We start from the raw sequence: 67787 nt of genomic DNA on the forward strand, positions 1-67787 counted from the left end.
GATCTCGATTCCTTTTTATATGCCCTTAGGGACATATTATGTTATCGCCTTGGTGTCCGTCTGCCTGTATGTCTGTTGGTTAGCAATTTCCCTTCCGCTCTGTAACTCTTGAACCCCTTGAAGGATTTCAAAAAAACCTGACACAAATGTTCACCTCATCGAAACGATGTGCAGAGCGCATGTTTCGGATGGTTCACTTCAAGGTCAAGGTCACACTTAGGGGTAAAAAGTCATATGACTTTGTTTTGTGTATATATTGCTCTGCATTTGCGTCGATTGCAGTGCTCTTGTTTTTATTTGGCAGATCCTTCTTTTGTTCACATACAATAATTTTTAGCTCACCTGAGCACAAAGTGCTCAAGGTGAGCTTTTGTGATCGACCTGTGTCTGTCGGCAGCGTCGGCGTCAACAATTTGACTGTTAACACTCTAGAGGTCAGTATATATATATGCGCCATATTGTTAGGCTGCACTTTTTGAGCTCTGATTTGATTTAATTTTGTTGTCGTTAATAGTGGGAGTAGAGACGTGATTTTTGGAGTGTAGTTTTGTGAATGTGTGCTTGATGTGTTTGTGTCATTATATTTTGGATTGCTGCATGTGTTGATCCAGAATCAGCATCAGAAACAATCACATAATATATAAACTTGAAATATTTATCATTGATAAACACTTTGTGAACTTTCGTTCACCATTGTAGTTTTCAATCATGGATTTTATTATGTATGACAGCAGTTTCTTACACAAAATTGGACAATCAACAAGGTGTAGACTTAATCCTATTGTGTTATCAAGGTTAAAAGATTTGAGAATATTGAAACAGTACAGAGGAAAAAGAGCTGGTCGCCTGAAGGCACAATCCTTGAACAATAGCAAATGTGGTTACGGTAAACCAGTGGTTTTCAGAGGTGTAAACTTAAGCAACCTTATATACCCTAAGAAAAATGGAAATAAATTGAATGGACAAAATGAACAGCTTACATGTTTGACGCTAAATTGTCGCTCGGCAGTAAACAAGGATGTTCTTGTTGGTCAATTATTACGCGAGGAAAAGATAGATTTTGCTCTTCTTACAGAGACTTGGTTTTCGGACGACAAACAACACCAATAGAAACGTCTGATCTAAATCAAAATGGCTACAAACTGAGTGTTACGAACAGGCAAAATAGGGTGGGTGGTGGTGTTGCACTGATGTGTAGATCTGCTGTAAACATGCGCAAACTTTTGGCAGGAAATTCTCACAGTTTTGAATATGGTATTTGGCAGTTGATTTTCAAGAACATTACTATGCATGTAGTTGGGATTTACAGACCTCCGTCTTTATCCACTTGTTCCCAGTTCGTCACAGACTTCTTTCAATATATGGAGGGAGTACTATCACAGTCCTCAAATGTAATGGTCATGGGTGACTTTAATCTTCACATCCACGATGACACAAATGCAGTAACAGAATTCAATAATTCTTTGTACGCCATGGGTTTACAACAACGTGTACAATTTAGTACACACACTGGTGGTAACATTCTTGATTTGGTCCTTACGGAAGTCGTAAATGGTGTTGAAGTAGTTTCTTGTGAACAGGGTCCATATATTTCTGATCACTGTGCAGTCAAAATTGTGACAAATGTTAGAAAGGAAAATATAACAAGTGAGGTGGTGCTCTTTAGAAATTTCAAAGACATGGATATGAACACATTTTCAAGCGATCTGAGAAAAATGACAGTCGAAAGTGATAATGTCGATCTTTTTGTTGAAGAATTTCAGACAACAGTAGAAAAGATTATGAACTCACATGCACCATTTATAGAAAAAACAATCATCCATCGCGCTCCAAAACCCTGGTTCACAGAAAAACTTCTTCACCTTAAAAGAGTGGCTCGCAAATCTGAACGTTCGTGGAAGAAACATAGACAATCACATCTGCATGAAGCCTTCGAAACAGCACGTAAAAACTACGAAAAAGAACTCAAACATGGGAAAAAATCATCTCTGAGTGAAAAAGTTCTTAATGCAAAAGGTGACTCGAAAAAGCTTTATCGATTTGTATCTGAGACAACAGGCACTAGGTCTGAGAACCCTATGCCAACTGGACATGACAGTACACTGGCTGAGAAATTTGCAGATCATTTCATGAATAAAATCGAAAAAATTCGAGAATCGTTGAAACATTTCGATGAGTTTCAACCATGCGAAAAAGATATTCCTTGTTTTGACAGTTTTAAAGATCTGAGCGAGGAAGAAGTTAGGAAACTTATAAATCAACTACAGACAAAATCATGTGAACTTGATATTCTACCAACAAAAGTGCTAAAATCATACTTGGATGAGCTGTTGCCTGTTATTACCAAATTGGTTAATTTGTCGTTGCGCGACGGCATCTTTCCAACAAAATGGAAACAGGCAATTGTAAGACCTTTGTTGAAGAAAATGGGACTGGAACTTGAATTCGCAAACTACAGGCCTGTTAGTAATCTCTCATTTCTGTCAAAATTAATTGAAAAAGCAGCTCTGTAAATGATTTACTGGATGCTATGGAGAAGAAAGAAGTTACGGCGCTAATTGCCATCGATCTCAGTGCCGCTTTTGATACTGTAGATCATGACATTCTTGTTGATGTGTTAAACAAGCAGTATGGCGTTCGTGGAACAGCACTGAGCTGGGTTGATTCCTATCTGCGCCCCAGAAGTTGTCGTGTAAGTGTCAATTCAGCCATGTCATTTCCACTATATTTGACATATGCGAGGACACTGTTTGATGTTATTCTGCCGTCGATTTCAGTTTACGGCTTTGCGGATGACCACACTGCTAATAAACGCTTTAAACCATCATCTCCAACAGTAGAATCCCAGGCAATACGAGAACTTGAACAATGTGCTAAAACAATCAACAACTGGATGAATGAAAATAAGCTTAAAATGAACACTTCCAAAACCGAGTTCATCATGTTTGGTAGTAGGCAACAGCTCTCTAAGTGTTCAACTGACAAAGTATGCATTGTAGGTGATGAAGTGAAATCAGTGAGCTTTATTCGATATCTAGGTGCATTCCTGGATGAAAACTTGAATCTAAAAGAGCATGTAAAACGAAAGTGTAGAACAGCAATGCTCAACTACTTCAGAATAAAATGTATCCGGAAATATCTTACCAAAGAGGCTACCAAAACCCTTGTCCTGTCATTGGTGATATCCCATTTAGATTATTGTAATGTCATTCTGTATGGTATTGCTCAAAGCGAAGTAAACAAAATGCAACGAATTCAGAACATGTGTGCAAAACTTGTCCTAAATCGAAGAAAATATGACAGTTCCAAGCAAGCGCTGTATGACCTTCACTGGCTACCAATCAAAGCCAGAATCACATTCAAAATGCTCACCTACATGTATAATTGTTCAGTTGGAAACTCTCCAGAATATCTTTCTGAACTTCTCATAAAACAAACACAGACAAGAAACTTGCGTTCTTCAAACTCCGTTACTGGGTGTTTCGTTGTTCCTTTCAACAAGCGCAAGACGTTCAGCGACAGAAGTTTTGGTACTGTTGGACCTAAACTCTGGAATGAATTGCCTCTCGAAATAAGGAACTCGGGACTCAATAGATGTTTTCAAAAAGAAGTTGAAAACTCATTATTTTGGAGATTACTTTGCACTCTTTTAGAGACTGTGACTGTAATTTTTAAGAAACTGAAGTAACGTGAACTGGATGATTTTATTGTGTAAATACATTCGAAAATGAACTATATTATAACAAATAAAAAATACAGTTGTTTGTAATAACTTCTGGACATGTCGCAATAACGCACTTATTCTTATTTAATAACAAACAGCTGTCTTACTGTATCTTAATATTCTAATATTTTATTAATCTTATCTGATGTCTGATCTTTTTTTTTAATGCTTACTAAATAGTTTATTCACAATGGTATTTATGCTCATTTATGTTATATGTCATTAAATATCTTAATTTTTGTCGTATTTTTATGTATTTGTAAAACGCCATTGAATATGTTTTGCGTAAAAATAGGCGTTTAATCAAATGAGACAGTTTCAGTTTCAGTTTCAGTTTAGAGGTCACAATTTTGGCCCAATCTTAATGAAACTTGGTCAGAATGTTACCCTCAATAAAATCTTGGACGAGTTCGATATTGGGTCATCTGGGTCAAAAACTAGGTCACCAGGTCAAATCAAAGGAAAAGCTTGTTAACACTCTAGAGGTCACATATTTGGCCCAATCTTAATGAAACTTGGTCAGAATGTTACCCTCAATAAAATCTTGGATGAGTTCGATATTGGGTCATCTGGGATCAAAAACTAGGTCACCAGGTCAAATCAAAGGAAAGGCTTGTTAACACTCTAGAGGTCACAATTTGGGCCCAATCTTAATAAAACTTGGTCAGAATGTTACCGTCAATAAAGTCTTGGACTAGTTTGATACTGGGTCATCCGGGGTCAAAAACTAGGTCACCAGGTCAAATCAAAGGAAAAACTTGTTAACACTGTAGAGGCCACATTTATGCCTATATCTTCATGAAACTTGGTTAGAATTTTAATCTTGATTATCTATAGGTCAAGTTCAAATCTGGGTCAGATGGTGTCAAAAACTAGGTCACTAGGTCATTTCTAAGGAAAAGCTTGTTAACACTCTAGAGGCCACATTTGTGACTGTATCTTCATGAAACTTAGTCAGAATGTTAATCTTGAAGATCGTTAGGTCAAGTTCGAATCTTGGTCATGTGGGGTCAAAAACTAGGTCACAGGGTCAGATCAAAGGAAAAGCTAGTTTACAGAACGTTAAGCTTGATTATCTATAGGTCAAGTTCAAATCTGGGTCAGGTGGGGTCAAAAACTAGGTCACTAGGTCATTCAAAGGAAAAGCTTGTTAACACTCTAGAGGTCACATTTATGACTGTATCTTCATGGAACTTAGTCAGAATTTTAATCTTGGTGATCTTTAGGTCAAGTTCGAATCTTGGTCATGTGGGGTCAGAAACTAGGTCACAGGGTCAAATCAAAGGAATAGCTATTTAACACTTTGTGATCGCCCTGTGTCCGTTGTCGTCAACAATTTGACTTTTAACACTCTAGAGGTCACAATTTTGGCCCATGTTAATGAAACTTGGTCAGAATGTTACACTGAATGAAATCTTGGACGATTTCGATATTGGGTCATCCCGGGTCAAAAACTAGGTCACCAGGTCAAATCAAAGGAAAAGCTTGTTAACACTGTAGAGGTCACAATTTTGGCCCAATCTTAATGAAACTTGGTCAGAATGTTACCCTCAATAAAATCTTGGACTAGTTTGATATTGGGTCAGCCGGGGTCAAAAACTAGGTCACCAGGTCAAATCAAAGGAAGAGCTTGTTAACAGTCTAGAGGTCACAATTTTGGCCCAATCTTATTGAAACTTGATCAGAATGTTACCCCCAATTAAATCTTGGATGAATTTGATATTGGGTCATCTGGGGTCAAAAACTAGGTCACCAGGTCAAATCAAAGGGAAAGCTTGTTAACACTGTAGAGGCCACATTTATGATATATCTTCATGAAATTTAGTCAGAATGTTAATCTTGATGATCTCAAGATCCAGTTTGAATCTGGGTCATGTATGATCAAAAACTAGGTCACCAGGTGAAATAAAAGGAAAAGCTAGTTTACACTGTAGAGGCCAATTTTTTGGCCATATCCTAATGAAACTTGGTCAGAATGTTAATCTTGATGATATATAGGTCAAGTTCAAATCTGGGTCAGATGTGGTCAAAAACTAGATCACTAGGTCAAATCAAAGGAAAAGCTTGTTAACACTCTAGAGGCCACATTTTTGATTGTATCTTCATGAAACTTAGTCAGAATGTTAATCTGGATGATCTTTAGGTTAAGTTCGAATCTGGGTCTTAAGGGGTCAAAAACTAGGTCACCAGGTCAAATAAAAGGAAAAGCTAGTTAACACTCCAGAGGTCACAATTTTGGCCCAATCTTAATGAAACTTGGTCAGAATTTTATCCTCAGTAAAGTCTTGGATGAATTCGATATTGGGTCATCTGGGGTCAAAAACTAGGTCCCCGGGTCAGATCAAAGGAAAAGCTTGTTAACACTGTGGAGGCCACATTTATGACTTTATCTTTATGTAACTTGGTCAGAATTTTAATCTTGATGATCTCAAGATCCAGTTTGAATCTGGGTCATGTTGGTTCAGAAACTAGGTCACCAGGTCATATCAAAGAAAAAGCTAGTTGACACTGTAGAGGCCACATTTATGACAATATCTTAATGAAATTTGGACAGAATGTTAATCTTGATGATTCCTAGGTCAGGTGAGCGATACAGGGCCTTCTTTGCCCTCTTGTTAGGTGTATTTTGACATATCTGTACCTTGTAAGAATTTTTGTTTTTGTTTTTGGTTAAATTCTTCCCTTTGTCCTGTCCTTTGGACTTAGATATTTTTTCTGAGGACTTAGATTTATTTTTTTATTTCTTCCCTTTGTTGTTCTTGTCCTTTGGGCTTCATCAGTTAAAATTTTGCTCCTAACCTCCTCTGATGTAATCCTTCTGGCATGAAACTACTGGCCTGATTTGAAAATAATTTTATTTGAAGTAACTTTAAGAAAATTTCAACTTTATTTTCTCATAATTCTTTTGATTGATCTTGATTATGATTTTTTGACCTTCTTGTCCTTAAGTGCGATGATAACAGGTGAGTGATATAGGGCCATTTTGGCCCTCTTGTTTGGTTAAAGTTTTTTATAAAGTCAAATATCTCTGTTACTATTAAAGCTTTTGACTTGAAACTTAAAATAGTTATTTACAATTAAAGTCTGCACCAGGAGAAACAATCCCAATAGCTCTTATTTGAATTTTGACAGAGTTATGTCCTTTTTTAACTTTGAATTTTTTGGTTAAAGTTTTATTAAGTTTTTACTGGCAAAGCTCTAATTCAGAGTCAAGCACTGAGAAAAGTCGAGCGCACTGTCTTACGGACAGCTTTTGTTCAAGGATGCAGGTACAAGAGATATTCTAATAAGCTTCAGGCTTTCATCACAATTGAGCATATATAAATGAATACACATACATTAAATCATAGAAAGAGCGGGGCCTATTATGTGAATGGCAGGTGGGCAGGCAGGCGGTCGGCGTCCAAAAGCATGTCCGTTTACATCCAATCTTCACCAGACTTGCTGACAATGTTTGTGGGCATAATATCTAGGCCAAGTTCGAGAACCAGCCAAATCGCCCTAGGCACTCTTGGATTATGGCCCTTGAATTACTCGAAGAACTGCAGATTTAGCCTTTTCTGCTCTCTAAGTCAAACACTTTCATCCGATCTTCACCAAACATGCTGACAATGTCTGTGGGCATAATATCTCGGCCAAGCTCGATAACCAGCCAGATCGCCCCAGGCACTCTTGGGTTTTGGCCCTTGAATTACTCGAAAAACTGCGAATCAGCCTTGTCTGCCCTCTAAGTCAAACAGTTTTCATCCGCTCTTCACCAAACTTGCCGAAAATGCATAATATTGCGGCCAAGTTCGATAACCAGCCAAATCGCCCCAGGCAGTCTTGGATTATGGCCCTTGAATTACTCGAAAAACTGCAACTTTAGCCTCAATGTCCGCCCTCTAAGTCAAACAGTTGTCATCTGATTTTCACCAAACTTAGTGACAATGTTTGTGGGCATAATATCTGGGCCAAGTTCGATAACCACCTAAATTGCCCCAGGCACTCTTGGATTATGGCCCTTGAATTACTCGAAATATGTGAAATTAGCCTTGTCCATTCAAACATTTTTGATCCGATTGTCAATATCACCCCAAATGGAACCTCACAAATACCTTGATTCCTTCTTACTCTTTTTTTGGGTTAACAAGGCATACAACATCAACATTATTACGTTTATGATACGTAACTGAATATTTAGACAGGCATATTTTGTGAAGTCTTGCACTATTGTTAGGGGCCCTGTTGTGTACTTGTTACCCAACTTTAAATTTTATCTCAATTAGGTTAAGTTAAAGTGGGTCATCTGGGACCAAATAGTAAGCATCTAGGTCAGTCATAGGAAAAGTGCAAAAACATTCTAGAGGCCATCTTTTTACCAGATGTACATGAAACATGGTCAATATTTTCTACCCGATCTTTATGAAACTTGGCCGTAATGTTTGTATTTATGAAAGCTCAAACAATTTGAAACTTGGTCATCATGACATATTGAAAGTGAACAGTCAAGATTAGGTAAGCCAATTGGGGTAATCATGTCCCTTTTTATGCCCCCCTTGGAAGAGAGGGTACAATATTTCGATTAGTGTATGCCTGTCAGTTGGTCTGTCCATAGGTAGACCATTTTGTCTCCAGTCAATAACTAGAGAATGTTTGGTCTCACAAACTTCATAGGTTGATTGCCTGTAGACAGTAGATAATCTTTGTTGTTTTGGGGTCAGAAGGTCAAAGGCAAAGGTCGCAATGACCTTGAAACTGAAATAGTTTCCCCTTAATAACTAAAGAATAGTTTGGCCTACAGTCCTCAAACTTCATAGGGTGGTTGCCTGTGGTCAGTAAATGACCCTTACTGTTTTAGTGTTTTGGTGGTTAGTATGTCAGAGGTCTATAGTGACCTTTGGACTGAAAACAACTTCCACCCAATAAGTAAGGAGCTTTGACCTACAGTCATTGAAGACAATGATCAGAATTATAGGGCACTTAGTAGAAGAACCATGAATCTGTTTGAAATACTTCTGGTGTTATCTGCCTTATTGTGTACTTAAATTCATTTGTTGTTACTGAACATAGTTAAATTTTGCATCAGTAGATGACTGGATGTACAAGTTCCTTAATTATTGATGAAATTTGTAAAACACAGAGGCTAGGGATATGGCTGTCTCTCTTGTTTCAAGCATGTCTGTGACAGCTTAATGGATGTTCACCATACTTGGCTAGGAGCAAAGTTGATTTCCTCGTTATGTGAGCCACTTGACAGGGCTCCAGATAAGATGCGTATTAGCGTAAATTACGCTTTGAAATAATGCATATACGCATGTCTGATAATTTTTAAGCGTATAAAAGCGTATATGAAATAACAGAAACGCATGCAATGACTTTTTATTGGCGTAAACAAAATCTGAATCGTCCAGATGCTTTATGTAACAGAGCACAGTCGGCATTAATTCTCCCACATTGAACCTACACACGCATTGAATGGTACTCTATAAATCTAGATTAAACTATTTTTTACACTCAATGTCTGCATATATCAAATAGTTGGGAATTAATATTGATGATACGGTAGTGTATTTTAAAGCGGTGTCGATTTAAAATATCAACTTCCGGTGCGGAATAAACAAAAATGTCTCTTTCTAAGAATGTATAAATGAACAAACACTCTACGCATTCTTTAAACCAACAAAACTGATCCCCAAAACATAGCTAAAGATATATTGAATATTCTATTTTATTCGACAGTGAGTGTGAAGCCAAAGCAAGCCAAGGGAAAAAATGAAGCAAAAACTTAAATGATGAATTGAAACTAAACTGCAAACACATGCATGGGTGTTACACCCAATAAATATGTTATAAAACTGATTTCTGTTTTTTTCACATCTATAAATTTTCAGGAATAAAATTACTTCTAGTCAATTTCAGATTTTACCATTTTACTCATTCACAAAAAATATGTTGAGTAAATACTCATTGGCCAAAAAAATTATCTGGAGCCCTGACTTGAGATAATTTGAGCCTCTTGAATTGTAGGTCCTTATCTGGTTCATGGGAAGAATATTGCGAAAGAATTTGTTGAAGCTGTGAAGGAGATAGCTAAAACCTTCAAACACCTAAGTCGAGTAACCTTGGTTATTGGTGGTTTAGTCAACTCATCAAAATATTTTGAAGTATTTGACAAGGGCTGCAGAGAAGGTAATGTCTTTTATTTTTGCATATACCTATAGTTTTGACGTTGTCCGTCCGTCTTTCCGTCTGTCTGTCCGTAGCCATATCTAGGAAGTGGTTGGGAATATTTTTATAAACTTCATATACATGTTCACCACAATGAGTTTATGTGGCCCGTCAAGTTTCAGTCAGATTACCCAAGTAACACCAGAGTTATGGCCCTTAGAAGTTTCTAGTATTAACTATATAAGGTACTATAAATATGGCAATTTCTGCATCATAACTTTTGATATATTTGACCTAGAACTATGAAACTTAAATAGAATTTAGATCACCATAATGTGGTTGTGCACACACAGTTTCGTTCAGATTTCTTTTGTAACTTCAGAGTTATTGCCCTTTAACTGTATAAAAATCCACATATTTGTACATAACAAACTTACCATTTGGGGCCCGTCAAGTTTCAGTCAGATTGCCCAAGTAACACCAGAGTTATGGCCCTTAGAAGTTTCTAGTGTTAACTATATAGAGTACTATAAATATGGCAATTTCTGCATCATAACTTTTGATATATTTGACCTTGAACTATGAAACTTAAACAGAAAATTAGATCACCATAATATGGTTGTGCACACACAGTTTCGTTCAGATTTCTTTTGTAACTTCAGAGTTATTGCCCTTTAATTGTATAAAAATCCATGTATTTGTACATAACAAACTTACCATTATGTAGAGTTTCATTAGATTTCTTTCATTCTTTTCCATGAACATTTATTATAAACATATGAAGTTGTGAATATTTATCAACATGCAAGTTGTACCATTCCCCCCCCAGTCATGCCCACCACCAATCATGCATCCCCTGCCCGCCCCCCCACCCCCCCTCCTTCCTTTTTTTTTTAGCTCACCTGTCACTTAGTGACAAGGTGAGCTTTTGTGATCACCCTTCGTCCGTCGTCAGTCTGTGCGTGCGTCAACAATTTCTTGTCTGCATGATAGTGGTTTCATTTATGATTTTATTTTAACCAAACTTGCACACAACTTGTATCACCAGGAGATCTCGGTTCCTTTCTTGAACTGGCCAGATCCCATTATGGGTTCCAGAGTTATGGCCCCTGAAAGGGCCAAACTCAGCTATTTATGTCTCCCCCCCTCTGGGGGAGACATATTGTTTTTGCCCTGTCCGTCCTTCCGTCCGTCCGCCCGTGCATCCGTCCGTACGTCACACTTCATTTCCGAGCAATAACTGGAGAACCATTTGACCTAGAACCTTCAAACTTCATAGGGTTGTAGGGCTGCTGGAGTAGACGACCCCTGTTGTTTTTGGGGTCACTCTGTCAAAGGTCAAGGTCACAGGGGCCTGAACATTGAAAACGATTTCCGATCAATAACTAGAGAACCACTTGACCCAGAATGTTGAAACTTAATAGGATGATTGGTCATGAAGAGTAGAAGACCCCTATTGATTTTGAGGTCACTCAGTCAAAGGTCAAGGTCACAGGGGCCTGAACATTGAAAACCATTTCCGATCAATAACTAGAGAACCACTTGATCCAGAATGTTGAAACTTCATAAGATGATTGGTCATGAAGAGTAGATGACCCCTATTGTTTTTGGGGTCACTCCATCAAAGGTCAAGGTCACGGGGGCCTGAAAATTGAAAACCATTTCCGATCAATAACTAGAGAACCACTTGACCCAGAGTATTGAAACTTCATAGGATGATTGGTCATGCAGAGTAGATGACCCCTATTGTTTTTAGGGTCACTCCGTTAAAGGTCAATGTCACAGGGGCCTGAACATTGAAAACCATTTCCGATCAATAGCTTGACTACCACTTGACCCAGAATGATGAAACTTCATAGGATGATTGTACATGCAAAGTAGATGACCCCTATTTATTTTGGGGTCAGTCTGTTAATGGTCAAGGTCACAGGGGCCTGAACATTGAAAACCATTTCCGGTCAATAACTTGAGGACCACTTGACCCAGAATGTTGAAACTTAATAGGATGATTGGACATGCAGAGTAGATGACCCTTATCTATTTTGGGGTCACTCTGTTAAAGGTCAAGGTCACAGGGGCCTGAACATGGAAAACCATTTCCGATCAATAACTTGAGAACCTCTTGACCCAGAACGTTAAAACTTCATAGGATAATTGGACATGCAGAGTAAATGACCCCGATTAATTTTGGGGTCAGTCTATTCAAGGTCAAGGTCACAGGGGCCTGAACATGGAAAACAATTTTCGATGAATAACTTGAGAACCACTTAACCCAGAATGTTGAAACTTCATAGGAAGTTTGAACATGCAGAGTAGATGACCCCTATTGATTTTTGGGTCTGTCTATAAAAGGTCAAGGTCACAGGGGCCTGGTCATATAAAATCATTTTCGGAAAATAACTTGAGAACACCTGACCTAGAATGTTGAAACTTAATAGGATGATTGGACATGCAGAGTAGTTGACCCCTATTTATTTTGGGGTCACTTGATCAAAGTTCAAGGTCACAGGAGCCAGAACAGTGACTTGAGAACCACTAGTTTTACAAAAGCATCTTCTAGTTTTATATATGATTGCCACCCTTGATTGTAATTAAAATGGATTTATATCAGTAAGTACTTATAGGACTTATTTGAAATTTCATTATTGTCATAAGTTGGACTGAGACAATCAGGGTAGATAATTATGGACTGATTTTATGTCAGATTACCTCCCTTTGTTTCAAATTAAAATGGGTATATCTCAGTAACCAATGAAGATACAGATTTGAAATGTCTTTTGTGCCATCAGATGGACTCGGACTAGCATTTGAGCCTAGGACTCTCAAAATGGGTATATCTCCGTAACTAATGAAGATACTGATCTGAAATTTGATTTATGTCAGCAGATGGACTTGGACAATCAGTGAAGATACATATTGACTGGATTTATGACAAATTACCTCCCTTTATTTTTTTATCTAAATGAATACACCTTAGCAGCTTCTAATGAGATTGGTTTGAGACGTTATTTATGTCTTCCATGGTAAGAAATAGTCATATTAGATAACTCTTGATTGAACATTTATCAGTATGAATACTTTACTAAATATATTGTTGTATAGGCTTGTACTCTGTATCTTCTACATGCATGTACCAGTGCATTATTACCTCCCCTGATTTTAATAAAAATGGATTTATCGTGGTAAATATTTAAAGAACGCATTGAAATTTCATTATTGTCATTAGTTGGACTGAGGCAATCAGGGTAGATAACTATGGACTGATCTTATTTCAAATTACCTCCCTTTGTTTCAAATTAAAACGGGTGTATCTCAGTAACCAATGAAGATACAGATTTGAAATGTCTTTTGTGCCATCAGATGGACTCAGACAATCAGGGTAAATAACTTTTGACTGAATTTATGACAAATTACCTCCCTTTATTTTATGTAAACGAATATATATCAGCAGCATCTAATGAGATTGGTTTTAAATGTTATTTAAATCTTCCAGGGTAAGGAATAGTCATGTTAGTACAAAAATGTAGCATTTGAGCCTAGGACTCTCAAACTTGGTATGGAAATTGGCCCTGACTAGGTCATAAGGGACTGTTACAAGAAAATGTTTATCCTGATGATATTTTATATGTATGCCTATGTGTTCTATGTCAAACTTGATCATATCATTTTGAGCAATGGTACTCAGGTGAGCGATACATGGCCATCATGGCCCTCTTGTTCTTTGTTACTATTGCGTATATCTTACTGTAACTTCACATTAACATTGTTCAGCATGCAAACAAAGTATGTGCAGGGGCTGGACCCATTATACTCAAAGTCATGGTCACCAAGGTGTTATACTTAGGTTATTTTTAAGGTTAAAGTTTTTCTGCAACCTTTGTTTTTCTGTCATATCTTCGTTACTATTGCTTATATCTTACTGTAATTTCACATTAACATTGTCCAGCATACAAACAGTATGTGCAGGGGCTGGGACCATTGTACCCAAGGTCAAGGTCACCAAGTTGTTATACTTGGAATTATTTTCATGTTAAATTTTTTCGAAAGCTTCGTTTATAGAGATATCTTTGGTACTTTAAAAGATAATGACTTGAAATTAAAAATGTTTCTTTACAATCATCATCTGCATGTGTGGTTACAATCCGCATAGCTCTAATTGTATTTTTGACAGAATTATGCCCCTTTCATACTCAAGTTCTTTGGCAATTTTCGCTTTCTGGATATAACTTTAGTACAATATAAGATAATGACTTGAAACTTAAAATGTAACTTTATCATCATCATCTGCTATAATAATAAATAAAATGAATAAATAAAATAAGAATAAATAAAAAATAAATAGAAATATAATTTGAGTTTAGCAAAGACTTTATACTTTATGTGCATGTAGTTTCTTGGACGTTTTTAGCTTGACTATACGAAGTATAAGGAGAGCTATCCTACTCGCCCCGGCGTCGGCGTCTTTCCGCGTCCCCACCTTGGTTAAAGTTTTTTTACACTTTCTCTTTTTTCAACTTATCTCTGTAATTACTTGATGGATTTGATTCAAACTTGAAATACTTATTCCTCATCATCATCCACATCATCTGACATAAGGGCCATAACTCTGGCACCAATATTTCATGAATTGTCCCCCACTTTTACTTAGATTTTCAGGTTAAAGTTTTGATGCACTTTCACTCTATCTCTGTTATTACTGAATGGATTTGATTCAGACTTAAAATAGTTGTTCAACATCATCACCCACATCATATGACACAAGGTGCATAACTCTGGCACCATCTTTTCATGAATTATTCCCCCTTTTTACTTAGAATTTCAGGTTAAAGTTTTGGTGCACTTTCACTCTACCTCTGTTTTTACTGAATGGATTTGATTCAAACTTAAAATAGTTGTTCAGCATCATCACCCACATTATATGACACAAGATGCATAACTCTGACACAATTTTTCATGAATTATACCCCTATTTACTTAGAATTTCAGGTTAAAGTTTTATGCACTTTCACTCTATCTCTGTTGTTACTGAATGGATCTGATTCAAACCTAAACAATTGTTCAACATCATTACCCTTATCATATGACACAAGGTGCATAACTCTGACACCAATCTTTCATTAATTATTTCCCCTTTTTACTTAGAAATTTAGGTTAAAGTTTTGATGCACTTTCACTCTGTCTCTGTTATTACTGAATGGATTTGATTCAAACTTAAAATATTTGTTCTACATCATCACCCACACTATGTGACACAAGCTGCATAACTCTGGCACCAATATTTAATGAATTATGCCTCTTTTTGCTTAGGATATACTTATATAGTGTTTTGATACATTTTATCTTTACCTCTCTTATTACTTTAAGTTGATATTTTTGACATAGACTCAGGCTATTGTGCAATATCTTCATCCACAATTGTAGTCATTAAACACTCCAGTGACAGCTCTAGTTACCACAAATGTGCCCAGTTTCACTATCCAGCATCGAAATAGTCGAGCACGCTGTCTCCTGTGACAGCTCTTGTTTATGCCCCAGCATCTACTGATGCGGGAGGCATATAGTGATTGTCCTGTCCATCCATTCGTCTGTCCGTCCGTACGAGGTTAACCAAATGGGACCGTTTCGTCTAGCATCAATACCCCTTACTAGAATGACTTGATACCAAAGCAGATGTAACCTGTGACAATTCCTCATCTTCAGACATCACCTGACCTCAGTTTGACCTTGACCTCATTTTGGACTTGGGTTGCTTTATATGGGCCATCACTTGGTTAACCAAATGGGACTGTTTCGTCTAGCATTAATACCTCTTACAAGAATGAATTGATAATAATACAGATGTTAACTGTGACCATTCCTCATCTACAAATATCACCTGACCTCAGTTTGACTTTGACCTCATTTTGGACTTGGGTGTAAAATCTATCGACCAGGATGCCACTGAAGGCTTGATGCATTTATTGAATGCAGCTCCTTGTTTCTGATATAATTTAATTCCATCAAAATAAAGAATGTCAGTACCCCTTCCATACTTGACCTTTAACCCCTCTGAGTAGTAGGGTCTTTTTAGCTTAGGTGAGTTATTGTGATCGCTCGATGTCCGGCGTCTGTCTGTCGTCCATCGTCTGTTTGTTGTCTGTCAGCATTTAGCTGTTGTATGCGATAGAGGCTGTATTTTTCAATTGATCTTCATGAAATTTGGTCAGAATAATGCCTTGATAAAATCTAGATCAAGTTTGAAAATGGGTCATCTGGGATCAAAAACTAGGCCACTAGGAAAAACATTGTGTATGCAATAGGGACTGCATTTTACACGGGATCTTATGAAATTTGATCAGAATAATTGTCTGGATGAAATCTAGGTCAAGACTGAATATGGGTCATATTGGGTCAAAAATTAGGTCACCCGGTCAAATAAAAGAAAAACCTTGTGTACGCAATAGGGGCTGCATTTTACACTGGATATTCATCAAATTTAGTCAGAATATTTGTCTGGATAAAATCTACATAAAGTTTAAATATGGGTCATCTGGGGTCAAAAACTAGGTCACTAGATCAAATCAAAGAAAAACCTTTTTTATGCAACAGGAACTGCATTTTACACTGGATCTTCATGAAATTTGATCACTGTGTTTGTTTGGATAAGTTCTAGGTAAAGTTTAAGTATGGGTCATCTTGGTTTAAAAACTAGGTCACCCGGTCAAATCAAAGAAAAACCTTGTGTACACAATAGGGCTGCATTTTACACTGGATATTCATGAAGTTTGGTCAGAATGGTTGCCTTGATTAATCTAGGTCAAGTTTGAATATGGATAATCTGGGGTCAAAAACTAGGTTGATAGGTCAAATCAAAGAAAAACCTTGTGTATGCAATAGGGACTGCATTTTACACTGGATCTTCATGAAATTTGATCACAATATTTGTCTTGATAAAATCTAGTTCAAATTTGAATATGGGTCATCTGGGGTCAAAAACTAGGTCACCCAGTCAAATCAAAGAGAAGCCTTGTGTATGCAATAGGGTCTACATTTTAGGCAGGATATTCATGAAATTTGATCAAAATGTTTGATTTGATGAAATCTAGGTAAAATTCAAATATGGGTCATGTTGGATCTAAAACTAGGTCACCTGGTCAAATCAAAGAATGACCTTGTGTATGCAATAGGGACTGCATTTTTCCAAAAATGGCACAGGCGCTAACAGTGCTTTGATAGTGCTTTGATAGCTTTGATAGTTAGAAACCCAATACATATAGGATTTAATTCGGCTAACCATATCATCAATATGATACTGCGCTTTGGTAATAAATACAGTTATGCATTCAAACCCCCTGTAAAGTCAAGGCATGCAGCCGATAGTTATTCATAGTAAACTACTGCGCCATTGGTATATTTTCAAAGTATGTTGAACTATTTTTTACTGGGCAGGAGTACGTTTTAGTTTGTGATCAAGTCCACGGCTGCCTCAAAGGTGGTGATGGAGTAGGCCAAATTTTCCGGTCTGTAATGATAATGACGTCAGAGGTGGTAAAATAATTCCACATTGAACTACATTGTACAGCTGATTGATATGAAACAGTTGTATGATTAAATTCTGCGCGTTTACATAGAGGTGATTTTTAAAAATCACCTTCCAGAAATGGGGAGCACTTGTGTCTTATGGACACACATATAGTTTATAAGTGGATCTGTGTAGTATTTCTGATAATAATTGATCACCATTTATTTCTTTTTTGTAGATGCAGATAATATATTGACAGGTACTAGCATTCTTGTGAAAATCATAGGATATAAAGCTGGAGTAGAAAAGGCAGAATTACGGCTGACAAACTGGGGTCTTTCAAAGCAGTATGAGGTGAGAGTTCTTCCCTTGTGCCAAACATTTTGATGCACAATGTCTTCGCTATCCTTTTGACTTTTACCTTTTTGAAATTTCAGCTATTTTGAAGAAGAAAAAAATGTTCTCAAATATTTCTTAAAATAAAAGATAAATTCTAGTTCTATTTTCATAAGAGATTTTGAACTAACTTTGCATGAGCATTAGCCAGAGTAGTATGTATCTTCCCAAACACACCTCACTGATAAAAAAGTATATAATATGGGTCACTTGCTCTGGATATGCACCTAGAAAAGATAAACAGATTTTCTGTCAGTTTCAACCCCAGAAGCAAGATCTTGCTGATTTACTGTATTCACAAATGAAACTGCTTTTTTAGCTCACCTGAGCACAAAGTGCTTGAGGTGAGCTATTGTGATCGCTCACCGTCCGGCATCTGTACGTCCATATGTCGTCCGTCCGTACGTCAACACTTTCCTTTAAACAACATCTCCTTTGAAACCATTTGGTGGAAGTTGATGTAACTTGGCCTGGATATTCCTTGGGTGGTCCCCTTCCAAAGTTGTTCAAAGAATTGAATTCCACACAGAACTCTGGTTGCCATGGCAACCAAAATGAAAAACTTAAAAAATCTTCTTGTCCAAAACCGCAAGGCGTGGGGGTCCCAAGTTTTACATAGACTAATATAGGAAAAAACTTTAAAAATCTTCTTGTCTGGAAGTTCAAGACCTAGGCCTTCGATATTTGGTATGTATCATTGCCTACTGGTTCTCTAACAAGATTGTTCAAATTATGCTCCTGGGGTGAAAATAGGCCCTGCCCCAGGAGTCACTTGTACAATATTATGAGTTATATAGGAAAAATACTTCAACAGTTATCTGATCATATTTCCTAGACTGTTTAATTGTAATTACCTGATGACCCCAAGTATTTAGGGGCCACTTGACTGTGACCTTGACCTACTGACCTACTTTCTTGTTTTTAGCTCACCTGAGCATTGCTCAAGTGAGTTATTGTGATCGCTCGATATGTCCGGCGTCTGTCATCTGTCTGTCAACATTTAGCTTGTGTATGCGATAGAGGCTGTATTTTTCAACTGATCTTCATTAAATTTTGTCAGAATGATTACCTTGATGAAATCTAGGCCAAGTTCAAAAGGGTCATCTGGGGTCAAAAACTTGGTCAATAGTTCAAATCAAAGAAAAACCTTGTGTATGCGATAAAGGCTGTATTTTTCATATGATCTTCATGAATTTTGATCAGAATGATTTCCTTGATAAAATCTAGGCCAGGTTTGAAAATTGTTCATCTTTGGTCAAAAACTATGTCACTAGGACAAATCAAAGAAAAATCTTGTGTATGCGACAGAGGCTGTATTTTTCAACTGATCTTCATGAAATTTTGTCAGAATGATAACCTTGATGAAATCTAGGCCAGATTGGAAAATGGGTCATCTGGGGTCAAAAACTAGGTCACTAGGTCAAATCAAAGAAAAACCTTGTGTATGCAATAGAGGCTGTATTTTGCAATTGATCTTCAGGAATATTGGTCAGAATGATTGCCTTGATGAAATCAAGGTCAGGTTTGAATATGGGTCATCTTGGGTCAAAAACTAGGTCGGTAGGTCAAATCAAAGAAAAACCTTGTGTATGCAATAGGGCTGCATTTTACACCGGAACTTCATGAAATTTGATCAGAATGTTTGTCTGGATGAAATTTAGGTCGAGTTGAATATGGGTCATCTAGGGTCAAAAACTAGGTCACCCAGTCTAATTAAAGAAAAACCTTTTGTATGCAATAGGGAATGTATTTTACACTGGATATTCATAAGATTTAGTCAGAATGATTGCCTTGATGAAAGGTCAAGTTAAAATATGGGTCATCTGTGGTCAAAAACTAGGTCACTAGGTCAAATCAAAGAGAAACCTTGTGTATGTGATAGAGACTGTATTTTTCAATTGATCTTCATGGAATATGGTCAGAAAGGTAGCCTTGATGAAATGAAGGTCAGGTTTGAATATGGGTCATCTGGGGTCAAAAACTAGGTCACTAGGACAAATCAAAGAAAAACGTTTTGTATGCGATAGAGGCTGTATTTTTATTATGCCCCCCTTCGAAGAAGGAGGGGTATATTGTTTTGCAGATGTCGGTCGGTCTGTCGGTCAGTTGGTCTGTATGTAGACCAATCCGTTTCCGGATGGTAACTCAGAACGCTTGGGCCTAGAATCATGAAAGTTGATAAGGAGGTTTGTCATCACCAGCAGATGACCTCTGTTGATTTGAGATCTGTATGTCAAAGGTCAAGGTCTCAATGACCCCAATTAGTTAAACGGTTTCCAGATGATAACTCAAGAACGCTTGGGCCTAGGATCATGAAAGTTGATAGGGTGGTTGGTCATCACCAGCAGATGACTCCTATTGATTTTTAGGTCAGTATATCAAAGGTCAAGGTCACAGTGACCCTGAACAGTAAAACGGTTTCCCGATGATACCTCAAGAACGCTTGGGCCTAGGATCATGAATGTTGATAGGGAAGTTGATCATGACCAGCAGATGACCCCTATTGATTTTGAGATCAGTAGGTCAAAGGTCAAGGTCACAGTGACCAGGAACAGTAAAATGGTTTCCGGGCAATAACTCAAGAAAGCTTAGGCCTATTGTCAAGAAAATTGGTATTGAGGTTGGTCATGACCAGTAGATGACCCCTATTGATTTTGAGGTCATTAGGTCAAAGGTCAAGGTCACATTTGCCAGGAACAACGGTTTCTGATGTTCTTGTCCAAAAGCACAGGACCTAGGGCTTTGATATTTGGTGTGTAGCAAAATCTAGTGGTCCTCTACCAAGATTGTTCAGATTATTTCCCTTGGGTCGAATATGGTCCCACCCCGGGGGGGTCACATGGTTTATATAGACTTATATAGGGAAAAACTTTGAAAAACCTTTTGTCCAAAACCACAGGTCCTAGGGCTTTGATATTTTGTATATGACATCATCTAGTGGTCCTCTACCAAGATTGTCCAAATTATTCCCCTAGGGTCAAATATGGCCCCGCCCTGGGGGTCACATGGTTTACATAGACTTATATAGGGAAAAACTTTGAAAATCTTTTTGTCCAAACCACAAAGACTAGTGCTTTGATATTTGTAATGTAGCATTATCTAGTGATTCTCTACCAAATTCGTTCAAATTATCCCTCTAGGGTCAAATATGGCCCCACCCCGGGGGTCACATGGTTCATATAGACTTATATAGGGAAAAATTTAGAATCTTCATGTCTATAACCTACATCATTCATTATTTTAAGTGGCAAGATCAACCTTGACACGAGTTGACCTTGATCTTGACCTAGTGACCTACTTTCACATTTCTGTAGCTACAGCCTTCAAATTTGGACCATATGCATAGGTTTGTGTACTGAAACAAACTTTGACCTTGTTATTGACCTAGTGAGCTACTTTCACATTTCTGAAGGTACAGGCTTCAAATTTGGACCATATGCATAGTTTTGTGTTCCGAAATAAAATTTGACCTTGATTTTGACCTAGTGACCTACTTTCACATTTCTCAAGCTACAGCCTTCAAATTTGGACCACATGCCTAGCTTTGTGTACCGAAATGAACTTTGATCTTGAGATTGACCTAGTGACCTACTTTGACATTTCTGAAGCTACAGGCTTCAAATTTGGACAGCTTGCATATTTCTGTGTTCTGAATTGAAATTTGACATTGATTTTTTTACCTGGTATCCACTTTCACATTTCTCAAGCTACAGCCTCCAGATTTGAAGCACATGCATAGTTCTGTGTACCGAAATGAACTTTGACCTTGAAATTGATCTAGTGACCTACTTCCACATTTCTCAAGCTACAGCTTTCAAATTTGGACCACATGCAGTGTTTTATACTGAAATGAAATTTAACCTTGATTTTGACCTTGAGCTAGTCTTGAAATTTGGAACATTAAAAAATGGCTCAGTGGTCGGTGCCATGATCACCCTGTGAGCTCTTGTTAGGTTAATAGGTTAAAGGTCAAGGTCAGATTGGACCAGAACATTAAAACTTTTGTTTACAGTGAGCTTATAATTTCTGTTCCTTGTGCAATTACTGAATGCATCAAGGGAGGCATTTCGTGTTCAACGAGCTCTTGTTCAATTGAGGTTCATGAAATTTGGTTAGAATGATTGCCTTAATCAAATGTAGGTCAAGTCCGAATGTAGGTCATCTTGGTTCAAAAACTAGGTCACTACGTCAAATTGAAGAAAATACTTGTTTACACTTGAGAGACCACATTTTTGGTCCAGTCTTAATGAAAATTGGTCAGAATATTTGTTTCCATGAAATCACTAGGTCAAACATGTTTACACTGTTACTGTGTGTTTCTCAGGTGAGCGACCTAGGGCCATCTTGGCCCTCTTGTTTAAGATACAGCCTTGTAATTTGAATGACATATACAGTTTGCACATCGATTTTAACACTGACATTCAGTGACCATGAATGTGACCTACTGACCTACTTTCTTAATATTTTAGCATCAGTTTGACATTTGAAACATGTAGCTCATATTACTCAGGTCAGTGATCCAGGGTCATCATGACCCTCTTGTTGATTAATAATGGAATTTGAAGTTTTTCCATAAATATCATTAATATAAATAAAAAGGTTTTAAATAAACAGAAATGCTGAATTGCAATGGCCAAACTATCCTTACTGAAAAAAGGTCTAATAACATTCAAAATGTACTCTTAAAAATGTTTACCATTATGTTCTGGGTGTAGTAAATACACATGGGAATAGAACAATAATTAAGTATTTTCATTTATTAAAGTTATGCCGTCTTGCTTAACTTCAGTGTATACCCTTTTTAGCTCGACTATTTGAAGAATAAGTAGAGCTATCCTACTCACCACAGCGTCGGCATCGGCGTCAGAGTCACACCCTGGTTAAGTTTTTCGTACCAGTCCACATTTTGACAAAGTCTTTTGAGATAAAGCTTTGAAACTTTCAACACTTGTTTACCATCACCATGCCCAGTTATAGGCAAGAGTACATAACTCTGTCAAGCATTTTGACTGAATTATGGCCCCTTTTGACTTAGAAATCTTGGTTAAGTTTTTCGTACCAGTCCATATTTTGGCAAAGTCCTTTGAGATAAAGCTTTGAAACTTTCAACACTTGTTTACCATCACCATGTCCAATTGTAGGCAAGAGTACATAACTCCACCAAGCATTTTGGTTGAATTATTGCCCCTTTTTGACTTAGAAATCTTGGTTAAGTTTTTCGTACCAGTCTACATTTTAACAAAGTCTTTTGAGATAAAGCTTTAAAACTTTCAACTCTTGTTTACCATCACCATGTCCAGTTGTAGGCAAGAGTACATAACTCCATCAAGCATTTTGGTTGAATTTTTGCCCCTTTTTGACTTAGAAATCTTGGTTAAGTTTTTCATACCAGTCTACATTTTGACAAAGTCTTTTGAGATAAAGCTTTAAAACTTTCAACACTTGTTTACCATCACCATGTCCAGTTGTAGGCAAGAGTACATCACTCCATCAAGCATTTTGGTTGAATTATGGCCCCTTCTGACTTAGAAATCTTGGTTAAGTTTTTCGTACCAGTTTATATTTTGTGTAAAGTGTTTGACATATGGCTTTGAAACTTTTATATCTTGTTCAGTATTATAGTCTCTATCAATAGGCAAGAGTACATAACTCTGTCATCTTTTTTGGCTGAATTATGGCCCTTTTTGAACTTGGAAATTGGTTCTGTTTTCGTATATGTCCATGTTTTGTCAAGACTATTTGACATATGGCTTTTAAACTTTAAACACTTGTTTATCATTATGATTTCCATCTGTAGGCAAGAGTACATAACTCTGACAACTATTTTGGCTGAATTATGGCCCTTTTTGGACTTTGAAACTTTTGTCAAAACTATTTGAACTGTGGCTTTGAAACTTTTAACACTAGTATATCAACATGATTTCCATTTGTAGGCAAGTGTACATAACTCTGTCAACTATTTTGACTGAATTATGACCCTTTTTGGACTTGGAAATTAGTTAAACTTTTCATACAAGTCAATATTTTGCCTAACATATAACTTAATAACATATTTGCCATCATGGTCACACATTGCAACTTAGTGCAAGACTAATCCAAACCCACAAATACAGGAACATTTTTTGTTTAATCCATTTTTTTCTTTTGTCTGAAAATCTGTTGAAATATTTTGACCCCATTCTTCAATCAATTCTTCGAATAGTCGAGCGCGCTGTCATCCGACAGCTCTTGTTTAGCTCACTTGAGCTAAAGATTCAGGGTGAGCTTTTGTGACCGCTTGATGTCCATCGAGCATTGTCCATCTATCTACAATTTCTAAAAAAAATCCTCTTTTTCAAAACTACTGTGCAGATTTACACCAAACTTCACAGGAATGATCTTTGGGCGGCCCCCTCTCAAAATTGCCCAAAAAATTTAAATACATTCAGAACAGTGGTTGCCATGGCAACTGAAAGGAAAATCTTTAAAAAACTTTTTTTTCAGGAACTATTTTTCAAAAATCTTTTGTTGAAATGATCTCTAGATGACCCTCTGCCAAAATTGCTTAAGCCGTTCTCTTTTGGTAGAAAACATGGCCGCCAGGGGGTGGGGCTTATTTTCCCCTCAATGGTTTCAAGAATCTTCTTCAAAACCGCTGGGCAGATTTACACCAAACTTCACAGAAATGATCCTTGGGTGACCCCCTTTCAAAATTGCCCCAAGAATTAAAATCCATTCAGAACTGACTTCCTACCAAACTTGCTTAAGCCATTCTATTTCGTTAAAAAACATGGCTGCCATTCGCTAATTGGCTATATTGTAAATTTCAAAAATCTTATTCTCTGAAACCTGAAGACCTAGTGTTTAGATATTTGGTATGTGGCATTGTCTAGTGGACCTTTCCCAGGGTCAATATTAGTCCAGCACCGTAGTCCCTTGACTTTATGTAGAGTTCTATAGGAAAAACATAAAAAAATGTTCTTCTCTGAAACTGAGAGGCACAGAGCTTAGATATTTTACATGTGGCATTGTCTTATGGTCCTTTACTAAGATTGTTCAAATCAGAACCCAGGTTCCATTTAAAGCCCCTTGATCTTTATATGAGTTATACACTGATCTTAAAACTGACTTTCAGTGACCATGAATGTGACTTACTGACCTACGTTTTTAATATTTTAGCATCAGTTTGACATTTGAAACATGTAGCTCATATTACTCAGGTTAGCGATCCAGGGTCATCATGACCCTCTTATTATTATTATGAGTATATTTTCGGGTTTTACGGCGCACCAACACAGTATAGGTTTTATGGCGCCAAACAGGACTACAAATTTTGGTTCCACACCTCATTTACATCGAAATAAAAACATGAGGTATGGAATCAAAACTTGCATACCTGCTGAAATCACAGAGTTACTGCAAAACCAAGTGTTAAGACCCTATTAGTCGCCTCTTACGATCGTGCAAGGGTAAGGCAGTGGTTCCAATTATTTTCATACACAGATCGTCCCAGAACCACTTGGGGCTTGTTATGAGCAATCTAACTGAATTGAACATTGGAAATTACATTTGTCACTTGTGTCCTGATTCTTGCTAAATATTTCATATTGCTGGGACTGCAGAAAACTAATGTCCATATGCAATGGATAATTATCACAGTTTTAGTGTTTGAAATCCATTGTTACTCTCCCCGGTACACATTTAAGCTATCTCCTTTGCATTTGTGATTAATCATGTCAGAGAATCATGATTAAATGTCTCATGACATGACTTGGTTATCAGTGCAAATCTTAACTTGTTGATGAATTTTAATGACTCCTAAAATCTCCCCAAAAAAGTTTAATTATGTCTCCCCCAGGAGACATATTGTTTTTGCCCTGTCCGTCCGTCCGTCCATCCTTCCGTCCATCTGTACGTCACACTTCATTTCCGGGCAATAAGTGGAGAACCATTTGACCTAGAACCTTCAAACTTCATAGGGTTGTAGGGCTGCTGGAGTAGACGACCCCTATTGTTTTTGGGGTCACTCCATCAAAGTTCAAGGTCACAGGGGCCTGAACATTGAAAACCATTTCTGATCAATAACTAGAGAACCACTTGACTCAGAATGTTGAAACTTCATAGGATGATTGGTCATGAAGAGTAGATGATCCCTATTGATTTTGGGGTCACTCCGTCAAAGGTCAAGGTCACAGGGGCCTGAACAATGAAAACCATTTCTGATCAATAACTAGAGAACCACTTGACCCAGAATGTTGAAACTTCATAGGATGATTGTACATGCAAAATAGATGACCCCTATCGATTTTGGGGTCACTCCATTAAAGGTCAAGGTCACAGGGGCCTGAGCATTGAAAACCATTTCCGGTCAATAACTTGAGAACCACTTGACCCAGAATGTTGAAACTTAATAGGATGATTGGTCATAAAGAGTAGATGACCCCTAACGATTTTGGGGTCACTCTGTGAAAGGTCAAGGTCACAGGGGCCCGAACATTGAAAACCATTTCCGGTCAGTAACTTGAGAACCACTTGACCTAGAACCTTCAAACTTCATAGGGTTGTAGGGCTGCTGGAGTAGACGACCCCTATTGTTTTTGGGGTCACTCCATCAAAGTTCAAGGTCACAGGGGCCTGAACATTGAAAACCATTTCTGATCAATAACTAGAGAACCACTTGACTCAGAATGTTGAAACTTCATAGGATGATTGGTCATGAAGAGTAGATGATCCCTATTGATTTTGGGGTCACTCCGTCAAAGGTCAAGGTCACAGGGGCCTGAACAATGAAAACCATTTCTGATCAATAACTAGAGAACCACTTGACCCAGAATGTTGAAACTTCATAGGATGATTGTACATGCAAAATAGATGACCCCTATCGATTTTGGGGTCACTCCATTAAAGGTCAAGGTCACAGGGGCCTGAGCATTGAAAACCATTTCCGGTCAATAACTTGAGAACCACTTGACCCAGAATGTTGAAACTTAATAGGATGATTGGTCATAAAGAGTAGATGACCCCTAACGATTTTGGGGTCACTCTGTGAAAGGTCAAGGTCACAGGGGCCCGAACATTGAAAACCATTTCCGGTCAGTAACTTGAGAACCACTTGACCCAGAATGATGAAACTTTGTAGGATGATTGGTCATGCAGAGTAGATGAACCCTAACGATTTTAGGGTCACTCTGTTAAAGGTCAAGGCCACAGGGGCCTGAACATGGAAAACCATTTCCAATCAATAACTTGAGAACCTCTCGACCCAGAATATTGAAACTTCATAGGATGATTGTTCATGCAGAGTAAATGACCCTTATTGTTTTTGGGGTCACTCAGTTAAAGGTCAAGGTCACAGGGCCCTGAACATTGATAACCAGTTCCCATCAATAACTTGAGAACCACTTGACCCAGAATGTTGAAACTTCATAGGATGATTGAACATGCAGAGAAGATGACCCCTATTGATTTTGGGGTCAGTCTATTAAAGGTCAAGGTCACAGTGGCCTGTTCATGTAAAATCATTTTTTGGAAATAACTTGAGAACCACTTGACCTACAATGTTGAAACTTAATAGGATGATTGGACATGCAGAGTAGATGACACCTATTTATTTTGAGGTCACTTGATCAAAGGTCAAGGTCACAGGAGCCTGAACAGTGACTTGAGAACCACTAGGCCACGATAGTTGAAATTTAGCGGATGACTGGACATGCCAAGTAGATGATCCCTATTGCAGCCAACCATCAGTGTCTCTTTGACTTTCGCTTCTGACCCCTATTGACTTCTTGCCTATAGGACTTTGCATTGGGGGAGACATGCGCTTTTTTACAAAAGCATTTTCTAGTTTAGACATGCGTAACCACTTACTAAACAAAGTTGTCATTCCTACTTAAGTTAAATGCTCTCTTATCTGAAAAATTGTTGAAAAAGACGTTAAACCCGAACACACACACATACTCTTATTTGCTTAAACTGTGAAGTAGAGCATCAACATGTTAAAAAATTAGCATAAATTAACATTACAAAGTAGTATCCGGAATTTTGGTTGGAATAAAAGCCTAATTATCCCACTATCATATGAAATAAATGTGGCAAATAACAGTGCCTATAATATAATAAATCAATATTTAAAACAAAATAAAACATAAAAATTATTACATACAAAAAAGGTAACCTTCTTTCTGGCGCATTCATCAAACAGAAAACGAAAGGAATTTTCCACTTGATGTCCGACACAAATTGTTTTCTTTTCTGCTCTTTGATTTCTTTCCTGCTTCTTTTTTTCTAGTGAAACTTATTTTTCTCATTTGTGTTGTTAAATCTGATGTCATTCATTATTATGGGCCAGATTGGACATTAAAAATAAAAATTTGAAATTTTGCAAATTGAAGGGAAAAAATTGTCATTTACGAGGGGTGTTCCAAAAGTAATGTCACTTGCATCGGTTCTCCTATACTGCAAATGTTCTGATCATTTTAACTTGCTCTGCCCTTCAGAATACTCTCCATCAGCCTGAATACACCTTTTGAGCCGGTCAATCCTCTTTTGGAAGCATTGTTCATACTCTTCTATGGGAACACCCATCAGATACTGATAAACAGCAGATCCAAGGGCATTTCTCGATTTGTATCTCTTTCCAGACAGATGATATTTAAGTTTGGGAAACAGAAAATAGTCGCAGGGGGCCAGGTCTGGCAAAAACGGAGGGTGTGGAAGGACGGTAACCTTCTCTGATTCCAAAAACTTGGTCACAATGCGTGCCTTGTGAGCGGGTGCATTATCATGCAAAAGTAGGAGGTACTTAAGTCCTGTTTTGGAGCGGCGACTTTTGTAGTAGTTCTTCAATTTTCTTAGAACAACTTTTTTTTATAGAATTTTCCTATGACCGTACTGCCTTTTGGTACCGGAATTTGAATGATTGGACCCTTATGAGTGAAAAAAATACATACAAAACCTTCTTCGCTGTTCGTATTCGTTTGGCAGTACTTTGGCGTCTCGCATTTATGGTGACCCAAATTCGGTTGGAATACTTCCGCTTTGGTTCAAAATAATAAACCCAGGTTTCATTACCAGTAACTATATTATCAAAAACCTTTTTGCTGTATTTTAGGTACATGTTCAGAAGTTTTTTTGCCATTGTTACACGGGTCCTCTTTTGTTCATCTGTTAACAAATGGGGTATCCATCTTGTATTTATTTTTCTAAGTTTTAGGTGTTTCTTCAAAATTCCATGAACTCGTGCCAACGACAAGTTTGTCATTTGAGCCAGTTGCCTTAAGGTGAATCGGGCATCCTTTTTTAGCAAATTGAGGATTTTTTGATGTTACCTTTCGACGTAGTTGTTGTAGGATGATCTGTGCGAGCAGCATCTTTGAGTGAATATCTACAAGCTTCACGCCAAGTAGCGACCTACCTTTTATGTAGGCTCTAATTTCAAGCACATTTTCAGCTCTTTTCCCAGTCTTTTTGTGTAAAGTGTAATGAATACGCTATAAAGCAATGTACACTGTACCAAGGTCAGTGAACGTGAGAGCGCAATATTTACCTATGTTATGATTCAGTGATCATTTTATCGACACGAGGTGGTTTTGTGTACACATGACACGATTTCCGTGAAATAAAACACAAATGACATTATTTTTGGAACATCCCTCGTACGACATACACTGCACCATGCACTCACAAAAAGCCATCACAAATACTCCGCGACAAATGACATACAGTTCAGCATGTGGACAGCGATATGATTTGGCAATTTGAACCTAAATTTTAGGTTGAGAAAGAAGAATTCCTTTGGTTTCCTTTGGTTTACTATAGTCAGGACCCTGGCTATAAAAAGTTGAAATTTATTGCCCAGTAGGTAATACAAATGTTAATTAAGAAATAATAAGTTCCCAAGTGAGAACCATTTCACCTAGAACCTTCTAACTTCATAGGGTGATAGGGCTTACAGAGTAGATGACCACTTTTGTTTTAGGGTCACTTGATCAAAGTCAGGGTAAAATTATGTTTAAAGTAAGATGATTGGTATCAATAAATATAAAAGCTATTAACAATTGTAGTCTTCTGGAATGCAAACCCAGGTACAAGTTATAACTTTATTGTATATATAGGTTAATACAGCATTATTATGGTTGCATACATTAGGTTGGGATGTAGTGCAGCTCTGCATCAAGGTGAGCTTTTGTGATCGCCCTGTGTCTGTCGTCCGTCATCGTCGGTGGTGGCGGCCTCTTAAACAATTTGACTGTTAACACTCTAGAGGTCACAGTTTTAACCCAATCTTAATGAAACTTGGTTAGAATGTTACCCTTAATAAAATCTTTGTGGAATTTGATATTGGGTCATCATGGGTCAAAAACTAGGTTGCCAGGTCAGATCAAAGGAAAAGCTTGTTAACACTCTAGAGGTCACAATTTTGACCCAATCTTAATGAAACTTGGTCAGAATGTTACCCTCAATAATATCTTGGACGAATTCGATATCGGGTCATCTGGGGTCAAAAACTAGGTCACCGGGTCAAATCAAAGGAAAAGCTTGTTAACACTGTAGAGGTCACAATTTGGGCCCAATCTTAATTAAACTTGGTCAGAATGTTACCCTCAATAAAGTCTTGGACCAGTTTGATATTGGGTCATCCTGGATCAAAAACTAGGTCACCAGGTCAAATCAAAGGGAAAGCTTGTTAACACTGTAGAGGCCACATTTATGTCTTTATCTTCATGAAACTTGGTCAGAATGTTAAGCTTGATAATCGCAGGGTCACATTTGAATATGGGTCATGTAGGATCAAACACTAGGTCACCAGGTCAAATCAAAGGAAAAGCTAGTTTACACTGTAGAGGCCACATTTATGACCATAGCTTAATGAAACTTGGTGAGAATGTTAAGCTTGATGATCTATAGGTCAAGTTCAAATCTGGGTCAGGTGGGGTCAGAAACTAGGTCACTAGGTCAAATCAAAGGAAAAGCTTGTTAACACTCTGAGGCCACATTTATGACTGTATCTTAATGAAACTTGGTCAGAATGGTAATCTTGATGATCCTTAGGTCAAGTTCAAATCTGGGTCATGTTGGGACAAAATCTTAAGTCACCGGGTCAAATCAAAGGAAAAGGTATTTAACACTTTAGAGGCCACATTTATGATCATATCTTAATGAAACTTGGTCAGAATGTTAATCTTGATGATCTTTAGGTCAGTAAGTCAGGTGAGCGATACAGGGCCTTCATGACCCTCTTGTTTAATTTTTCCTTACCAGTTTAGAAATAAAATCACATTAAATCTTTAATATACAAATATAAGCATTTGAAAGCAATTACCAATTACAGATTTCCAGACATTTTCAAACTACATAACATCTTCATGAATTATATAATATCTAGTTATGATTTATAAACAATGTTAATATGTTGCCCTATTACTTTGATTGACATGCAATATGTTTTGTGAAAAATGTCCCTAGGAGGGGGATGTTGGTAACTCTGTTACAAATTCTTGTTTTTACCTTGATATGTTTAGGTCTGTAAAGAAGCTATGAGTACTATGGTTCAAGGAGCAGAAGCAGCTTTCACTGAGCCAGAGTTACAGTCGATGGACAGGACATGTTCACTAGAACCAGGTACTTACTATATATATATATATCTCTACCAAACTTTGTTTGAGGGGTTTCATCGGAATCACTTACCGGTAGTCACATCCCTGTTTTGTCCCATGCAGTCTGTCTTGAATTGTTTTCCTTGAATATCTTTTGAAAGTATACAGATATCACATTGAAAGTTACAAAAATGTAGAGGGCAAATTTATATACTAGGAATATTAAGGGTTTTATTTGCAAGACAAATGTCCAAAATGTTATTTCCTCGATTATTTCTGAAACCAATCATTGGGTTGAAACTTTACACACACCTTTGGAATTATATTGCCAGTTTTACACACAGAATTCTATAGCTGCCTTTATTTTGGCAAAATTATTGCCCTTTTGCACTTGGGCAATGTGGCATTATTATTGCTTCCTCAAATAGCTCTGAAACCAATGGAAGTATTACATTGGAACTTTGGCTTATACTGCAGGTTAACAGGACAAGTTTCATAACTGTGACTGCTACTTAAATCCCCATAAACAAATTTCAAAAGGGGGTAAAACTGGAGTCATCATGTCCATGCATGTGTTCATGCACCTGTGATTAACTATGAAAGATCCATGGATTGATTTTATTTTTGGTACACAGGTAATATATGATTATAAAATATAGGTGAGTTTCAGTTTCAGTTACAATCCACCAATATTGGATGGAATTATAGAATCCTTCTGGCTTAAAATTTGGTATCTTTTCAATAAATCTTGAACAGATGAATGACTTTGAATCATTATAATCTAAAAATCAATCTGTTTTAAAAATAATTCAAAAACTACACATTGGGTTTGTAATACACAAAAATTTAGTGTTTGCTACATGTCTGCTGTCATGTAAGGAAATCTTTATCTACTTTATACAGTCATTTTTACAGTATTCAAATGCTTCTATTATTTCACCATTTGAAAAATATTTTATGCTTGACCAGCTTTTAATTAATGTTTGATATTTCTGCTATTGAAGAATTGTCTTTTAAACAACCATTAAGTTTTTATATTTCAAAGCAAGACAATAATTTATTTTCTGCTTGAATTGTGATAATTATGAAGAATTTTAGTAATCCCCCTTGTTGTTAGTGATTCAAAACAAATTTATCTGTGCTGTTTGATTCGTAATAACCATATTATGTGGCATCATTCTAACAAAATATGTGAATTTTACAAACCATGAACCAGGCCATTTAGAAAAAATAGCAAAAAATCAAAGCCTTATATAGATCTTGAGTGTTTGACATGATCCTCAAAATAGGCAGTGAATGATCTCTTTAATTTTGTTGTCAGTGTGTCTGAGGTCAAGGTCATGGCAACTGTTAGTTAGTTTTTCAGTGTTAATTCAAAATGAAAGTGAAAGTATTGTTTCAGCTGACAGACTGCCAGAAGATAAAGCCTCCCTAGAAATTTGGGTGCAAAAACTGTTGTGTGTATCAATGATAGATTCTGTGAGACAATACAATGACTTGTTTGAATATTCAGAGTAACTTTTACTATGGACATGACATTATACTGTTTATGTGACATTACAATAGTTTTATATACCCAAAGTTTTGTTGGTGTATGTTTTTGTCTACCTTGAAGGCTTTTCAAAAACTTTGCACAAGTGTTAGTAATAATCATGCAGTCACAGAGTGCACAATGCAATTATCAGGCAATCTAGAAATCTGCCAAAATAATGAAAATTACAATGAGGTTTGGTTAGTAAAGACTTATCCTGGAATAAGTTCCCAGCAGGAAGAATATTTAAAATTGTGTGTACATGTAATTTTGTGTTAATATGAGAAACACAAATCAGTGTTTAAAAGTAGGGGTCATCTCTGCCATTTCTGTGCTATGATGAAATCTAGATCATGTTCTAATATTGATAATCTTGGGTCAAAAACTAGGTCAAATCAAAGAAAAACCTTGTGTTTGCAATACTTGGTGCCTACCAGTCACTGGATAGGAATATATACCGGACAAACATAATTACGGCTTTATTTCGATTATATCAGAGTTACCGCTTACCGTATTTTGGTGTGTATAGGTCGCGGTAATGTACAGTCCGCATCTAATTTTTGCTCTGGAAATGGTCGGAAAATTTAACTTCTAGCGTATTAGTCGCAGTTAAATTTCGGATTTTTTCCCCAGCAATATTTAATATTTACCGGCAAAAAAGTTATGGCGGCGGCCATATTGATGCCGCGGACTGAATTATTATCAGAACCTGATTGGTGGAAATCGGACTGTGTTATTTTCGTTCCCAACCGTTTCGTACCAACAGTAGTATCGGTAACAGACTACATCAAAGAAAAACGGCTTTTTGACACTAATTGGCAGCAGACGTCTGTTATCATGCAAGTTTAAGTGTGAATTGTTTGCACAGCAATTATAACACCTTTCCGTGTCATGTAATTAACAGCGTTCTTTTGATTCTGAGTAAAAAGATTAACAAAATATCTCTTTTTGGATTTTTTTCTTTTATTTAAAAATCAAAAGTAAAAAATAATCATTCAAGCTTTTTAATACACTAAGAATTAGTATAAACAATGTTTGGAATGGAGGACGGATCTGTCCGGATTTTATCCAACCCGGAGTACATGTCAATGGCGTCCAGTAAAACGAAAGTAGAAACAAACGTAATTCAGACTGCAAAAACATCTTTGAATTAAAGTCATTCGTAATTTTAATAGTCTGTATGGGTTATTTACGATATATTTTATTGAAAGTAACCGCTATTGGTTGAAAAGCCGCCGATATTGATATTTTTTATCCATTTTGTTCGTTCGTAACAGATGCACGTAATTTTGCGAGAGCTACGGTCAGAAAATTGGCCCGAAAAAAAAACTGCTGGCAATGTTCTGTCGTATAGGTCGCAGGAACTTTTTCAGGCAGCAAAATGGGTAGAAAAAGTGCGACCTATACACACTAAAATACGGTATCAGAAACAATTGGCATTTTGTTTTGACTGTCATATATCAGCACTGACCTGACAAGTATGTATTTACGAAGAATATTATACCATATATCACATGTGTTTACAAAACTGCTGTCCTCTGACCTTGGGGCATTGGAATGGCAGGGCGCATGCGCACTATTCATTACTTATAGGGGCACTAAGTGGGTCTTAAACAATTATAGCACGGAACTGCCTGCAGACGACAGTTTACTTTTTGATTCATTCCTCACAGTTAGTTAAAGTATAAGTAAAAATACTGTTTGTACAAAAAGAATCAATGTCTGCATTTGTTTGGGCCACGTGTTGAATACTGAAAGAGAGGCGACTATTGGCCAGAAAACACAATCGATTTATATACATTTACCCCCACTTCGAGCCTCAATTGTATTAAAACATAATAAATTATTTATAGATAGTTTGGTTTTCTGCAAAACAGCACAAACTGAAATAGATTTGATTTTGTTGGCTCAGTCTGATCGCGAGCGGAATAAACTCCGAGATATTTTCTGCAGAAAGAATTTTGTTTAAATGGTAACACGGGTAAAACACTGCTGTTACGTAGTTCATCCCTGTTTATAGTTTAACCCTTTGAATATAGAGGAAAACATGTTTTAGAAGGCACAGATGACAGGAGGACATAATCAACGTTTTTTCGTGAAAAATGTCATTGTGAAATAGTATTATCAGTAGTCTAAATATGTGTCCGGTGACTATTCCACCATGTTGCTTAATGAGGTGCGTTTCATTACCCTTTTTGAGCCTCAAAATATCCAATGTCTCACGTCTGATTGATTAAGTTTATTAATTTTCAAACGACAAATGAGCTGAAGATTAAACGGTGGAAATTTCATGTTTTAGTGATACTTTTTCATAAAATGGCAAAGGAAAAACCCCGATTTCTGTCCGGTGACTGGTTGGCACCCAGTAGGGACTGCATTTTACACCGGGTCTTCATGAAATTTGATCAGAATGTTTGTTTAGATGAAATCTAGGTAAAGTTCAAATATGGGTCATCTGGGGTCAAAACCTAGGTCACCTGGTCAAATCAAAGAAAACCCTTTGTTATGCAACTGGGATGGATATTCATAGAATTTAGTCAGAATGGCTGCCTTGATGAAATCTAGGTCAAAATTGAATATGGGTAATCTGGGGTCAAAAACTAGATTTTCATAAAACTTTGTCAGAATGTTTTTTATGGGGCCAAAAACTAGGTCACTAGGTCAAATTAAAGAAAATACTTGTTTTCACCTGAGAGACCACATTTTTGGTCCATGGCAGTCTTAATGACATTGGTCAGACCATTTGTTTCCATGAAATCACTAGGTCAAACATGTTTACACTGGTGTGATTGGTTTCTCAGGTGAGCGACCTAGGGCCATCTTGGCCCTAGTGTTGTTGTAATAATATATTATTTTGCATGTGAAAAAATGAAAATGAAAAGAAATGTATATGTTGCCTTGCTTGTTTCTGAGATATATCATGTTGATTACCTCCCTTTATTGTTGAAAAAATATCTACAATTTCACTATTTGTCATAATTTACATGTTTCTCAATTGTAAGATAAATTGAAAAGTATATATTCAGTCAATTCACAAAACATTTACACAAAGACATATAGACTTTCTATCATTTGCAAACATAGATTGTATATCTGACTAGCCAAAAAATTTCTAATTCCTATCACAGTAAAACTCATCAAGAAAAAGTCATCTACTTTTTAGGCCATAATAAATTAATACCTAGGTTATCATCCAAATTTTGGTTAAAAAGGGGGCGGAGGGGGGAGAATTTTATTTTTAGCTCACCTGTCACGAAGTGACAAGGTGAGCTATTGTGACCGCTTGATGTCCGTCGTGCGTCGTCCGTCGTCCGTCAACAATTTGTAAAAAAATCTTCTTCTTTAAAACCACTAGGCAGAATTACACCAAACTTCACAGGAATGATCCTTGGGTGGCCCCCTTTCAAAATTGTTCAAAGAATTGAATTCCATGCAGAACTCTGGTTGCCATGGCAACCGAAAGGAAAAACTTTAAAAATCTTCTTCTCAAAAAACAGAAGCCCTAGAGCTTAGATATTTGGTGTGAAGCATTGCCTAGTGGACCTCTACCAAATTTGTTCAAATCATGACCCCGGGGTCAAAATTGACCCCACCCCAGGGGTCACTTGATTTTACATAGGAAAATCTTAAAAAATCTTCTTCTCAAAAAGCAGAAGCCCTAGAGCTGAGATATTTGACTTGTAGCATTCTCTAGTGGACCTCTACTAAAGTTGTTCAAATCATGACCTCCGGGTCAAAATTGACCCTGCCCCAGGGGTCACTTGATTTTACATATGAAAATCTTCAAAAAATTTCTAAAAATAAACCAGAAGGCCTAGAGCTTAGATATTTGACATGTAGCATTGCCTCATGGACCTCTACAAAATTTGTTTAAATTATGACCCCGGGGTCAAAATTGACCCCGCTGCAGGGGTCACTTGATTTTACATAGGAAAATCTTAAAAAATCTTATTCTCAAAAACCAGAAGACCTAGAGCTTAGATATATGGTGTAAAGCATTGCCTAGTGGACCTCTACCAAATTTGTTCAAATCATGACACGGGGTCAAAATTGACCCCGCCCCAGGGGTTACTTGATTGTACATAGGAAAATCTTAAAAAATCTTCTTCTCAAGCATAAGCCCTGGAGCTTACATATTTGACATGTAGCATTGCCTAGTGGACCTCTACTAAAGTTGTTCAAATCATGACCCCCGGGTCAAAATTGACCCCTCCCCAGGGGTCACTTGATTTTACATAGGAAAATCTTCAAAAAAAATTTCTAAAAATAAACCAGAAGGCCTAGAGATTAGATATTTCACATGTAGCATTGCCTAGTGGACCTCTACAAAATTTGTTTAAATCATGACCCTCGGGGTCAAAATTGGCCCCGCCGCCGGGGTCACTTGATTTTACATAGGAAAATCTTAAAAAATCTTCTTCTCAAAAACCAGAAGCCCTAGAGCTTAGATATTTGACCTGTAGCATTGCCTAGTGTACCTCTACTAAAGTTGTTCAAATCATGACCCCGGGATCAAAATTGACCCCGCCCTAGGGGTCACTTGATTTTACATATGAAAATCTTCAAAAAATTTCTAAAAATAAACCAGAAGGCCTAGAGCTTAGATATTTCACATGTAGCATAGCCTTTTGTTTATTTTTAAAACAACTGTACACAGGGGTTCCATTTGAAACAGACTTGGGGTTTTGACTCTTGAAATTAGCAAAAGTTTACATAGTATTACAGACTCCTAGGATTTCAGCTGAAGGGTCCTTTTGATCAACATGAGATTTATTTTAGTTTAAACTCACAAAATGAAGCCTTATATATTCGAAATGACAGCTATTTATACATAAATCGAACCCCTGAGTACAAGTCAAGACAAATGGCAAAAACAGAATAAAGTAAAAACAAACTTGTAGACTTTATCTTTACTCTCATATTACATTTATCAACAATTCAACATTCTATTTAGGAGCTGGATCGACCTGCATCTTTGATGAACCCACTTAGTTTTCTCGAAAATAAAACTGGTAAAATTATTTTAAAATCTGGATATCCAAAATTGTCTGTCCGGATACTGTTATGCTTTTGTAAACATTGCCCATATCTCCAATTAAAAGGATGTGTTTGACAAATTATGATGATGCAAAGACAGTTTAACAGCATTTAACAGTAAATGATATAATATATTTACCTTGACATCTTCTCTTACTAAAATTATTTAAGAGAAATGTTTATCAAAATCGGCACCGCGGTAATCTACTTTCAATTTCAAAAACTTACAGAAAAAGGTATTTTCTGATCTAAATTTGATTGTAATTGATTTTTATTGATAAAAATTAAATACCTGTTTCAGTTGTGACACATTAATCAACAAATGGCTTTGTTATATCATGCAATAAACAACAGTCAACAGGGGTAAATAGGTGTGAAAACATCCGAAAACTGTTGTTTACAGATTCGTTATTAGCGAGGATTAATTAATATAAAGGAGTGAATCTTTTTTTTCGTTGTTTGAATTTTTTAAATCGGGAGATTTGGACTTATTATCAGGGTGATCGGGTTTTACATCCAGAATCGGGAGAAACCTGACGGGATCTGGAGAGGTGGGACGACTGAATATATTGTTATATTTGTTTTGTTTTTTCCTTTTTAATTAAATATTTTGAATAAATAGAAAGCAACTATTTCAATATTTCCGAATGACATGAGCTTCTCAATTCAAACCGATAACAAAAGGTGTGGTAGTCTTTTTGTTATGATCAAATAACGAGTAATTATCATTAATTAGCTTGTCACCTCGTGTCAGTTTTGTTGTTCACAGTTTGATCTCGGTTAAAATAATCTCCATTTTTTAGGTATCCTAATATTTATTTTTTTTATCCCCCGCCGATGAAATCGGGAGGGGGGTATTGAAATGGCGTTGTCCGTCCGTCCGTCAGTCCGTCAGTCCGTCCGTCCGTCCGTCCGCAGCCATTTCTCAGTAACTACTTGGTAGAATTTCATGAAACTTGAAATAAACATGAACCAACATACTGCGATGATGCCCGTCAAGTTTTTTTTTTGATTGGTCAATTTCCCTCAGAGTTATTGCCCTTGATTTAATAAAAAATGTCTGTCTGCAGCTATTTCTCAGTAACTAACAGGTAGAATTTCATCAAATTTGAAATAGACATGAACCAAGATACTGCGCTGATGCCCGTCAAGTTTTTTTTTTGATAGGTCAATTTCCCTCAGAGTTATTGCCCTTGATTTAATGAAAAATGTCTGTCTGCAGCCATTTCTCAGTAACTAGCAGGTAGAATTTCATCAAACTTGAAATAGACATGAACCAAGATACTGCGACGATGCCCTTCAAGTTTTTTTTTCGATTGGTCAATTTTCCATTTAGTTATTGCCCTTTAATTGTTTAAAAATCCACAGATCTGTACATAACAAACCAACCAATTGGAAGAATTTCATTAAACTTCTTCCATTCTTTTCCATGCACATTTATTATAAACATGTGATGTTGTGTACCTACACCTGGTCACCCCCCTTCCCCCTCACTCCCCCCCCCCCCCCCCCCCCCATTTTTTTTTTTTTTTTTTCATTTTTCGTTTTCTACCAATATTTATAATCAACATGTAAACTGTTGTATCCCACCCCCCCCCCACCCCCCCCAAACCAACCATTCATTTTCTTTTAATTTGATTTGACTAATGAAATTATTTGCTTCTTGGTAACATTCTTAACCTTTTGCAGGATATATTTTTTTGCCGTTCCTCAACTCTGACCCTTTCGGCGGGGGATTCCAATTCATCGAATTTGCTTGTTAATATTTCTTTCATCAAAATACTTTTAAATTTATATGAAATTAATTTTGTTTGAAAGAAAAATAAAGTTTAAACTACTCGATCTTTTACGGGAACGTAACGGCAATCTTAGATTTTAGCGTAGACAGTAAGCGCGGAGAGTAATTTCCCTTTATCAAAATGGCGAAAGTCGGAAACAAAATTTGTTTTGGTTTGAAGTTGGAAAGTCGTCTATACCTGTGTGTCGGGGCTGGTCCCAGGGGTAAAAAAACAACGCATTATCTATGGTATTTTGCGGCAGCATTAAAACAAATATACGGGACCCTATCGCGGTTCATACATTTTTGGTTCTTAAAAAAAGGTCGGGGCAGCATAAAAAAGGGTGGAGATGATAATCTAGGAATTAATTTATTATGGCCATATGTAGATAATTACAAACGTTTTCAATAATCCATTAAAGAGATGTTTAACTCGGTTTTCCATCTGATGTCTTTTTAGCTCATCTGATTTTTTGAAAAAAAATGATGAGTTATTGTCATCACTTGATCGGTGTCTGCGTCGGCGTTGCCTGGTTAAGTATTATGTTTAGGTCAGCTTTTCTCCTAAACTATCAAAGCTATTGCTTTGAAACTTGGAACACTTGTTAACCATCATAAGCTGACCCTGTTTAGCAAGAAACAACTCCATCCTGCTTTTTGCAAGATTTATGGCCCCTTTTGTACTTAGAAAATATCAGATTTCTTGGTTAAGTTTTATGTTTAGGTCAACTTTTCTCCTAAACTATCAAAGCTATTGCTTTGAAACTTGCAACACTTGTTCACCATCATAAGCTGACCCTGTACATCAAGAAACGTAACTCCATCCTGCTTTTTGCAAAAATTATTGCCCCTTTTGGACTTAGAAAATCAGTTTTCTTGGTTAAGTTTTATGTTTAGGTCAGCTTTTCTCATAAACTATCAAAGCTATTGCTTTAAAACTTGCAACACTTGTTCACCATCATAAGCTGACCCTGTACAGCAAGAAACATAACTCCATCCTGCTTTTTGCAAGATTTATGGCCCCTTTTGGACTTAGAAAATATCAGATTTCTTGGTTAAGTTTTATGTTCTCTTAAACTATCAAAGCTATTGCTTTGAAACTTGCAACACTTGTTCACCATCATAAGCTGACCCTGTACAGCAAGAACCTAACTCCATCCTGCTTTTTGCAATAATCATTGCCCCTTTTGGACTTAGAAAATCATTTTCTTGGTTGAGTATTATGTTTAAGTCAACTTTTCTCATAAACTATCAAAGCTATTGCTTTAAAACTTGCAACAGTTTTTCACCATCATAAGCGGACGCTGTACATCAAGAAACATACCTCTATCCTGCTTTTTGCAAGAATGATGACCCTTTTTAGACTTAGAAAATCATGGGTAGGACAATATTTCTATTATACAAAAAATCAGATGAGCGTCAGCACCCGCAAGGCGGTGCTCTTGTTTTATATGCCCGTTGGTAAAATTGGACGTATCATGGTAACGCCTCTGGTGGGCGGGCGGCATCCACAGACTTTGTCCGGAGCATATCTTTTTTCATGCATTGAGGGATTTTGATGTAACTTTACACAAATGTTCGCCATCATGAGACAGGGTGACATGTGCAAGAACCAGGTCCCTAGGTCTAAGGTCAAGGTCACACTTTGAGGTCAAAGGTCAAATTCAAGAATGACTTTGTCAGGAGCATTCCTTCTTCATGCATGGAGGGATTTTGATTTAACTTGGCACAATTGTTCACCATCATGAAACGGAGTGTCATGCACCAGAACCAGGTCCCTAGGTCTAAGGCCAAGGTCACACTTAGAGGTCAAAGGTCAATTTCTTGCATGAAGGGAATTTGATTTAACTTGACACAATTGTTCACCATTATGAGCTGAAGTGTCTTGCACAAGAACCAGGTCCCTAGGTCTAAGGTCAAGGTCACACTTAGAAGTCAAAGATCAGACACAAGAATGACTTTGTCCAGAGCATTTCGTCTTCATGAATGGAGGGATTTTGATGTTACTTGGCACAAATGGTCACCACCATGAGACAAAGTGTCATGCGCAAGAACCAGGTCCCTAGTCCTGTAAATAGCTTATATTGTAACTTTTTTTATTACTGGCAGTAGGGAAAAATCAAGACCACTTTTCTGTTGTGCAACATGCATATTACATCCACTTTTAGGTGTATTTTGACCTATCATTACCTGGTAAGGATTTTTGTGTGGACATAGATTTTTCAGCTCGCGGTGAGCTTGACTTAGTTGCCACTTTTGGCGGTTCAGTGTATGTGCTTCCGTGCGTCCGTCCAATTTTGTCTGGACTATAACTTTGACATGCATGGACCAATCTTGTTTATATTTGGCATGAATGTTTACTTCAATGAGAAGGTGTGTCATGCACAAACCCCATTTTCCTATCTCAAAGATCAAGGTCACAGTTTGAGGTCATAAGTTAAATTGAAGTGTTTTTGTATGTGCACGTATGCAGAATCTTGCATGTAAGGCATTATTTTTTCTGTACCTTGACAAAAATTTGAATGGGTTAATCAGCTTTTCTACAAAAAAAAATAAACCAGTAATTGCACATGTTTTTGTTTTTTTTGCACTTCATCATCACCTGCGTCATATGACAGAAATGCTTTCATTTCTGTCATATATGATGTCCGGACTAATATCTTCTGAAACTGCTGATTGGACTTCAGTGACACTCTGTATTTAAGTGACAGTTTAGCTTAGATTTCATATTGACAATATGAAATATTATAAACTTGTCATTGTCAAGTTACATAATTATTATCTACTGAAGTAAAACATTTTATAGAAATATGTCATTTACTTAGAAAAAATATGTAGAAGTATTCTGTTATTTGATAACTGGACATTAACATCCAGTTTATATGCAGATAAATGCAGTTTGTAGATAGAAATGGGTTACAATGTCAAACTGAAGAAGATTCCATATCATAAAAAAAAGTCTGTGAAAAGATCCTTTCGAGGCATTTAACATAACCAAGCAACATAATTGCAGACTTAGGTTTGATTTAGTCTGTTCATGAGAGGAAATGAAATGTGCAGCACCCCCGCATCCCTTAGCACAGACTAGGATGGATTTTCAAGTCAGTTTCATTTTTCTTTTGCAGGAGTTTAGGTAATATAATTTGTTGATTAATTTATAATGCCCTCTGACAATATTATAATTATGATTTGCCATTCATTGTAATTTGATTATAATAATATTCTCTTGGTGCGTTGGTTTGTATTGCATTTGCTCTTCTATTTAAATCAAGCATTATGAGGAGCAACATGGTTGAAACAAAGACAATCTAATATTAGAGCAAGAAAAATTTCTTGTACTTTTTGCAAAAAGTCTGTTGTTTAAGGTATCAAATGTACCTACCCTGACCATCATTTCATGTTGAAATTAATTGTGCGTAATAAAACTGCTTGTTCTTCTTTCAGAAGCAGATACTAGAACAGATGAAAAGGAGTAAGTTTTTTCTTATTATTGTATAGTTTTGATAAAAAAGTGTTACTTTTTTTATAGGATCTACCTCTGAACAATAATTTTGTTGTTTCAAAATGGATTTCGAAAAGGTTTGGTGCAGAAAAGAATAAAATAAGCACTTTTTTAACAAAACAATTATTTATACATGAACCTTCTAGACTTTTCATACATTTAAAATAAAATTTTAAAACTGTGCAATGCACACATCAATTTAATAAATCTACATTACTGGAATTAACAAATATTTCCTAGTATAGATTTTGTCATTAATATATAGGAAGTATCATACAAATACATATTTGTTGTAGTTCTATGGTGTGCATATAGTGTTCATCTTCTTGTACAAAACCACATGGACTAAGGCTTTTATTTCTGGAATGTAGCATCATATAGAAGTCTTTTACCAAGAATGTTCAAATTATCTCCCTTTGGTTAAAAATGGCCCCACCCCTGGGTGTGCATGGTTAAATAGACCTGTGTAGCGAAAATCCTTTAAAAATTATTGTCAAAGGCCCAGAGCTTAGATATTTAGTATGTGAATCCCTACCAAGATTGTTCTAATCATGACCCCGGAGTCAATATATATAATTATGTCTCCCCCTGGAGACATATTGCTTTTGCCCTGTCCGTCCGTCCGTCCTTCCGTGTGTCCGTACGTCACACTTCATTTCCGAGCAATAACTGGAGAACCATTTGACCTAGAACCTTCAAACTTCATAGGGTTGTAGGGCTGCTGGAGTAGACGACCCCTATTGTTTTTGGGGTCACTCCATCAAAGGTCAAGGTCACAGGGGCCTTAACATTGAAAACCATTTCCGATAATAACTAGAGAACCACTTGACCCAGAATGTTGAAACTTCATAGGATGATTGGTCATGAAGAGTAGATGACCCCTATTGATTTTGGGGTCACTCCGTCAAAGGTCAAGGTCACAGGGGCCTGAACATTGAAAACCATTTCCGATAATAACTAGAGAACCACTTGACCCAGAATGTTGAAACTTCATAGGATGATTGGTCATGAAGAGTAGATAACCCCTATTAATTTTGGGGTCACTCCGTCAAAGGTCAAGGTCACAGGGGCCTGAACATTGAAAACCATTTCCAATCAATAACTACAGAACCACCTGACCCAGAATGTTGAAACTTGATAGGATGATTGGTCATAAAGAGTAGATGACCCTTATTGATTATGGGATCACTCCGTCAAAGGTCAAGGTCACAGGGGCCTGAACATTGAAAACCATTTCTGATCAATAACTAGAGAACCACTTAACCCAGAATGTTGAAACTTCAGACCTACTTTCACATTTCTGTAGCTACAGCCTTCGAATTTGGACTACATGCATAGGTTTGTGTGCTGAAACAAACTTTGACTTTGTTATTGACCTAGTGACCTACTTTCACATTTTTGAAGGTACAGGCTTCAAATTTGGACCACATGCATAGGTTTTTGTTCCAAAATAAAATTTGACCTTGATTTTGACCTAGCGACCTACTTTCACATTTCTCAAGCTACAGCTATCAAATTTGAACCACAAGCATAGTTTTGTGTACTGAAATGAACTTTGATCTTGAGATTGACCTAGTGACCTACTTTCACATTTCTGAAGGTACAGGCTTCAAATTTGGACCACTTGCATAGTTTTGTGTTCCAAAATAAAATTTGACCTTGATTTTGAGCTAGTGACCTACTTTCACATTTCTCAAGCTGCAGCCTTCAAATTTGAACCACATGCATAGTTTTGTGTACCGAAATGAACTTTGATCTTGAGATTGACCTAGTGACCTACTTTCACATTTCTTAAACTACAGGCTTCAAATTTGGACCGCATGCATATTTTTGTGTTCTGAATTGAAATTTGACATTGATTTTTACCTATTACCTACTTTCACATTTCTCAAGCTACAGCCTCCAAATTTGAAGCATATGCATAGTCTGTCTACCGAAATGAACTTTGACCTTGAAATTGATCTAGTGACCTACTTTCACATTTCTCAAGCCACAGCTTTCAAATTTGGACCACATACACATTGTTTTGTACCGAAATGAAATTTGACCTTGATTTTGACCTTGAGCTAGTCTTGAAATTTGGAACATTCAAAAATGGCTCAGTGGATGGCGCCAAGATCACTCTATAATCTCTTGTTAGGTTAATAGGTTAAAGGTCAAGGTCAGATTAAACCAGAATGGTAGAACTTTTGTTTACAGTGAGCATATAATTTCTGTTGCTTGTGCAGTTACTAAATGAATCAAGGGGGGCATTTCGTGTTTGACAAGCTCTTGTTTTTGTTACAGAAAAGTCCTTATGCGAAATTTGCCAGGATATGTCAAGATTTGCCATGTACCGGAGAATTATACATTTGACAAGCTGAGTGGTGAATTGCTGCGAGCAAACCTACCTGTTCCATTTGAACGACTAATTTTTCTTGATGGGATGCAAGAGGCTCTCCTGATTTGTAAGACTTCAAAAGGTATTTGTTTCTTAATAATCCTTTGTTATTTGATTTTATTTGTAGATCACCTGAACCAGGTGTTCAGTGTGAGCTATTAGTGTATGTGGATGTTCCAGTGTCAATAATAAAGATCTAAGTTGCTGGTCAGAATTACTCAGATCTGGTCATGGAGTCCAGTGTATCTGTTTGATGGAAATCTGCTTAAGTTTGTACTAAAGGGTGTGAAAGGTGTAGCACATTTCATTACCTCTCTTGGACAGACTCAGTCATCACGAGTTTGCTATTATTTTGCATAGTTATGTTCTATGCTTCCAGAGGGTCAGTTTGGATTTATTTGGTCTGCAGTATCCTTTCACGTTTCTGCATGACAGAATTTAGGGGTCAGCTGATCTAAACAAACAACATCTCTTCATGAACCACTTGATTGATTTACTCAAATGTAGCTAGAGCATCATTTTGCATGCCTATTATATCAAACAGACTTAAAGAAAAGAAAACAAGACAAGCTCCTTCTTCTTATGAGCTACTTCATGAGATTTTTCAAATTTTTCTCTGCTTTAGTTGTATTGGCTTTTTCATTTGTTCAAATGGTTTCAGTTGGCTGAATTTTGGGACCACCATTATTTGAATAGAAAAATCATTGATTTTCTTCAAATTGTGGTGACTTGCCCTTCTTAGAACTTAGAATAGAAATGCCTTTAAAATGACTTCGTTTTATGAACCACTTGATGGATCTTTGTCAAACTTGATTTTTAGCATCATTATAAGGTCCTCTACCAAATTTTTATGCCCCCTTCGAAGAAGGAGGGGTATATTATTTTGCAAATGTCTGTCTGTCGGTTGGTATGGAGACCAATTGGTTTCCAGATAACTCAAGGGCTCAAAACTTGGGCGTAGGATTTTGAAAGTTGATAGGGAGGTTGGTCATGAGCAGCAGATGACCGCTATTGATTTTGAGGTTGGTAGGTCAAAGGTCAAGGTCACAGTAGCCCAAAACAGTAAAATGATTTCCAGATGATAACTAAAGAACGCTTGGGCCTGGGATCATGAAAGTTAGATACAGTAAATACTAATAAGAAACAGCTTGGGACCTCTAAAAATTGTTCCTTATAACCGAGGTTCCTTATATCCGAATAGCCAACTAGTTCCTTGTAACCGAGGTTTGTATAATGGACACAATTTGTAAAGCAAACACTATTTGACTGACGTTAGAAAAGGGCTCACTCTCACACTCAGGACTGACCATGAATCTTTATATGAGAAAGTTGCGAGTCTAGTAGAGGTCCTTTCCAGGAGAGGTGTTAAGGTCTGCATGTATATGGCTGCAATACTGTTGAAACACGGCGTTAAACCCTAAGCCAAAATGTACATCGGTAAGAATGACCTAATTTGTGTTTATATTTTGTCGGTTATTTCTACTGTCCGACCAGGGATCTGACAGTGACGTCATATTGTGTTTACTTTCCAGTGTTTACCTTATATTGTACTGGATTATCATTATGTTTCTTTACCCATAGCCTGCATGGATATGTAGCACAGAAGATAACGGCACTGTCGTAGTAACCGAAAAATACCGAGTTCGAATCCGGTCGACGGAACTTTTTTTCCTGCACAATATTTTTTTATTCAACTATATAGTTATCTTGATTTTCTAGTGCATCACAAATTATGCTTACAGAATAAATTGTGTAGAAAACGTTTGTTATTTCACTCCACATAAAAATGGCTAAAATGGCTATGAACACGTTTTAACTGTAACAAGCCTTTGGAGAATAACGAGAAAGCAATATCTATTCTAAAACACAATAGATGGACGGCGAGACAAGTATATGTTGCTTTAACATTTGGTATACTTCATACTAAAATAAATGATTGATAATTTAAAAAAAAAACTAACAAGAAACACATATAAAAACAACATTTTTCCAGATCAAGGAAGCAAATGTAACTGGTCTTTCAAACAATTTTTTTTTGCTGCAAAAAATACATAAAATGTACATCGCCTACCACTGGTTTCGAACTTACATCGCCTGCGTGACAAGTAGCCAACACATCCACTGAGCCATACCTTACTTAGAGTTTCTCATATGATAGGGACATATTTCAATCTATTATAAGTATACATCCGTTTGGGGATATACCGTGGTTATTTATAGTTTGTTGACAAAATGACATTACTGTCAAAAATTGTCGGTGGATTAGTATCTTCTTTTTTAGAGAGCGCTTCATTTTGACTATAAGATATGTTGCAGTTACTCCCCTTACCTTGCTCGACTGCATGTTTTATGAATAGCCATCAATACTAATGTAAAAATAAATATTCAAATTTTTATTACAAAAATGTTGAATTAGACTACACATTAAGATTCAAAAGTAGGGTGTTTTGACATAGTATAGCGTATTGCAACAGACATACGGATTAAAGTGTAAATTATACCTATAATTTCCTACTGTCCATTTTACACCTACTTTATTTTTTACAATTTGAAATTTGGTAAACTGGACTGTTTGCCATTTTTAATCACGCATGATTTGCACAATTGTTCAGGATAGTATGACCGTGACGGTGACCGTATGCGTGACCATGACTGATTTCACTATTGTTAACATGAAATAGCATAATACATGTAGCTCTGATACATAATTTTTAGTAAATATAGGTTTTTATCTTCTGGTATTTGGTAAATGTTAATGATGCTATTATATAATTATTTTCTTTTTATCATATCCATGACTATCATAATTTGTGTTTATTTTTTTGCGTGAAAGCCCGTGAAAGTGCTGGCGTTACTCTGACATCGTCAGCGATTCTACTGTTTATTTCTGGTTTTCAATTATTTTCATTCTTTATGTCTGTTCGCTATAATCAAGATGTTTTCCATTGAATCTCGAATTTTGGGACTGGAAAAAATATTCCTTATAACCGAGTTTTCCTTATAAATGAGTTACCTATAACCGAGCATTTTTACATTGAATAAAGAAGGAATTAGATCGGGGAATTGAAAACTGTTCCTTGTAACCGAGTGTTCTTTATATCCAAGTTCTTTATAATTGAGGTTTACTGTAGATAGATATATTTATTTCTGTGTACAATGTACATAATATGGCAATATAAATAACAACATACAGATAACAATGAACAAGTATGCATGTTAGATAAAGTTGTGTCAAATACATTATAACCCAAAGGATGACACAAAAAGAGATAGAAATCATCTCTTATTTCCATCGTGGTCCTTGTGTAGTATAATATGGTATGACATGGGAAGACATATCACAGAAAAGAACGAAAGACTTATGTTATCAAAATTCATAGATTTAAATTTATAAAAAACTATTATTATCAAAATGGATGGATTAAAAAATAAGTGTAATATATTATTATCTACTATATTATTCTATTTAACTTATATTGCAAAATTATCTGGTAAAATAAGGTAACTAGTATGCTGCCGCGCAGTACTGCATCTTATGTAATACTTGAAGTTAAGTTGATAGGGAAGCTTACCAGCAGATGACCCCTACTGATTTTTAGGTCAGTAGGTCAAAGGTCAAGGTCACAATGACCCGAAACTGTTAAACAGTTTCTGGAAGATAACTCAAGAATGCTTGGAACCTGATAGGAAAGTTGGTCATGATCAGCAGATGACCCGTATTGATTATGAGGTTATTACAAAGGTCATGATGATGTCTTAAGAGCTTTTGAGGTCAGTAGGTCAAGGTCACAGTGAACCATCCGGATGATAACTTGAGAACACTTTGGCCTAGGATCACAAAACTTAATAGGAAGATTGTTCATGACCAGCAGATCTCCCATATTGATTTTAGCTCAATAGGTCAAAGGTCAAGGTTACAGTGACCCGGAACAGTTAAACCATTTCTGCATGATAACTTGAGAACGCTTGGGCCTAGGATCACGAATTTCAAACTTAATAGGAATGTTGATCTTGATCAGCAGATGACCCCTATTGATTTTGAGGTCAGAAGGTAAAAGGTCAAGGTCATAGTGACCCAGAACAGTAGAACATTTTTTGCCAAATAACTACAGAATGCTTTGATATGGAGGTCACTGATGACTGGTAAATCACCCATAATTATTGATTTGAGGTCAATAGGTCAAATGTCTAACACAGTGACCGAATATTTTCTGTTCCTTGCACAGTTACTGAATGCACCAAGGGGGGCATTTCCTGTTCTATGAGCTCTTGTTTGCTTGGTCTATACCTCCAAAGGATCTTCTTAAAAAAGTATCATTGATTATATTAAGTATAATATTATAGCTAAAAACCTCCTAAAATCAAGATCACTGCAATGTTTCTGTCAATAATAACTAATCATTGCAGTGTTAGCATTTATAAATTCTGAAAAATTGGACATAAGTCAAAAGATAAGCAGTTTTAGATGGACTTTTTGAAGAAAAAGTATAGTTATTGCACTTGCCCTGGCATCGCCGTCACTGTCAATGTTGCCATTGGTTAAAGTATTTGATAAAGTCAAATATCTCTGTTACTATCAAAGCTGTTGACTTGAAACTTAAAATAATGATTTACTATCAAAGTCTACACCAGGAGAAACAATCCCAATAACTCTATTTGAATTTTGACAGAATTATTCCCCTTTTTAGGTATTGTGATCGCTCACCGTCCGACGTCCGTCCGTCCGTCCGTTGTACGTCCGTCCACACTTTCCTTTAAACAACATCTCCTCCTAAACCAACAGGCCAATTTTGATGAAACTTCACAGGGATGTTCCTTGGATGGCCCCCTTTCAAAATTGTTCAAAGAATTGAATTCCATGCAGAACACTGGTTGCCATGGCAACTGAAAGGAAAAACTTTAAAAATCTTCTTCTCAAAAACCAGAAGCCCTAGAGCTTAGATATTTGGTGTGAAGCATTGCCTAGTGGACCTCTACCAAGTTTGTTCAAATCATGACCCCGGGGTCAAAATTGACCCCGCCCCAGGGGTCACTTGATTTTACATAAGAAAATCTTAAAAAATCTTCTTCTCAAACACAAGAAGCCTTAGAGCTTAGATATTTGACATGTAGCATTGCCTAGTGGACCTCTACTAAAATTGTTCAAATCATGACCCCGGGGTCAAAATTAACCCCGCCCCAGGGGTCACTTGACTTTACATATGAAAATCTTCAAAAAATTTCTAAAAATAAACCAGAAGGCCTAGAGCTTAGATATTTCACATGTAACATTGCCTAGTGGACCTCTACAAAATTTATTCAAATCATGGCCCCCGGGGTCAAAATTGACCCCACCCCAGGGGTCACTTGATTTTACATAGGAAAATATTTAAAAAATCTTATTCTCAAAAACCAGAAGCCCTAGAGCTTTGATATTTGACATGTAGCATTGCCTAGTGGACCTCTACTAAAGTTGTTCAAATTATGACCCGGGGGTCAAAATTGACCCTGCCCTAGGGGTCACTTGACTTTACATAGGAAAATCTTCAAAAGTTTTCTAAAAATAAACCAGAAGGCCTAGAGCTTAGATATTTCACATGTAGCATTACCTAGTGGACCTCTACAAAATTTATTCATATCATGACCCTGGGGTCAAAATTGACCCCGCCCCAGGGGTCACTTGATTTTACATAGGAAAATCTTCAAAAATTTTCTAAAAATAAACTAGAAGGCCTAGAGACTAGATATTTGACATGTAGCATTGCCTAGTGGACCTCTACAAAATTTGTTCAAACCTTGTCCCCCGGGGTCAAAATTGACTCCGCCCTAGGGGTCACTTGATTTTACATAGGAAAATCTTCAAAAAAAATTCTAAAAATAAACCAGAAGGCCTAGATCTTAGATATTTGACATGTAGCATTGCCTATTAGACTTTTACAAAGTTTATTCAAATCATGACCCCTGGGGTCAAATTGACCCTGCCCCAGGGGTTACTTGATTGTACATAGAAAAATCTTCAAAATTTTCTAAAAATAAACCAGAAGAGCTTAGATATTTGACATGTAGCATTGCCTAGTGGACCTCTACAAAAAGTTTTCAAATCTTGTTTTTAAAGTTACTTAAAGAAAATTTCAACTATATTTTCTCATAATTCTTTTGATTGATTTCTATTATGATCTTTTGACCTTGAAGACTTGTCCTTAAGTGCAATGATAACAGGTGAGCGATATAGGGCCATCATGGCCCTCTTGTTACTCATGTCCGCACTCTTAATCAAACATTTCTCATCCGATCTTCACCAAACTTGAACAAAATGTGTTTGACCATGAGACCTCGGCCAAGTTCGATAACTAGCCAAATCAGTCCAGGCATTTTGGAGTTACGGCCCTTGAATTATCGAAAAATCGGCTTTTTTACTCTTGTCCGCACTCTAAGTCGAACATTTCTCATCCGATCTTCACCAAACTTGAACAAAATATGTTTGACCATCAGACCTCAGCCAAGTTCGATAACTAGCCAAATCGGTCCAGGCATTTTAGAGTTACGGCCCTTGAATTACCTAAAAAATCCGTCTGTTTACTCTTGTCCGCTCTCTCAGTCGAACATTTCTCATCCGATCTTCACCAAACTTGAACAAAATGTGTTTGGCCATAAGACCTTACCCAAATTCGATAACTAGCCAAATCCGCCCAGGCACTTTTGATTTATGGCCCTTGAATTACTGATTGGATCCACTCATCCAGACCATCTAATTGGATCCACTCGTCTAAAACATCTAGAGAAACTAACATTTTTCATAGGGGCAGTTGTGGGAGACATGCGCTTTTCTCAAAAGCATCTCTAGTTTTCACTTGCAACTAGGCCACATGCGGAGAGAGTGCATCTTAATTGTTACATTCTGAGAAATGTTCTTTTTAAAGAAAATAGAATTTTTAAACATTCTAGAATGTTAGCTAAAACTTGGTCGTGAGCGAGGGCAAAGATTTTTGCAAAATTCTTAAACAAGACAGTGTCTTTATTTACTTGCACATAGGTCTGCATCAATTTCACACCTTGGTAATAATGGATGAAATTATTTGAACCCAGTATGAGTGTAGTTTTACCTGATAAAGTATATTTTAAATGTTTCATGTTTCACTGTAATAGAGAAAGATGCAGTTCTTATGATTTTTAAGAAAAACAAAAAGTTTGAATCAGAATGAGGCAGCCATCCAAACGGGGATTTCTGATGCCTGTTTGGTACCTGACATAAACACCTTGATGTACATCTTACTGTTGTGTGGAAAAGTTGCCAGCAAAACCAAAATGATGAACAATAGATGGTACTTTAGAAAGGTGGCTTCTGATGTAATGAACTAAATTGGAAATAGCTCAGTTAGACCTAAAATTTGTTGAAGCTTAAATGAGCAATTTGTATTCGTATTATATGTAATACTCTATTTTTAGTTATTTTAGAGCTAATGAACTTTTATAGTCAAAGTCAGTCAATTTAGCATTGTCTATTTAACTGATCAATGTTTAAAGCAGGCTTCCTGTAACAGGAAGAACATAGCATTTTTGAATGGGAAGCCAAGCTGTTATGGTCAAATTAAATCTCCTTAAGTTTATTACATTGTCAGGATACTTCATTGCATTTGATGATAGATTTGTTTCGAAACTATTGATACTGATATAAATCAGTTTCTCTTTTGTTTTCTGTGAAATTGATTGTTTTTTATGTGCAATTTTTAGCTCACCTGTGATCGCCCTGTGTCCGTCATCCGTCGTTGTCCGTCCGTCTTCAACAATTTGACTGTTAGCACTCTAGAGGTCAGAACTTTGGCCTAATCTTAATAAAACTTGGTCAGAGTGTTACCCTCAATAAAATCTTGGACGAGTTCGATATTGGGTCATCTAGGGTCAGTAACTAGGTCACCAGGTCAAATCAAAGGAAAAGCTTGTTAACACTCTAGAGGTTGCAATTTTGGCCCAATCTTAATGAAACTTGGTCAGAATGTTACCCTCAATAAAATCTTGGATTGTTTCGATATTGGGTCATCTGGGTTGAAAAACTAGGTCACCAGGTCAAATCAAAGGAAAAGCTTGTTAACACTCTAGAGGTCACAATTTTGGCCCAGTCTTAATGAAACTATGTCAGAATGTTACCCTCAGTAAAATCTTGGATTGTTTCGATATTGGGTCATCTGAGATCAAAAACTAGGTCACCAGGCTAAATCAAAGGAAAAGCTTGATAACACTCTAGAGGTCACAATTTTGGCCCAGTCTTAATGAAACTTAGTCAGAATGTTACCCTCAATAAAATCTTGGACAAGTTCGATATTGGGTCATCTGGGATCAAGAACTAGGTCACCAGGTCAAATCAAAGGAAAAGCTTGTTAACACTCCAGAGGTCACAATTTTGGCCCAATCTTAATGAAACTATGTCAGAATGTTACCCTCAGTAAAATCTTGGATTGTTTCGATATTGGGTCATCTGGGGTCTAAAAACTAGGTCACCAGGTCAAATCAAAGGAAAAGCTTGTTAACATTCTAGAGGTCACATTTTTGACTTTATCTTCATAAAACTTAGTCAGAATGTTAATCCTAATGATCTAAAGGTCTGGTTTGAATTAAGGTCATGTAGGATCAAAAACTAGGTCACCAGGTCAAATCAAAGGAAAAGCTAGTTAACACTATAGAGGCCACATCATTTATGACCATATCTTAATGAAACTTTGTCAGAATGTTAATCTTGATGATCTATAGGTCAAGTCCAAATCTGGGTCATGTTGGGTCAAAAACTAGGTCACTAGGTCTAGACAAAGGAAAACCTTGTTAACACTCTAGAGGCCACACTTACGACTGTATCTTCATGAAACTTAGTCAGAATGTTAATCTTGATGATCTTTAGGTCAAGTTCGAATCTGGGTCATGTTGTATCAAAAACTAGGTCACCAGGTCAAATCAAAGGAAAAGCTAGTTAACACTTTAGAGGTCACATTTAAGACGGTATCTTCATGAAACTTGGTCAGAATGTTAATCTTGATGATCTTTAGGCCAATAGGTCAGGTGAGCGATACAGGGCCTTCATGGCCCTCTTGTTAGGTTAAAGTTTTATCAAGTCTTTACTGGTAAAGCTTTATTTTAGAGTCAAGCACTAAGAAAAGTTGAGCTCACTGTCTTATGGAAAGCTCCTGTTATTGATGTGATATATTGATATATTGGAATAAATAGAGCAGAAATGTCATGTTTGTCTTATTAATTACAGATTTTTACTTGGAATATATAGTGTTGGGGAACATGTCTCTAAAGCTGCACTCATGTTTCTGTAAATGGAAAATTTCAAATGTCTTACTCCATATTTCTTAGATCAGCAATTTAAGTAATAGACATATATTTTAATTTCAGATGCTCAACAGCTATCAAAATTTAGTGGAGACACTTCCTTTTCATTCTTTTGTGGTGAAGAGCAGGTAACATTGTTTGAAAATATTTAGAGGTTAAAGTATCAAGTAAAGTCTTTTGAAATCACCCCTCGGGTGAATTTTTGTTTTAGTTTTTTACGCCACATAGGCCTTGGTCTATCATAAAGAATACACCAAATTGTTCATACTAAATAGAAGAAACTATTAAGACAGGTTATTCCCTTTAGGACAACACATTTTGTCTTATATCACATGTGCTGTGACTGTTCATGTTCTGTTTTGTAGAAGATATCAAACTTCTTTTTCAAAAGTATTTTGTCATTACTTTTCTTATCATTGTGTGTCTAACATGTTTGTCCAGGTACTCCAGGGTTTGAAAGTGTTACAAACCTTGTACATTTCAAAAAAATGCAAACATTGCAAAATGAAAGTGAAAGTAGAGCTGTCAAATTGACAAAAAACTGCAGTATTTCAACAAATATGAAAGTAAACTATTTTTCATTTCCCGGAGTACCTAGATAAGTATGTAAGTATGCAAGACACACAACAAAAACAAATTTAGAGAAAAAATATGTTTGAAAAAGAAGTTTGATATTTTGTACAAAATATAATGTGGACAGTTGAAGTACATGTTTTGTAAGACAAAATACATATTACCAAACAAGGTGACCTCTATATAAAGTATTTTCTACTTCTTCTGAACAACTCCGTATATATGTATGTTATGAATATTATGGGTCTGTCAGGTATAATTTCCAAAATGAAAATTTACCCAAGGGGTGGTCTCAAACACTTCACATGAACCTTAAGTTGTTCTAAATAAAATGAGAAGAGAACATAATTTTATCCTGACCTCATGAACTGATGTCAACTATGTGTAGATCAGGGATATCTTCAATTTGAATTTATTCCAGCCTTTTGATTTGGTTTTAGCTCACTTGAGCAGACACAGCCATATGTCATCACCATAAACATCTCATTCTCTGCACCTGCTGATCAGAATAACATCACATGTCATTTAATGGACATTTCTCAACTTTATAATGAAGAGCTTGATTTGGCTGCCCTTGTGGGCACTGTGAGCTGGAAACACCTTTAAAAGACTCCTAATCATGGCAGAAATGTCCTTTCTGAATCAACTTGAGTGGATATTGATAGAAACTTTATAAACATTGATTGAAACTGCTGGCCACATTTCAGTATCATTTTTCAGGAATGTTCCTTTGATAAATCTCTACTAAAGATTTTCAAAGTTAAATATTGGTGTAGAGGTTATTTCAAATTAATGTCTGCATGCTTAGAGCTGTATTTTTACTCCGATGAGCAGTAAAGGGTCATTATGATTCTCTTAAACAGCTGTAAAGACAGTAATTATCAAGTCTAGTTGTGAGGTGCTGTTTTTATGCCTTCTGTGTCCTTTTTAGCTCACCTGAGCCAAAGGCTCATGGTGGGCTTTTGTGACCGCTCAATGTCCGTCGTCCATCGTGTGTAGTGAGACGTGTGTCTGTCAACATTTTTAGCTCGACTATTCAAAGAATAGTAGAGCTATTGGACTCACCCATGCGTCGGCGTCCGCGTCCCGATTTGGTTAAGGTTTTGTATGTAAGCTGGTATCTCAGTAACCACTTGTGGAAATGGATTGAAACTTCACACACTTATTCACTGTGATAAACTGACCTACATTGCACAGGTTCCGTAACTCTATTTTGCTTTTTTACAAAATTATGTCCCTTTTTCGACTTAGAAATTCTTGGTTAAAATTAAGGTTTTGTATGTAAGCAGGTATCTCAGTAATCGCTTGTGGGAATGGATTGAAACTTCACACACTTATTCACTGTGATAAACTGACCTACATTGCACAGGTTCAATAACTCTGTTTTGCTTTTTTACAAAATTATGCCCCTTTTTCGACTTAGAAATTCTTGGTTAAGGTTTTTGTATGTAAGCTGGTATCTCAGTACCCACTGATGGGAATGGATTGAAACTTCACACACTTGTTCACTGTCATGATCTGACATGTACTATGTAGGTCCGTTAACTCTACTTTGCTTTTTTTCAAAATTATGCCCCTTTTTCTGACTTGGCAGTTTTTTGTGAATTTTTGTATGTAAGCTGATATCTCAGTATCCACTAATGGGAATGGATTGAAACTTCACACACTTGTTCACTGTCATTATCTGACATGCACTGTGTAGGTCCCATAACTCTACTTTGCATTTATTCAGAATTATGCCCCTTTTTCGACTTTGCAGTTTTTGGTTAAGTTTTTGTATGTAAGCTGGTATTTCAGTATCCACTTATGGGAAAGGATTGAAACATCACACACTTTCCATTTTTTTTTTTACAAAATTTTGCCCCTTTTTGAGTCGGCTAAACGCTTAAAGCATTTGACGAGTCCTTGCTATCGCCCGATTTCTCATTCACATTAAATGGCCTCACAACACAGTGAAATGTGAGATTCAGAGTTATTGATCGATAGATGTCTTTATTCAAAGAGTTCATTATGTTCGGATGATTGTGCGTTATGTCATCCATTTGCTTGACCAATAGATGTTCCTGTATGTCCCATTTGGACTTTAGCTTCCATTTGCGAATGCGAGTACAGTGAAAGTATTTTTACTTTAATTACACCAGACAACAGATAAACTATTAACTGAAGTCAACAAACCCTAAAAGCTCTATAAACTGCAGCATTTACAAAAAAATCCACATACCTGATTTGTATACATGCAGTGATCTGCTTCTCCTAGAAGCTGTCTCCTCAATTCGTGACTTTTGATTGGCTACTCATTTGGGTCAAGGTTGTTATGGTGAATACTAATTTACAGTTCAATTCCAATAATGTTATCCCTTTTCTATCAAGTTATGTGATTTCATCTCCTATTATTGCCAGTTACTCAACAGTTTTAGTGACTTCATGAAGACTAGTGTATAAATTTAGAGCATAAAAATAACAAAAAATCAGGAAACGTAACCCCAACTGTTAATGGTAAAAGTATGTTCAAATTCTAACTGTTTATAAACATTTACAGTGTTAAAATTTAGAGCTCATATTTTTTAAGTTATCTGTTTCACATTTTATTGCAATTTTGGAAAGTAACTATAAAATTTTTTTTTTCAAACCAACCAATCACAATGCAGTCATAAAATGATGTTAATTGGACATTAATTGAGCCTGGGATTTAAAAAATAGACATGTTGCCCAGTAATGGAATAGTAGTAGTGAACGTAACTGTAAATTCAGTTCTGTGTACAAAATTTCAAGAGCGCCTCCATGATACTGATGGCGTCTGCTAGATGGTAAAAAACAGCTGGATTTATGCAAATTTAAGGTTTATAATGGAAATTTTGGAGATATTTAGGAAAAGTTTTTAAAGGTAATCATTCTTTTAAACATTTTTAAATGCTTTTCCCACATTTTTCTTGGTATTTAAAGTCAGCAATGCATGAGCAAAAAAATGGTATAAAATTCATATGTCATACAGTTCAGCACGTGTTTAAAATCGGAAAAATAGTGACGTCACGAATTGAGGAGAGGGCACGAATTGGGGAAACACAAGGATAATCTGTCAAATTTATGAAGTGTAATTGTGCAATACTCGAATAAAGCCATGTATTTTCTTCCGCGGTAACTCATTAAGCATAAACACGATTTGGTAATACATTTGTGCATATGATTATGGTGACTAATTTTATGCCCTTCTGTCACAAAATAGCAAATATAATGTTCACAAATTCAAATAAAAACTGCATATTAAGTTATTAGCCAAATTATCCATTTGTTGCCCTGTCCGTTTCAAAAAATAATCTTTAAAATCATTGCGCAAATAACAAATTTATTGCGCTGTGCATTTCATGAATTGCACAGGCTTACCAAGCTTGCGTAACATCCAGCGAAAGACAAAATATAGTTCCAGAACATACTGCTTGTATTTTATTGAGTCGGGTACAATAAACTTCATGATATCAAACCTACTCTAGGGGAATGGCACCAAGGGAACAGATCTGTTCGCAGGGAGGAAGTTGTTCTTTCTCGCTGTCGAATAGGTCATACCCGTTTGACTCATTCTTATCAATTGAATAAAGAAGATACACACGAATGTGTACCATGTCAAACACCGCTAACTATTAAACATATTCTAATCGACTGTGTGGACTTTGCTACACAGCGCCGTACATATTACGACGTTCAATCTTTGAAAACGTTTCAGTCGGAAATATTTTATCTTTTTTAAAGCAGATAGGAATATATCAAAAAATCTAACATTTCATATTTTTGTTTACATCTTGCAATATTATTATGTTTGCAGCTGATATTTTAACACACACGTATATACATTTTTACATAACTGTTTTTAGATATCTAAAAACATCATGTTTTACATTACTCATAGTGTTCTTTACATTTTTACATGGATGTTTATGCTTTACAGTTGGCATTTGCACTGTGACATCTTTTCGGCGATATATGACCATTTTGTGCCGATTTGCTGTAAAACCCAACTTGCTCACTCACTCACCTCTGAAAGCATTGGAATGTCTCTTATCAAAGAGTTTACCACATCGATGAAATTAAATTATGACAGCTTCATTTTAAATGACCCGAATAAGATAGGTGCAGTACGTTAATTCTTCTGCGAGTCTTCGCGGATGAATCCTAACTACATTCTTGGCACTTGTCGGCGAACACACGTGACCTGTTTATAACAACGCTTCTACAACTTTGCGTTTGAAAATACAGACTTCGGTTTACCAAAAAAATACTATGAAGATCGGCCAGATAAAAATGATGCAAAATCGTGAGTGGCGAAAATGCAAACGTCTACATACAACTTCTTTCTAAATCGTAACCTTTCTGGAATTTTGACTGGTTCGGATAATTTGCTTACAATTCAGGTCACAAAAAAATGAAACATGCACCCATTCATGATGACTCATGGGTTGAATTTTGCAGTCAGTAAGCGGATAAATTATCGAGAGAAGAAGCTCTTACTGGTTTGTTTAATTACTACTGATTTTAAAAATGATTTTATTTCTTATTTTTCGAGTAATAAACAATCGGCGAAACATTAAATTGTATTTTCTTGTAGTTTTCGAAATCGAAAGTAGATCGTCTATGTTAGACTGCTTTGACGAAACGAAACAACTTTTTTATGAAATGATTTAAAAAAGAGGTAATTTCACCGTAAACTTCAATGTCAGATACTGCCAATTGCTGCTAAACTGTCTTCGTATCATCACAATTTGTAAAACATATTGTTGAAACTGGAGATTTGGGCGGTATTAAGAAAAGTGTAATCGTATCCGGATATAATATTTTGGGTAAATATCGAGCTGTGCTATGAAACTTTAACATTCAAGTAACAGACATGATAGATATTATTGCAACATAAATGATTCTAGAATTTATTTTTATAACACATACATAGAATCTATATCAGACTTATATTCTAGTCCTGAGGCATGACCTGAAAGTAAAAATATGAAGTGACAGTCATTCATACTTTGGATATTGTAATACTAAAAAGAATCTAGGTAATATTTAGAAATTGAAACATAAAATTTTCAGTTGGAAATCACACCAAAGGCTGTATCAAGGGTGTACATTTTCAAAATTTTCTTGTGGTGATACCCCAAACCCTGCTTGCAGGTGGGGGTATCCTCCCACACCCTCCCCCCATATTGCCACTTTACAGTTTGATACATTTGCCCTTTTACCACCTGCCACAATGCCCATTTCAAAATCTGACTGCAATTCAAAGGAACACCCCTCCCCACACCCACCCTGCTACCGACCACGTAAAAATGGCTCAAATATTTTTCAGCCCAGTCTGGCCTGTCTGTCTACATGAGTCAAAATGGATAATTGAAAGTGCATGGACTTGGGGACTACTGACATGGTTTTGAAGGGGTTAACATGTCAGAAATAGAATAAATGATGGTTTTAACTAAAAAAGAACTGCATTTATTAATATCGGTTTTCTTTTCCGAAATTGGTAGCTAGACCGAGTAACTTCCCTTAGTTTCGAATGCGCAATTTTCCTGTCAGTGACACTACATATTGACACTCAGCAACATTTACATATCTTTAAACGCAAAAGTAAGTATACTTTAAATTCACATCACTTATTATATGATTGAATAATACCTAATGTATGACACAGTTATCGCCAGGCCCGTTATCTGTAAAATATCTGAACAGTTCTTTCGTCCATCCGATACAAATTGTATGTGGCAATCCGCGCTATAAAATTTCAATATATAAATTGTCATATTCAAATTTTATCATGTGCGAATATATACCAGCCGATAATTGCCTGTTTTGGTAATGCCGGAGGCAAATGTTTACTGGAAAAATATATATAGTCATGGGCAGTATCTTAGTGTCAGCTGTCAAATTGTAGTTTGTACTTTCAACATATTTATTTTTGCGAACCACTCTTCAATTTTTGAGAAATATATTGGGTTTAGATACTTGTATAATATCAATCAAAGTTTTACTAGGCATAGATTGAATGTCCATTTCATCTATTGTAACAAAATCTCTGTTCTGTTGGGAAAAAAACTAAAAACAAACTGAAACTGGTAGACTATACTACCAGTACATCAATCATTAGCCGACTCTCAGGCCCTTCAGGCCATTGATTCGACTTTTGTATTCATTCAATTGACAAGGCTGTTGAATAGTCGAGCGTTGCTGTCCTCCGACAGCTCTTGTTTAAAAAAAATCTTCTTCTTGAAAACTACTGGGCAGAATTTCACCAATCTTCACAGGAATGATCCTTGGGTGGTCCCCTTTCAAAATTGTTCAAAGAATTTAATTTCATGCAGAACTCTGGTTGCCATGGCAACCAAAAGGAAAAACTTTAAAGATCTTCTTGTCCAAAACCACAAGATGTAGAGCCTTGATATTTGGCATGTGACATCATCTTACTGCCCCCTATCAAGATTGTTCAAATTGTGCCCCTGGGGTCACAAGTTTTACATAGACTTATATAGGAAAAAACTTTAAAAATCTTCTCATCTAAAACCTAGACCTTTGATATTTGGTATGTAGCATTGCCTTGTGGTCCTCTACCAAAATTGTTCAAATTAATACCCTGGGGTGAAAAGAGGCCCCGCATCGGGGGTCCTCAAGTTTTACATAGACTTATATAGGAAAAAACTTTAAAAATCTTTTTATCTGGAACTACAAGACCTAGGCCTTTGATATTTTGTATGTGTGTGTGTATGTTTGGGTTTAACGTCTTTCTCAACAATTTTTCAGTCATATAAACGACGGTGTCTACCTGTAGCAGTGAGCACAATGCCCAACTTTATAGTGCTGCCCCACTGGAATATCACGCCGTAGACATGTGGCATGATACCCCACCCAGTCACATTATACTGACACCGGGCTGACCAGTCCTAGCACTAACCTCTTAATGCTGAGCGCCAAGCGAGGAAGCTGCTAGTACCATTTTTTACGTCTTTGGTATGATGCGGCCGGGGATCGAACCCACGACCTCCCGCACTCGAAGCGGACGCTCTACCACTAGGCTACCGAGGCGGTATATTTTGTATGTACCATTGTGGTCCTCTATGAAGATTATTCAAATTGTGCCCCTGGGGTGAAAAGAGGCCCCACATTGGGGGTCCCAAGTTTTACGTAGACTTGTATAGGAGAAAACTTAAAAAAATTTCTTGTCTGAAAAAAAATGCAAGGCCTAGGCTTTTGATATTTGGTGTGTTGCATTGCCTTGTGGTTCTCTACCAAAATTGTTCAAATTATTACCCTGGGGTGAAAAGAGGCCCAGCCCCGGGGGTCCCATATTTAACATAGACTTATATAGGGAAAAAAAATCTTCTTGTCTGAAAATTCAAGGCCTTTGATATTTGGTATGTATCATTGCCTAGTAGACCTCTAACAGGATTGTTCAAATTATGCCCCTGGGTTGAAAAGAGGCCCCACCCTGGTGGTCACTTGTTATATAAGTTAAAAAAATACTTCAAAAATTATCAGATCATATTTCCTGGACTGTTAAATTATATTTACCTGTTGTATCCAAGTGATTACGTGTCACCTTACTGTAACCATGACCTACTGACCTACTTTCTTGTTTTTTGAGATACAGCCTTGAAATTCGGATGACATGTACAGTTTTGCATACTGATCTTAAAACTGACTTTCAGTTACCATGAATGTGACCTACTGACCTACTTTCTAATATTTTATCATCAGTTTGCCAATCTTAAAGCTTCAGCTAGGAAATTTGTTCAAGCAAACAACTCTATTCAGGTGAGCGATATAGGGCCATCATGGCCCGCTTGTTTCTAGATATATAACTCTGTTGCAGACTTTATATATTATTCTAGCAAGAGTTTTTAATGGAGAAGACGTCATACAATGTTGACAACTTTCTTGTTTCCTTTTTAGCTCGTCTGATTTTAAAAAATCTACAATGTATTGTTGTCACTTGATCATCTGTGTTGGCTAAAAATTTTGTTTATGTCCACCTTTTCTCAAACACTTTAAGAGCTACAGCTTTGAAACTTTGCACAGTGTTTATCATCATTAGGGGACTGTGTAGGTCAAGACCCATGACTCTAATATGCATTTTGCCAGAATTATGGCACTTTTTGTACTTAGAAAATTTAAGTTTCTTGATTGAAATTTGTGTTTAGGTCACCTTTTCTTAAAAACTAGAAGAGCTACAGCTTTGAAACTTTGGGCACTTGTTTATCATCATTAGGGGACTATGTAGTTCAAGAACCATAACTCTAACCTGCATTTTGATAGAATTATGGCCCTTCTTGAACTTAGATAATCTGAACTAAAATTCTTTTCTTGCATATTGTGCAGCACTTGCAGATGAGCAATAGCACCCATAGGCAGTGCTCTTGTTATTATACCCCCACCAAACATGTTTGAGGGGTGTATATAGGAGTCAGTTTTGTCGCGTCCCGTCCCGTCCCATCCCGAAAACTATTATCTTAGTTATTACCAAATGGATTTGATTCAAACTTAAAATACATGTTCCACCTTATCACCCACATCATGTGACACAAGGTGCATAACTCTGACACCGAGTTTTCATGAATTATGTCCCCTTTTACTTAGAATTTACGGTTAATTTTGTTGTATTTTCACTATATCTCAGTTATTACTAAATTGATTTGATTCAAACTTAAAATAGATGTTCCACCTCATCACCCACATCATGTGACACAAGGTGCATAACTCTGACACGAATTTTTAGCTCACCTGTCACATAGTGACAAGGTGAGCTTTTGTGATCACCCGTCGTCCGTGCGTGCGTCTCGTGCGTCCGTGCGTCAACAATTTCTTGTCTGCACGATAGTGGTTTCATTTATGATTTGATTTTAACCAAACTTGCACACAACTTGTATCACCATAAGATCTCGGTTCCTTTCTTGAACTGGCCAGATCCCTTTACAGGTTCCAGAGTTATGGTCCCTGAAAGGGCCAAAATTAGCTATTTTGACCTTGTCTGCACAATAGCAGCTTTATTTATAATTTGATTTTTACCAAACTGGCACACAACTTGTATCACCATAAGATCTTGGTTCCTTTCTGGAACTGGTCAGATTCCTTTATGGGTTCCAGAGTTATGGCCCCTGAAAGGGCCAGAATTAGCTATATTTTGACCTTGTCTGCACAATAGCAGCTTCATTTATGATTTTATTTTAACCAAAGTTGCACACAACTTGTATCACCATATGATCTTGGTTCCTTTCTTGAACTGGCCAGATTCCATTATGGGTTCCAGAGTGATGGCCCCTGAAAGGGCCAGAATTAGCTATTTTGACCTTGTCTGCACAATAGCAGCTTTATTTATGATTTGAATTTAATCAAACTTCCACAAAACTTGTGTCACCATAAGATCTCGGTTCTTTTCTTGAACCGGCCAGATCCCATAATGGATTCCAGAGTTATGGCCCCTGAAAAGGCCAAAATTAGCTATTTTGACCTTGTCTGCACAATAACAGCTTCATTTATGATTTGATTTTAACCAAACTTGCACAAGACTTGTATCACAACAAGATCTTGGTTCCTTTCTTGAACTGGCCAGATTCCATCATGGGTTCTTGAGTTATGGCCTCTTAAAGGTCCAAAATTGGCTATTTTGGCTTTTGCAGCCATATAGAGACTTTTTTATGGTTTTATTAGTCCCCTACTGGTTGAAAACCAGTTTTGGGGACTATAGGAATGCACTTTTCCGTCATTCCGTCTGTCCGTCCGTCTGTCCGTCCGTCCGTTCGTCCGTCCGCAATTTCGTGTCCGGTCCATAACTCTGTCATCCATGAAGGGATTTTAATATTACTTGGCACAAATGTTCCCCATGATAAGACGACGTGTCATGCGCAAAACCTGGACCCCTAGCTCAAAGGTCAAGGTCACAATTGGAGGTCAAAGGTCAACATGACTTTTTTCCTGTCCGGTCCACAACTCTCCCATCCTTGAAGGGATTTTAGTATTACTTGGCACAAATGTTCCCCATGATGAGATGACGTGTCATGCGCAAATCCCGGACCCCTAGCTCAAAGGTCAAGGTCACAATTGGAAGTCAAAGGTCAACAGGGCTTTTTTCCTGTCCGGTCCATAACTCTCCCATCCATGAAGAGATTTTAATATTACTTGGCACAAATGTTCCCCATGAGGAGACGACGTGTCATGCGCAAAACCTGGACCCCTAGCTTAAAGGTCAAGGTCACAATTGGAGGTCAAAGGTCAACAAGGCTTTTTTCCTGTCCGGTCCATAACTCTCCAATCCATGAAGGGATTTTAGTATTACTTGGCACAAATGTACCTCATAATAAGACGATGTGTCATGCACAACTTTCAGACCCCTAGCTCAAAGGTCAAGGTCACACTTAGCAGTCAAATGTTAACATAGCATGAACAGGGTCTGTTTCATGTCCGGTCCATAACTCTGACATTCATTAAGGGATTTTAATATCACTTAGCACAAGTGTTCCCCATGATGAGACGACATGTCTTGCGCAAATCCCGGACCCCTAGCTCAAAGGTCAAGGTCACAATTGGGGGTCAAAGGTCAACAGAGTTTTTTTCCTGTCCCGTCCATAACTCTGCCATCCATGAAGGGATTTTAATATTACTTGGCACAAATGTTCCCCATGATGAGACAACATGTCATGCGCAAAGCCCAGACCCTTAGCTCAAAGATCAAGGTCACAATTGGAGGTCAAAGGTCAATAAGGTTTTTTCCTTGTCCAATCCAGATCTCTGTCATCCATCAAGGGATTACAATATTACTTGGCACAAATGTTCCCCATGATGTGACGACGTGTCTTGCGCAACACGCAGTACCCTAGCTTAAAGGTCAAGGTCACACTTTGAGATCAAAGGTCAAGAGGATTTTTTTCCTGTCCGGTCTATAACTTTGTCATGCAAAGCAGAATTTAGATATCATTTGGCACAAATATTCCCCTGGATGAGACAACATGTCATGCGCAAGAACCAGGTCCCTAGGTCTAAGTTCAAGGTCATATCTAGAGGTCAAAGGTCAAATTCAAGAATGACTTTGTACGGAACATTTCTTCTTCATGCATGCAGGGATTTTGATGTAACTTGGACCAAATGTTCACCACTATGAGGCACCCTTGTTTTTAGAATTACGTCCCTTTGTTTTTACTATAAATAGATTTTATTGTAACTTTTTTATTACTGGCAGTAGAGAAAAATCAGGACCACTTTTCTGTGGTACAGCATGCATGTTACATCCAATTTTTAGGTGTATTTTGACCTATCTCTACCTGGTAAAGAGTTTCTTGTGGACTTATATTATTTAGATTTTTTTTTTTTTTTTTTTTTTTTTAAAGATTAATCTCCCTTTGTTGTTACTATAAATAACTTACATGATAACATTTTTATAATCAGCCAAAAAAATTCAATATGAAAACAACTGTGGGTTTTTATATATGCACATTTTAATCCAAGTGTGTTGTTATAACATATTGTATATGTAGTACAATATTGTTTATACATCATTGACAGATATCAGTTCATTATGTTATACTGCAGTAGAGAAAATTAGGTGCCTTCCAGTAGGGGACTTTGTATTGCATGGCAATACTTCATTCACTTGTTTGATACAAACTTCTAAAATATCTTCAACAACAATAAATCTTGGATTCCATGGCTAATCAGATCCATTCGTAGGTTCCAGAGTTATTTTATATCTGATTAACCCCCCTGATTGTAATCAAAATGGATTTATATCAGTAAGTACTTATAGGACTTATTTGAAATTTCATTATTGTCATTAGTTGGACTGAGTCAATGAGGGTAGATAACTATGGACTGATTTTATGTCAAATTACCTCCCTTTATTTCAAATTAAAATGGGTATATCTCCGTAACTAATGAAGATACTGATCTGAAATTTCATTTTTGTCAACAGATTTATTTGGCAGATCCTTCTTTTGTTAACTTACAATCATTTTTTTTTTTTTAATTACTTCCCATTTACGTTACCATAAATAGCTTGTTTTTAGCAACTTTTTTATTATTGGCCGTAGGGAAAAACCGAGACCACTTTTCTGTGGTACAACATGGATGGTACCTCCAATTTTTAGGTGTATTTTGACATATCTGTACCTTGTAAGAATTTGTTTTTCTTTGGTTTAATTTCTTCCCTTTGTTGTTCCTGTCCTTTGGACTTAGATATTTTTTCTGAGGACCTTAACAGGTGAGCGATATAGGGCCATCATGGCCCTCTTGTTTATGAATTATGCCCCTTTTTACTTAGAATTTAAGGTTGATTTTGATGTATTTTCACTATATCTCAGTTACTACTGAGTGGATTTG

At 36.7% G+C, this 67787-nt stretch overlaps 1 protein-coding gene across 1 annotated transcript; it reads left to right on the forward strand.

Moving 5' to 3' along the window:
• Positions 1–9739: 9739 nt before the first annotated feature.
• Positions 9740–55083, forward strand: LOC128554365 (uncharacterized). Its single transcript, XM_053535649.1, has 6 exons — positions 9740–9895; positions 17614–17729; positions 31271–31370; positions 43135–43162; positions 45479–45654; positions 54939–55083. The coding sequence occupies exons 3-6, from the start codon at positions 31286–31288 to the stop codon at positions 55025–55027; spliced, it is 378 nt and encodes a 125-aa protein (XP_053391624.1). The 5' UTR covers positions 9740–9895; positions 17614–17729; positions 31271–31285; the 3' UTR covers positions 55028–55083.
• The last annotated feature ends 12704 nt before the right edge of the window (positions 55084–67787 follow it).

The sequence above is a fragment of the Mercenaria mercenaria genome, unplaced genomic scaffold (genome assembly GCF_021730395.1).
Source record: "Mercenaria mercenaria strain notata unplaced genomic scaffold, MADL_Memer_1 contig_4974, whole genome shotgun sequence".
Lineage (NCBI taxonomy): Eukaryota > Metazoa > Mollusca > Bivalvia > Venerida > Veneridae > Mercenaria > Mercenaria mercenaria.

Coding starts and splice junctions, on each gene's coding strand:
- LOC128554365 (XM_053535649.1), top strand. CDS start 31,286: ATGAGTACTATGGTTCAAGGAGCAGAAGCAGCTTTCACTGAGCCAGAG. Junction 31,371..43,134: donor GACATGTTCACTAGAACCAG/GTACTTACTATA, acceptor TTCTTCTTTCAG/AAGCAGATACTAGAACAGAT. Junction 45,655..54,938: donor GATTTGTAAGACTTCAAAAG/GTATTTGTTTCT, acceptor TTTTAATTTCAG/ATGCTCAACAGCTATCAAAA.